Source organism: Coptis chinensis, chromosome 6, assembly GCF_015680905.1.
Source record: "Coptis chinensis isolate HL-2020 chromosome 6, ASM1568090v1, whole genome shotgun sequence".
Lineage (NCBI taxonomy): Eukaryota > Viridiplantae > Streptophyta > Magnoliopsida > Ranunculales > Ranunculaceae > Coptis > Coptis chinensis.
Genome location: NC_141461.1, coordinates 26,845,217 through 26,917,305, shown reverse-complemented (window position 1 = coordinate 26,917,305; position 72,089 = coordinate 26,845,217). Strand labels below are relative to the sequence as shown.

Sequence of the window (72,089 nt, the reverse complement as noted above, 5' to 3'; positions counted from 1 at the left end):
CAAACTTGTTCCCTAATTCAAATCTAAGCATCAAATCTATTCTTGCTCTAAATTGTTTTACCTATTTTGTGTGGTTTTGTTTCTATTGAAACAATGTCTTTGCAATAGATCAATTCATCGGCTTTGTGTGAGTGTGGAGTTGAATCTCCTTTTCGAACATCTTAGACTGAAGAGAACTATGGAAGGAAGTTTCAAGGGTGTATAAATTGGAACAACAATAAGAAATGCAGGATTGGGTTGATCCACCCAAACCTCCTCTTGCATATATATTGGAAAATTAGGCGCTTAAGAAGACAGTGGAAGAGTTGAAGAAGAAAAATTCCCAATTGAAGAAGAAGAATGAAATGAATAAATGGTTGATTGTTATTCTTTTTTTTGTGATTGTATTTAGTTGGTTTCATTGATTAGCGAAAAAAAAATTTAGTTGGTTTCATTGAAGTGAAGTATGTTTCTATGTAGCAGTTCTTTCTATGTGTGGTTGTTTTCCTTTTTCTCAGTCATTGTAATCAAATAGTTTAATTTGAATCAAAGAATGGTTGTTTAATTTTCTCCAATAATTCTACACACTGACACAGGAAATTGACACATTCATCTGACAGTGACATAGTGGATGATACATGTCATGTATCATCATGATATATGACATGTATTGCCCTCTTACATAATGATACATGACATGTATCACACTCTTACACAATGATACATGACATGGATATGTATTATGATGATACATGACGTGTAGCATGATGATATATTATATGTATCATCCTGACATACACGATATTACATTGTATGTATCATCCTGACTAGAAATTCCAGTAACAATGGTGCGAACCAAGACATAGAGTGCTCAACAAGATGATACTTTGTGTGTATCATCTTGACATATTTCCACTATGCCATTTTAACCTATTTCTCCACATTCTGTTTTCTCTGCCTCTCTGTTACTTAAACTTGATTTCCATTCAATTCATCAAAGTAGGTACCATCACCTTCTGTAACTTTGATTCTACAAGAAGAAAGAATATTCTGACTCCAAATTGTCTATGAACATACCTTGTAAATTAAACATTCAGCATGCCTAAACATTCATATACATAGACTCTAAACATTCACAATACATATAGTATGTAAACATTGCACCATTCAAATACATAGTGTACTACTACCACTACTAAAAAAAAAAAAAACGTCTGTAAACATGTCAGACCATATTTGTTCCAAACAAGTGATTTAGCCATTCACATACATAGAGTACTACTACAACAAAAACCAAAACACAAGTACTACTACTGCTTAGACCCTCGATCTCATTCAAGTACTACTATTGCTTAGACCTCATTTGTGATTTCCCTTTACCAGTAGCAGTTGTTTCATTAGCATTACCAACAACATTTGACCTTGTAACTCTAGATGGACTTTGAGCATTGCTGCAGTTGAACCACCTATACATCCCTGCAACTCTTGATGGACTGGAACTACCTTCTGCATTTCTTGGTGGGGTTGACCTTCTTAGCCTTGGACTTGACCTTGGTGGAGTTGCAGCAACAGTTGACCTCCTAGGTCTTGGTGGAGTTGCACTTGAAGGTGGAGGTGCATTTGAAGTCTGACTTGAAGTTTGTGTTAACTGTGGAGGTGCACTTGAATTCTAAGTTGAAGCTTGTGTTGACTGTGGACTTGCATTTGATTTTGCCTTCGTTTTTCTACTTCTTGGTGCTGGTGGTGGAGGAACATCTTTCTTTATCCATCTTCCCCTTTTTTGACTTGGTAACTGTGGCATACAAAAAAATAGTATTACTACTTGTATGTATTTTATATATAAAAAAAAAAAAGTTTAACAAAACCACTCTAAACTTACAAAAAATTCACTAACCTTTATGTATGTATCCCCAGTGTTTGGACATTCAATCACTCCAAACCCAGGTGGTGGTTTCACCCTTTTTTTTGAAGTGGTATCACTCACATTTGGGGTAGCATCACTAGTTAGTGTTGTCTCTGCATATGAATTGGTTCTCTTCTTTCCCTATAATAATTAAACATATTTACATTATTCAAAAATAATGTAATACTTACATAATTAAGCACATTTAAATTATAAAACACTAATGTAATACTTACATGACTCTTTCTTTGTTGTGGAGGTTCTGGAACAAATTCCTTTTTGCAACCTTTCATATTGTGGCCAACCTCCTTGCAATTAGAACAATGCATTTGTGCCCCCCTCCTTGACAGATGTGAAGGTTTCTTTGGTGATTCATATGGATCCTTTCTTCTATTCTTTCTAGGTTTTCCTGGCATTCTTCTATCAGGTGGTGGTAAGAATTTCACCATCCCCTCAATATTGATCTTCCTCCATAATTTTTGGCCATTTAAAGGTTTCATACTTACTCCATAAGCCTTCTTGATTATCTCTACCTTATAACAAGATTGGACATAGTCATCAGGATTGGCACTGCTGTGGTTAATGGTTGTAATTGCATCGCAACATGGAATGCCACTCAAATCCCACTCTCGGCATGCACAAGTTCTAGCTTTGGTGTTAACTATATAAGCATCTACACCATTTACATGCCTGATTTCAAACTCATTGTCACCATTGCAATGACAAGTCCAATACCTACTATCTACTTTGGCAGTCTCGATCTATCCTCTCTCTAATCTTTGGTGCAAACATGTCAGTCCACCCATTTACAATATCTTTTCTCTGTTGCATTCTCCTCATCACATACAACCTTATATCCTCCAGCATGTAGATAATTGGTTTCCCCCTTGCACCAATTATACAATTGTTGAATGTCTCACAGATATTGTTCTCCACTGCTTCACATGTTGAATTGTTCATAAAAGGGATATTTAGACTTTGGTCCTAACAATAGTGGATTTATTAGGGTTTGGTCCAGAAAAGCTTGAATATTAGGGTTTAGTCCTAATTCTGGTTGGTGACTGTGGTCAATCTGCTTGTATTTTTGAAATGACAATAATACCCCTCACGTGCAACATCACCTGAATATATAAGTTAGACTTTGATACAAGAAATCAGGTCATCTTCTAGGACTTGGTCCCCACTATTATTTGACAAATTAGAGTTTAGTCCTACTTATCAACCATTAAAAAAACCAGTCTCCCAAACTCACAACCTTTCCACCTAAAACACTTTGCAATTCTTTCTTATAAGCTGAATCCATCACGATACATCCACTGAAAAGATACAAACTTCAACAACAAGAACAAGAAACTGAAGGAACACCAAACTCAACTTCTCTTCTTCCAGCTAAGAAGAGAAAAGAATCAAGAGATTACTCACCACCATTCCATTTCCCATTCAACACCACCCCAGAAAACACAAAAAGTACCACCTGTTATTTACCTACAAAGAAAAGAGTTTGGGATCTTCAACCTCTTTTCAATAGCCTAGAGAAAAAACCCAGTTTGCATTTAGATCTCAATCTTTAATTAATACCAACAGTCTCCTGAAAAAGAAACACCAATACCCAGTTCCATTTCACAAAAAGAATTTGAACTTTTCAGTATAGTTAAGGAAGACGAAGACGCGAAGAAGATGATGATGGGATTCTTTGTGGTGTTTGCCAAAGTACAGATGTAGATCCATTAGACCCTATTGTGTTTTGCGATGGATGTGATTTAATGGTTTACACAATTTGTTATGGAGATCCCCTTGTTCAAGGTATACCAGAAGGTGATTGGTTCTGTGCTACTTGTGAAGATAAAAAGATTCGGGTCGACGATGGCGAGAAGGAAAAGGTTTATGCCCGATATAAGCTGAAGTGGTCAAGGTGGTGGTGAATTATTGATTGGTGGTGGTGGATTCTTGATTGGAATTAGAAGAGAAGGAAAATGATTGGTTGAATAATCGATTGAAGATTGATTTGGATAGTGAATTATTGAAGTTATTTGAATTTTCCATGATGATGAAATGAAAATGAATGATGAATTGGAAGTCAATTTCGGTTTTTTTTTTTTTTTTTTTTTTTTTGGTGAAGCGATAGTGAAAAAGAGATAGTGAAAAAGATTAATGGTATGGTTGACAAGTAGGACTAAACTATAATTTGTCAAATAACAGTAGGGACCAAGTCCTAGAAGATGACCTTATTTCTTGTATCAAAGTTTAACTTATATATTCACGTGATGTTGCACGCAAGGGGTATTATTGCCATTTCAAAAATACAAGCAGATTGACCACAGTCAACAACCAAAACTAGGACTAAACCCTAATATTCAAGCTTTTTTGGACCAAACCCTAATAAACCAACTATTGTTAGGACCAAAGTCTAAAAAACCCTTCATAAAATAAGCTCTACACCATTGCTTTGGGTTTTGTTGTTTCATTAGGTAATCATATGCATCATCAGAGATAGCTTTGATCTGATCCATGACATTATCAAATTCTTCAGGAGTCCTACTTTTACAAGCTTGCCAAAACAAAGACTTGAACATTTGACCTGTATGCCTCTTTCTGAAGTTGGCATAAACATGTATAGCATAACACCTATGCTCAGCCAAGGGAAATGTTTGTGATATAGCCTGCACAAGAACTTTTTGCTGATCTGATATGATTGTCATACCAAGCCCATCTGATGTTCCAATGTCCGCAACAAACAACTCTAGAAACCACAACCAAGATTAAGTATTCTCTCCTTCCACCATAGCCCATGTAATGGGATACATCTGATTATTCCCATCTCTACTAATAGCTATAAGTAACTGACCACCCCCTAACATGCCCCTTTAAAAAGCAACCATCAAGACCAAACACAGGCCTACAACCTTGTTTCCACCCCCTAATCAAACTCTCAAAGCCTATGTACATCCTTTGGAAATAAGCTGGAGGCTGGCCTTCAACTGGCCAGTGAAGTTCAATCCTCACTATACTTCCTATATTTCTTCTCAGTATCTCCCCAGCATAGTCTCTTTCTTTGTCATAGTGTTCAATCAAAGCTTTATCTATCTCCCAAGTTGCAAACCTCTTAGCAGTAAGGCATTATGATTGAGACACATCAACACCATAAGTCTTTCTTACATCTAACATAAAATCAGCTAACTTCCATTTTGGAGTTTCGATTAGTTTATCTTTGTACCTCCTAGATAGCCATTTAGCATTCCCAAGCTTGATCTTGAACTCTCTCACACATTCATGTTGTTTTATGTATGTCTTAACTTGAACAGTTTCCACACCTTGCATGTAGCTTGCATACAATTTCCAAACACAATTCTCAACACACCTAGCCTCTATGAACCTAGCTTCATTCTTTTTAAACCATATTGGACGACCATTACAAACTACATATTTTCTAATAGATTCTTTCAACTCTTCAATACTTGCAAACTTCATCCCAAGCTTAGGTTTTTGTAGTTTCACATCAGTTTTAGGATTAAAGAGAGGGAATCTATCTTTCTTTCTTCTAATATCTGCTTCCACATCAAATTCATCTTCTTCAGGACTATCATAGTCATCATCAACAATCTCATTATCTACCAGTGCTTCACCATTAACATTATTATCTTCTGCTTCATCATTGACATCATTGTCCACTACTTCAGCATCAACATTAATAACCTCAACTGGTGTATCACTAATAACCTCAGTGTTAACCTTACCCTTACCCTTATTCTTATACTTCCTCAACTCTATTATCCTCTTCCTTACCTCAATAAGTTCTTCATTATCAGATACATTATCCAAACTTGCAACACTCTCATCATCACTTGTATCATCTTCTCCAAAGAAATTAACATCTTCTTCACTTGTTTGGATCATCACTCTCCCTATCAGGTTCAATATGGTCCAAATACACCTCCATGGAAGCAAATACTTTAGCTTGATTACACATTTTTCTAATTTCATCATCACACTGAATCAACCTCAAACCACTGGCTAAAATCTCACCTGGAACCCTTATAGTAAATCCTTCTGACCTTGTTATATCCCTCACTTCTCACCATATCATTCAAAATGGTCATAGACATCTTGTTATAATTAACATGATAATGAAAATTTACTTTCCCACCAACATACTGTAAACTACCAAGAAATTGTCCCCCATGATGCAATTGCAAAACAAATTCATCCATTGTTAAACAAATGTATACATCAACACTTCAATAAAATGAATTAATCTAAACTAGAAAATGAATTATAATAGCAAAAACATATTAAACAGATGTAAAACATAATAGAATGAATTTATTATAAATCAAATTCAGTATCGCAATAACAAGTTGTAAAACATAATAGAACATGAACATGAGTATAATAATAGACAACCTAATAATTAAATGAATAATAGAAAGTAAAGCCCTAATTTGCAAACCCCTAATTAGCAAAAAAGAAAAAAAATAAAAAATAAAAACCCTAATTTGTAAAACCTCAAACTCGCAAAAAAACAAAAACCTAATTTGTAAACCCCAAACTTGAAAAGGATGATTACTTACTCTTCAATGGAGATTCACCCTTCAATATTTTCTTGGTTTTGTGAAAATCACAGCTCCAAACCCTTTAATGAAGATTCTCTCTCTCGATATTTTGTTAAATTTATATTTTCTGTCGAACCAGAGAATTGTTGATGCATTTGATTTGGAGCGCGCACGTGAGGAGAATGTGAGGGAGGATATATGATGTGTATAATTTGCTTATGTAATTTCCTATTTCTTATTTTTGGAATAATATACTAAAAACACATAGGCGTAAAATAGGACACATCGGCAATCCGGTGCCTGAAATGGGCCGGATAGGTAAAATGGAATTTTATTTCAAGTTTAAGGTGGTTTGTGCTCTAAAAAAAGTATATGGGGTAAAGAGGAATATTTTAGCAAGTTCATAGGCTTAAGTGGTAGTATTGCCTAAAAACCACCCATCAATGAACAGTAGATAGTTAAAGATGCAAATGCAAAAGCCACTAATTGTATCGTTAAATCAACAAATGGAGAGATTAACTTAATTAAAAGTCGAAGTTTCGATGGTGGAAAAGAAAATGGTTATGGTGGGTGTGGTTGAAAAAGATAAAGCAAATATTTTAAGTTTTTAAGTTTTAGTGTTATAAAAGCGCTTGGATTTAAAACTAGCTCGTGAAAATTTTTCTGCATGAAAAAAAGTACTCGCCCCATGAAAGCCCATTAGCCACGTTGCAGCACAGTCATGCCAAATAAAATTTTTGTAGTCATAAAAGAGTCCTGATACTAAAAGATCGCTATGTTATCATTATAGTACCATGTGCATCTTAATTGTTAGATGTTCTAGCGATGTTGCACCCATCACGTGTTTTTAGTTGGCCAAAACAGGTCACGTGGACTGCTTTCGTCACTATTTTTTCTTTTCCAAATTAAAAACAAAATAAAACAAAACCAAAAGTAAAAGTAAAAGAAAAATAATCAAGAAACTAAAAAGGAAAGTAAAAACTCAACCAAAAAGGGTGGGGAAAGACCAGCAATAACTAAGAAGGGAGTCTCATAAGACAATGAACAATGAAATCTTTCCCTTTCTATCTATTTTTTTTTGTTGATTAGCAAACCTGTTTTAAATGAGATCAATAACTCTTTGATGTTGGCAGGGTTCGAGCCCTAGACCTCTGGTATCATCACCCAAAAGTTTTACCGACTTTGCTAGTCGGCACCTGCTCTCTCTCTCTCTCTCTCTCTCTCTCTTCAAATTTTATTACTGTTACCACATTCGAATCTCCTTTTGTGCTATGATGTTGTTGATGCTCCATTGTGTTTGACTTATTGATTCATCGTTTGAGGTGGGTGTTTGATTTTAACATTTGTTGAACTGATTCATTATTATGTGACTTGGGTTTGTAGAATGAAGCTTAGGCATTCTCAATTTTGTGATTATTCTTAAAGTTAGGCTTTTGTATTCTCAGTTTGGTGTTTATTTATATATCTAATTAGGTGGTTAAGTTCAAGTTGTGTTTGAAGAATGGAGCTTGTTCTTTAGTTGGTTTTTGAGAAACCTCTTTTGAGAAAATAGTTAGCTTAAATTAACAGGGGTTATGTTTTTTTTATCAATGAATTTGATGGAAGACATATGGTGATTCTACATTACGTCTCTTGGATGATGAGGCATGTTGATGTCTCTAGCAGTTGTTCTTTATATCCTAAGATACTAAGAGAGAATTGGATGGATTAACAAGACTCGTTCTTTCAATCCCAAATATGGTGATCCTTTTGAAAGACACTTGCAAATTTTATGTGGTGGTCTTGCTTTTTATTGTCCCCATACCGTTATATGAAGAGTTAATTGTGAACTTGTCTTCAAAATTTAGAACTATTTGCTCTCACCATATTGGTTATATATTCAGTATTGACATAATACGTAGATTGAAGTATATTGAGTGGTTTTGAGTTTATTATGCCCACGTCATTTCTACACCTAATTCAACTAGACGTAGTTACTTATAATGGAAGATAAAGTCAATCTTAATCAATTGTTTAGGAACAAGGCGAGTAGTGTGCTATCAGAAACTGGTTAAGATTAAATGAACTTGATGTAGTTACTAGTAATCAAAGATCAAATTATTGTATTGGAAGTAGTTTTTAGGTGCATTTACAAGTGTTGTTCTTTTTAATTACTTGTCTTCCTTTGTCTTGCGTATGTTTGAAAAGCTCTTGGAGTTTATGAGAGTAGTAACTACTAATGCTGAAATTTGTGATCGCTATTGTCTATTGAAGTTTCTTACAGTGGATAAGTAGTGTACTTAGATTGTTTGGTTATGAAGTTGATATGTATTAGTTTTGTATGCATGTGGAATTAGTTGTAGACATGTCTTAAGTGTTATGTAGGCATGGGCGTGCATAGGTGATGGAACCTTCGAGTGGCCTTTGACCATTCACTTCATGCACCTACCACGTCTTTAGGTACATCTCTTGTTCTTGGCCATTCTCATATTCCTTTAATTCGTTATCCATATGTTATAATGTATGCAGTTGGTGTCTCTATATCTAAAGTTAACTTTGTTCAAATGTGCAATTTTGATGCAAAATTGTACCTGAATGTCTACCGGATTTCGTAAACTTAACAAGGATATCTTACAAGGTAGTTATGGTGGTTTACGACTTTTGATTGCATAAGAAGAATTAGCACTCCCAATTAGTGATTATAATTTCGACCTCTGATTGTTGTTATGGGTTTTATTTGGACAACAATGGCAGCGACAAGCTCAAGATTAGGTGGACTTGCGAGAAATCTCTTCGCAGGCGACCTATAAATTTGTTTGATGTATTTGCCTTTGAAGAAAATTTCTTAGGCACATAGCTTTTTGTAGCAACACCAGTGATCAATGTAATTATGTGAGGAATGTATACATTTACATTGTCATAATTGAATAGTTCAGTGTCGCTTATCAGTGATCAATGTAATTTTTTTATCTGGTGAACTGTACATTTACATTGTCATAATTGAAATTTTAGTGTCAAAATAACGACATTTGGTATGATAGACACTGTTATTTAACGCACTTCGATTACACTACTAACATTTTTGTGTGTTCTAAGTTCTAACACCATTTCCTTGTGTCGCATTACCTTATATAACAAGCATTTTTGTTACTTCTTTTTATCATTTCGTTGATTTTCACCAGCATTTAGCGATACATCATCTATCTCTTGATATTATACCATTCTCTTGACTTTCTCCACTCTATTATAATAGGAATTTTACAAAGTCATTGCGCATTAGACATTTTATTGACAATGTCGAAATGACATAATTTGATGTAATAGATTGAGAGCAGATAAAATTCCACCGCTACCACTAGTAGTATTTTCTTCTATGTTCCTCCAGAATTACTATCATTTTTTGTCTTCTACTACCATAACAAGTAGTTCATTGACTCCATCTCCCATTCCATTGACTTCTTCCACCATAACAAGCATATTTGAGGTATTTCTTCATCTACTACGACTTGATCCCATAACCAACTTGTTAATAGCCAGTCTGCTACTATTACAATGTTGTAGTATGCAGGACATAGAACATTACATCATTGTAATTTTTTTATATAAACAAATGCACTTAAATTGTTGTTATATGAAAGAGTTATGAAATTACAGGGTCGCTACAACAACATTATGTGTTCCACTATTATTACCATCATTTTCTTGTGTTCCATTACCATAAGAAAACCTGCACTTCATCTACTATTCTGCTGACTTACACTACCATTCAACAACACTAGTAAAATGTTGTAATGACATAATATAATGTCCTAATGTGAATTAAATGTAATTGTAACAATCAAACTCCTTTGCTTCACAATGAATTTGAGGTCTAACACGACAATCAATTTCACACTTTACCATTTCATTCCGCAAGAATGAAAAGGTAATCTCGCCTAATTTACTTTCACAATGGAATTAACATTATATTCCAATGTTTTATTATCACAATGGAATATATTTTTCTTGTGCATTTTAGTTAACTATGTATCTAATTATTAGTAGGAGCCTTATTCTCGAGTTATTTGATTTGTATCCAAAGGCAATAATAAATACCAACATACATAACAAAGGAAATTATCGAAGAAAAAAAAACACATAACAAGGGAGAGAACGTGTTTGACAGATTTTTTCTTAAATGAACATGAAAATGTCAGTGGGTAACTTATATAGTGTCTTGAACAACTTATATAGTGTCTTAAACAACTTTTTAATTTACATTTATTAACTTGTTTAACGGACAACACTATACTAAATTCATACACAATCAATAACAATTAGAGTCTTTTTGTCCATCTAAAAATACTAACATTAAGAGGGTGCCGTATGTAATAGAGTGGGTGCCAACATCACCACCCTCAGTAAAAGCTCATTCCAAACTCTTATTTGTCTTCATGCTTTTCAATATTGAATGTAATTTTGGTGAGGTTTGAGTACAAGGAAGAACATATTGATGTCAGTGAAAAGTGAAAGCTCCTTCCAAAATATGTCATTTTCATTTTAATTGTAATTTTGAAATACAAGTATGAGTCTCTATGTACTTCAGTTTGTTAGATTGTGGACGTGCATTTTAAATTGTTGGACTTATTAGGGATTATTACTTGATTGGTTGGTATTCCAATTTCAAAGTGGTAGGACTTTGAGTTTGCAGATCTTTGTAAATATAAACGAGTTTTAAAACTAATGCAGTAAAAAGAAAAAAAACATGCATGCCCAACCCTAAAGCCCTTAAAGAGGGCTTAGGGTAGAGATGGGCTTGAGATTTAGACTTATGACCCTGGCTTGGACCTATGCTGGGTAGAGATGGGCTTGAGATTTAGACTTATGACCCTGGCTTGGACCTATGCTGACTTTAGAGCCAAGCTGACCCGGCCCTAATATCTAAAAACCAGATTTTGGGTTTAATCCCCCTCACCAAAAAATAGTTACATAAAACCTCCCTGTATGCGAACAAACTAACAAAACACCCTCTTTTCTAAAACAAAATAAACTGACAAAAATACCCCCAAAAACTATCCCAACACCACCGTAAACAACCCTAGCCTCTCTTTCATCTTTTTCACATTTGAATTTTTTTTCCTCACACCATAAACCCTTGCCTCTCTTTATTCTCTCTCTATTTCTCGACACCACCATAAACTCTCTTTACTCTCTCTTTATTTCTCGACAAAAGATTAGTCAAATATTTTGAAATGAAAAAACTTGCAATTTGCTTATTTTTCTTACTGTTTATGGTAGATTATTGATTGGTACGTGTTCTTCCACCTCCCCAAGGAAGTGGTGAAGCTAATTGGATGTTCTCCACCAAAGTGTCTATATTTCTCATTATTTGCATGGGTAAGCATCTTCCATGTAATTTAATTACTGAAGTTGAATGTATAGTCTGTGATTAGTCTCCATTCTTATATTTGCAGACTAAATTCACAAAATCTCTGAAGATGTAGTATGTGGTTACTCTGCATTCTTATATTTGCGTAGTAGTTTTAGTCTTGAAGTTGAATGTGTAGTCTGTAGTTACTCTGCATTCTTATATTTGCATAGTAGTTTTAGTCTTGAAGTTGAATGTGTAGTCTGTGGTTAGTCTACATTTTTATATTTGCAGACTAAATTCACAAAATCTCTAAAGTTGTAGTCTGTGGTTACTTTGTATTCTTATATTTGCGTAGTAGTTTTAGTCTGCATTCTTAAAATCAAACCTTCAAGTTCTAGAAGAGATGGAGATAAAATTGAGAAGATGACTGCTCCAAAAACTACGAATAAACCAAATCTTGTTAAAATCAGTTCAAGTTTTCATAGTTTTGCAATTTCAACTTTAGATTTTTATGTTTATGTATGTAGTAATTTTACTATGCATTTTTATATTTTCGTAGTTGTTTTTACTCTGCATTCTTAAATTTGCATAGTATTTTTTATTTGCTTTTTCATGTTTGTGTAATGTGTGGTGGTAATTTTACTCTGCATTCTTAACTTTGCATAATATTTGTACTTTACATTCTTAACTTTGCATAGTATTTTTACTCTGCATTCTTAAATTTTACTCTGCATTCTTAGATTTGCATAGTATTTGTACTCTGCATTCTTAAATTTGCACATTATTTTTTATTTGCTTTTTCATGTTTGTGTAATGTGTGGTGGTAATTTTACTCTGCATTCTTAACTTTGCATAGTATTTTTACTCTGCATTTTTAACTTTGCATAGTATTTATACTCCGCATTCTTAACTTTGCATAGTAATACAATTATGCATTTTAAATTTTGCATAGATGATCTTTGTTATTAATTGGTTTTCTGTCATTATAATAGAATGTAAACAAGAAGAAGTTGTACAAGGCATTTAGATCTTCGATATGAGGAAGAGCTTGTGGAAGCAATTGAGACAACAACAAGAGCAAAGAAGGATTGTTTGTGCTTCATTGAGATTATCTGCCACAAGGTTGCTTGAATGGGGTTCCAGGGTCTCCGCTGCTAATAGCCGCCCACCTAATCCTAAGTGAATTCCATGCCTTGGGAAATAATCGTCATCTCTGAGCTTGGTTTAGTTTTGATTAGATTAGGAACTTTGTTTGGGTAGACATATATGATGGTAAATTTGCTTGTTTATTATTGATCTACAAGTAGAACCAAGTTGTATCTATACAAGTGGTTAATATGAAGTTTTAGTTCCCTTGAATGCGTTTTTTTTGCAATGAGTAGTTTAAAATTGGAGCTCGACATAGCTGACGCATTTAATGAATCAAATCCCGGTGACCCATGTAGAAAGGTTAAAGGTTGTGCTAAATCTGGTGAAAGAATCAAGAAGCCAGATAACCTTGCCGCTTATGCCTAATTGTATAAACTTCTGCAATTTGTGTTCCTGGGTTATTTGCACCATAATTCCTAAATATAATAGTGAACTTGTGTTACTCTGCTTCATTCTAGATGCCAATTGTATAAACTTCTGTAATTTGTGTTCCTGGGTTATTTGCACCACAATTCCTAAATATAATAGTGAACTTGTGTTACTCTGCTTCATTCTAGATGCCACCGATACAAGATAAACTTTAGTGATTGTGTCTACATCTTGCATCTTCATAGAGAACAACTTTTATATTTTACATTTACATATATTCTGTCAGGTGTCGGGCAATTTTTATTACCAAAAAGTTATTATGTAAATTTAAGTTTTCATAGGTCAAGTTACTATGTAAATATAGATTTACATATATAACTAGCTAATTTGCCTGTCCTATGGGCAGGCTTACTACTATAGAGATTAGACCACATTAGTAAATACATATTTTGGGTATGTTTGTTATTAGTCTTAAAAGTTAGCGTTTACAGTGTTCAGTGTTTTTGTACATGACAGACTTGCAATTTTCCTGTTTATATATAAACTTGAAAAAAAAAATAGCAATAAAACTATTGACAAAGTCATATATACATTATAGCAGCTATTGATGCATTAGTACCAAATAATTTTTATACTATAATGAAATATATATAAAAGCATGTATCAACATGAGTACATGATGTACACTCGTTAACTTAATCAAGTAATGACACTTTTGATTATCACCTGGCGATAATCTTCTCAAATTATATAGGAGCAAAGTGTTGATGTAATGTAGCCTCTGTAAAATGCATGACATCAAAAAGAAGTAAATCGATAGCCAATATGTCCATGTATTTCCTAAAGAAGTAAAGAATTGATCATACCATCCACTCGCTATACACTTTCCATTATACAAAAAAGTTGTTTAATGGCCCAACTATTTGTTTAGTAAATCCTTTCAAGATGCTTAATATAATAGGTCACTTTAGTGCACTAATAAATGAGAATGTACTTGTCACTTCTCCTTATGCTTTAGGCAAGGGGATACGAACTGTTGAAAATAACACCTGCTCTATGGCATTAATTCATGCATGAAAGGCGACACATTATTACATAACCATGGTCTTTGTTGAAATGAGAAAAGATCGACTCTATCAAGAACATTATACATGTCTTTGAATAAAGTAACGTTCAAATTCAAATCTTCCCTAAAAAAATGTTTACTTAGTCAAGGCATAAACTTTAAAAAAAAATTAGCATCTTCAAACCATTGCAAGAATCAATAAAAGAACAACAGTGACAATCTCAGATAGATTCAATTTGGACATTGACTTAAGACAGTTCTCTACTTATTTGGCCACTAAGTAAGTGATTTGGAAACCCATACAATGTTTATGAGAAAACATCAAATTATTCATTGCATGACTTATTTTCTTACGTACATGCTTTCTAATTTTATCTAGAATTTGATGATTCAATTAGAAGTGATAGTGTACATATATACTTACTATTTTGGAAGCCTTAAGCGATGTTCCTTAGTATTACTTTCCTCTGCTATTTCTTTGTGGAATGGTTTAAGGAGAAAAAAGAATCCTTCACTACCACTAAATAATTTTCCTGTCAGCTAACCAAAAGGCAATTGGGTCATTCAGGAAATACTAACTTCCTTAGTTCCATAAAGTGTTAAGCATTTGAATGTGTTTCAAAACCACAGTATACAATATGTTTTTTTTAGTGTACATAGTAAGAAAAGATATTATCAGCAAAAGCAAAGAGTTCAGTAGCATCAATGTATGAGATCAGTTATAGTTAAAATCAAGAAAAGTCAAAAAAGAGGTATTTAACGCAATGCAATCTATTAACTCAAATCAAAATTGTTTATTCTTCTTTCAACTCTCACAAATTGTCTTTACTGCTAAACTTCTACGGTGATTAACACATGAGAATGCTCCATATCTAGTGAATGGATTCTATTGTTAAAATTTGCAATATACAGGTGAATGTCACTAAAACAGAGTATAATAATAATCATAATAAAAAACAGAAAGAATAGTGGAACAGAGGACTCGCAAAGATTTTGAACACATGCAACCGAATCTCGTAAGACCAATCTTTCCCCGACTAAAATAAAGGATGTGCCTGCTAGAGTCCGAATATCTCCGGATTTTATCTACAAACAAACAAATGTATTGATCAGTCTATTATTAAACAGCACTATTGAAGGATTAGAAGCAAAAAAAAAAAAAAAAAAAAAAAAAAAAAAAAAAAAAGTTGCAGATTCTAAATAAGAAAGAGCAATGTTTCTAGTTTCTGAAGAAGAACTCCAATCCATCATTGCAACTATCGCACGTGCAACATTACTTGCAGTACTCTTCTCCTCCTCTATAACCTTTTTTTGATGAGGTTTGCTTTTTGCAAGGCTTCTAAACAAAAATTTGTTGGTACATTTCGATTAATAGAAGTAGTGAGGCCGTGAGGGTGGGGTCCTTATCTCTTGAGATCTCTATCTCTTTTCTTATTGGTTTCTGACACTTTGAGCTTCAATTGTTTGTCACCTGATAGTCTCTAAGTCTCTATACACCATGAAAAACGCCCAAGATATTTCTTGTGTGGCTCTTCCACCTTTCATCACTTCCCACCCTTCATGTCCACACATATTATCCATAAGAGTCCACATCTGTAATAATTCAGAGAGAACATCCAAGAAATATGCAATTACATTTGATATAGCTGCTATAAAAGCAAACATCAATGGAGTGGAACCAGCTAACAGATGCTTCTAAGTGAGACGACTTCTATAGCTACAAACGAAAAAATTCTAAAAGCTACACAATATCGTAATCTTTACTATAGACTTACCTTTCTACACTTGTTTTGTCAAGAAAACGAAGATTGCTGGGATCGATTTTGAAATAGGCGACAAAGTACGTAGGAGCCCTGCTAAAAGAAAACACCTAAGTATCGAATAAGGAATTATATAGCTAGAAGCTAAAAGACTTAAAGTAGAATGCATGCCGCTGCTTGTGGTCATCTTTCGTAAAAAATGTTGGAAAGGTTATGTTGGCACAACAATTAATGATGTCCCTGGGTGTTTAGTGTTGTGATGTCCTGATCCCTCATGTCACGCTGCTGTTGGTCATGACATGATCAATTCTTTGGTTTCTAATGAAAGTAAGGAGAAGTATTCCCGTTACCTTCTTAGAACCTTTGTTGAAAGCAATCATAAAATCAAGTGGTGCCCTGCACTTGGCTATGAGAATGCAATAGATTTTGAAGTTGGAAGTGAGAGCTACAATGTTTGTGCGGAGGACGCTCATAGTGACCAAGTGGATCTTGAAGAATAGTGATGAGTCTGAAAACGTCAACTGGATATTAGCTAATCCGAAGGCTTGTCTTGAATGCAAGAGACCTATTCAGAAAAATGACGGATGCATGCTTATGACCTGCAGACCTCCTTGTCGCCACGCGTTTTGCTAGTGGTGTCTTGCTCCATGGACTAAGCATGGCTACGATGGTCCGTGTAATCGTTATAATGAGAAAGAAAAGCAAGACGGGACAGAGAAGAGAAGAAAGATGGTTAAACAATTGATAGATAGATATACTCGTTATTATGAAAGATGGGTTGTCAAGGCAAAAGGCGGTTGGAGATTTGAAGCAAATGCAAGATGTCAGATGTGAATATGGAGAAGCCGGAAAAAATCAATGTCGGACTCTATTATAGCTCAAGTTCATAACAGAGGCCTGGCTACAGATAATTGCAGGCGTGTTCTCGAGTGAACCTACTACGCCTATGGATATTACGTACCTGAGCATGAACATAAGAAGAGGGAGTTATTTGAGTTCGAGTTAGAACGTCTTCATCTATGTGCAGAGAAAGAGTTTCAATAACTTCCGTGCAAAGCTAAAATTTCACCAACACTACCGTGAAAAATCCTAACTTTAATCGATAACAAAACACTCTTCCCCTTTGAGGTTTTTCGATCTTCTTCTTCGTCGAAAATTGTATTGAGAGATTAGAGATATGTTGATATTTTGAGAGAGTTTGGAGTAGGGTGAGGTTTTGTTTCTGTTTTCGGTGGTTAATTACCCAATTACCCCGGCGTATAACTCAAATATGAGCGTATATTTGGTTTTTGTTTTCCTACACATGAGAAAGGACCAAAACGTTTTTTTTATAATTTGCTAAACACACCAATAATAAGGCTAGCTTGGTAATCAACATTGTAATTATTTTTTAAGTGGGGACTTTTTTAAAAATATTGCTGATGTGGCTCTCTGTGAGCATATTGGAAGAAACGGATATTAATATAGGTAGGATGACTATGTAAAAATGCATTTATATATATTATGTCAGATGTCAGGCTAATTTCATTTGGCACGTAAAAAGCCCACTTTCATGCCAAGCATCTCAACCACTTGAAGCCTCTTATCCCAAGCTGCAAAGTCATCTGAAGAGTTATTAAGATTGCTGGCCTTTATAGCATCAACATCGTCCAAAGTCTCAGTAATTCTCCTGCAGCCATCTTCTCACCAACCACTTCTAGAAGATTAGCGTGAAGGATGCCATGCATTTTGACATTAGCAGAGTTTATAGTACTTTTCATGAATTAAGAAGCCGCAACGTAAAATTCTTATGCAAAAACAACTTTTCATATAAAACTACTATGCAAAAATATATTTGCATAGAAAAATTAGTTTGAAAAATTAAATTTGCATACTATGCAAAAATAAATTTATATAGAAAAATTGGTATGCAAAAATATATTTGCATAGAAAAACGAGTATGCAAAATTAAATTTGCATATAAAGTACTACCTATGCAAAAATAAATTTACATAGAAAAACTGGTATGCAAAAATAAATTTGCATAGAAAAACGAGTATACAAAAATAAATTTACATAGTAGAACTCATATGTAAAAATATATCTACATAATAGAATTTATAGTGAGAATACATTTGCACATTGAAAAATTGAAGGAAGAAAGGAAAAAAAGATAGAAGAAGAGAAAAAATGGAACTATTTGTTCAAACCCACAAGTTGAGATGATATCATCAAGTCTATTCAATTAATTTGAAGAAGATTGAGACCCAATAATAATATGAAATTGAAGAAGATCTAAAACAGTTGAAGAAACTTAGTTAATAGATTAAAAATAAAATCTTTCAAACAAACCAAGCTCCTGTCTAGAAAAAAAATTGAAGGTGATTGAGAGAGAGATCGAACCAAACCTATCGAAATTGATTGCTGATAAAAATCAAAGATGATTGAGAGATAGATTGAAAGTGGAAGCTTGTTTCTTCAATGGCGAAACAAAAACATCACTGTTTTGATGTTATTCAATCGGTGTTCTTCATTTTTATTTTTTTTTCTCGTAATCTTCGGTGTTCTTCAATCTTAAATCTCTATTTTCGTATTCCCCCATATATGAAAGGGTAGAAAAGAAAACAATTTTGGTGAGGAGATTAAAATTAGACCGGGAGGTTATATATAAGAGCTCGTTCTTCTGCACGCAGATCGCTCGCGCGCAAAAGCCTCATAATACCATATAGATTCAAGATTTCTGCCGTCCTATACACCCCACCCCCTGGTATGAGTGGCTGTGATTTCACAGCGCACCATACGCCTTGCGCACAGAAGATTTAGCCTATATATAAACGGTTTGAAAAGAGTGGGGTTTAATGGGTTGGGGTGAGTTGAAGGTGGTTTAGAGTAACGGGGTCTGAATGAGGGAGGTCAGTTTCATTTCTTGATCTAAAAACAATATATTTTTTATTTTGAGAAATATTTAACTGCGAACATTTGCCCAATGCCGTCTCAACAAATAGTTCCAAGTGAGTTGGGTTAGATAACACCGAAAACATTTTGCAGCACTTAATGGCATTGCAAAAAACCCTTTTTAGCAACAATTTTTAAGGGGTGCATTGCGAAAGACCCTTTTGTTGTAGTATTCATCAATTCCTTCTTCGATAATCTCTAGTGGGACTATAGCATCGCCATATCACCAAATTGCGGAGTATAATTCTTCAAAATCATAAAAGAAGCACCAGAATTGCTTGGATTCCTAAAGAGAGAGCTCCAAGACATGGTTTGTGTAGTGCTGTTGGAAGGAGCAACAGGTTCCATGAAGGAGTCCTATCTTCAATTCAAAGACTGGGGGGGGTATCTTTAAAGGTAATCATGAACTTTTTGTGATCGAGAGAGAACATAAGTAATTTAATTTTCAATCCGAGGAAGATTTTCCATGAAGATTTATTTAAAGATCGAGTACTTTTAGACTATAGATCATAAATGCGAAGGTCCAAATGTGCTACTCCTGTCAAATTGTCATGCGACAGAAATATAAACAGGGTGGTCCTGTTTTACATTTTGCAGACTTTGCAATTAGCTAACAACTTTCATTTCATCACAATATATTTTTGTGTTTTTTTCTATTGGTATACCAAACTGTGCCAAAAATCTACTTACTGGATTGCCACTCCTGATCATGATAGCATAATCTTTGCAATAACTATATATAAGTTCTTGTCTTCTTGCCTGATTTTCCTATAGATTTGGGTATGAACAACAGTTTTTCACTACATTAATTTGTTCCAAGCAACTAGCTAGATGTTACGTCTCTATTGCCATCTAAGTATTCTCAGTGTCTCCACATCAAAATTCTATGGAGGCCGGCTCGGTATTGCTTGTGTCACCGTCTTCCTGTCTTCCTGACCCGAACGTTACCGTCACTAGGTGTTGACTATTGAAACCGTAACCTCCCACAGAAAGACAGGGGTGCACAACTGTTTGAGCAGGAGGCTCATGCGTGGTTCTTCTGTAATTGGTTGTTCAATGAAAGTCTATTGATGGATTTGGCCAACAAGTCATTATCAATTCAAGTCAACCAAAGTAGACTTGATCATTACGGAGGCTAGGACTGAGTTCAGCATCTAACATACACTTTGGAAGAGTTTGCATATTGTTCTGCTGGTTAACCCAGGCAACCAATTGATGCGCCTCCCCATTAAAATCCCTGCTAATCCATCTGAAACTAAAATAATCTAAAGAGTTAAGTAGTTGTTTAACAGACTTATGCAAAACTATCAATGGGCAGGCACATTCTGTACCATTCAATGCCTGTACAACATCTGCATTATCTCCTTCAAACACAAAACTCTTTTCTGGCAAGGCACAAGTAAGCAAGACCGCCACTTCTGTAGCAACCATCTCTGCCTCCACCGTGTCCTTTGCTGTAAAGCTCCTAACTGCAGCTCCTACGACCTTTCCTTCATCATTTACTGCCAAACATCCTGTTCCAGCACAGCCAGTTTCCCTTAAAAATGAAGCATCAAATCTTACAATGATACTTTTGTTTGGTATAATAGGCAAGAAAGCATCAGTTAAAGAGTCTGAGTTAGAGGGATTATTTGGTTTTGCTGGTCTTCTCTGAATGCTATAAAGCACTTGTGAGCCTCCATGGAGCATCTCCTAAGCAAACTCCCTCTGTTAAAGTTCTTATGTTAAAACTTTGCTTCATTTCTCATAGCCCATAAGCCATGTAGAATGAAACAACACAACATATCAGTTTGCGTAATGTGACATCACTGCTATTACTTAGTCCAAAATTTACGGGTGGTAGCTAGATTATCCGTCGAAAGTTCATAAATGTTTTCTAATGTTCATGGTCACACTAACCTAAAAAATCAAACTGTTTCAAATTGCAAGATTTTGTTTTGTAGCCAACTAACATCACCATAGTACTAAGTTTTTTCAAGGATTCCAGAGTGCATTGGAAAATGACCCACACTTGAATGATCCTGTTCTTGTCTAACCGGAACAGTTCGAAGCACTGGGAACTTGAGAAGGAGCAATGACTCCCATGCGATTGGGTGCCCATTCGTTAATGGAAACCAATATCTACTTTTAGGTGGTTGTGACCTGTGAATTGTGTGTTTGACTTATGGCTGACGATTTAACGAAAGTGCCAAAGAAATGGGGTAGGTGGGGTCGTGTATATGTACTGATGTACATGATCTATCATGTCTAATATGTCTGTGCTACGAAATATAGAAAATATGCGTTAAATTAAAGTATGGCTCATGTATGGTCGTATCGATTCTTTTTTTCGATAATACCTTATATATTCATAAAAACCACTAAACCAGTACAGGGGTAATCTTGTTTGTCAGGATACATTGAGGTAGCTGATCCATTTGTTGCAGTTGGGAGGCCCATTTTGCTAACTGATGAGCCTCACCATTAGACCTCCTGTTTATCCACTTAAACTTACAAAACTCAAAATCAGAGCTTAGCTTAACAACATAATCTCTCAAGCTCTCATACAACCATGAACAAGACTGACTATTTAAAGCCTTTATAACCTCTGAACAGTCCCCTTCTATGTACACTGCAGTCCACCCAAAAACAAGAGCAAGTCCTATAGCCACCTCAGCTGCAACCATCTCTGCTTCCTCTGCTGACCTGGCTTGGAACTTTCTTGTGCCTGCCCCTATCACTCTACCTTCCGAGTCCCAAGCTATTGTTCCAGCTGCTGCCTCTCCTGAGGTAACCTGAAAAGCAGCGTCAAACCTTATGTTAACACAATCATTAGGAATCTCAGGGAATATAGAGTCTAAATCATATTTAAACTGATCAAAAGTAAACTCAGGGGGGTTAGAGGTCTCATTCTGATTATTGATTTCTGCAAAGCCATTGTTACATTTGCAGGCCTCCAGCTCACTTCTTCTAAGAGTCCTTTCTCTGTTTGGAACCCTTTGTTCAAACTTAGCTTCATTTCTTGTTTTCCAGATGTTGTATAGCAGATAGCAAGCCTACACTCCTGCCTGAGATATCTGTTGGCTCTTGCTATTGCACCAACTAAGAAATTTTGTAATCCATTCTTTGGCATTATTACTACCTTTGTTTTCCATTCTCAGACCTAAGCCTGATGAGAACCACGTAAGTCCGGACCATTCATACCAAAAAAAGATGACTATCTGTTTCCATACTCTTGTAAAGACAAGGGACGGGGAGAAGTCCCCACCATTTTCCTAGAATCCAAATTTTTCCCCATTGGCAAAGCATACATGTACACTTTCCAAAGGAACATCCGAGATTGGGCCGGTATTCTAGCTTTCCAAATGTGCTTCACAGTATGTTTATTAAAGCTAGAACTCTGCCCTATATCATTATCCATCGATATATGTTTGTAAGTAGATTTCACTGTGAATCTCCCTAACTTCTCCCCACTCCAAACCATCTTATCCTTCCCTAGACCCAAAGGTTTGATTATAACTTCCTTAATTCTTGCAACAAGGAAAGGAGGGAAGAAAGCTGTGAGCTTGGCCTCATCCCATCCAGTCCTATCCTCATGGAATAGGTCAGCCACATGGAGATCTTCAAGTCTGGGATCCTCCATCCCTAGTTCTCTCAGAGTCTTGGGTTTTCCATTACAGATCACCCAAGGGTCATCCAGAACAGATGTGGAAGTACCACTATGGATCCCCCATACCAAACCTCCATTAATAAGGTTGAAAGTTTTATGTATGCCTTTCCAAAAGAAGGAGGCATACCCAGGTGGTTTCCACACTTCCCCAATCCAATTCTTTCCATATATACTAGCAAGGGTCTTTGTCCATATAGAATCAATATCAGTAGCAGCTTTCCAAGGAAGCTTGGCTAGCATAGCTACATTTATATCTCTCATCTTTCTAAACCCCAATCCTCCTGCAGACTTGGGTTTACATAAATTGTCCCACCTAATGGTATGGACACTTTTTAAATTTTCAACACCATGCCAAAAAAACTCTCTACAAGCTTTGTCTATTTTGTCACATGTAGACTTGGGAAGCATATAAGTAGACATAGTATGGGAAGCATATAAGTAGACATAGCATAGAGAGGAGTGACTTGTACCACAGATTGGATTAGGGTAGCCCCCTATGAGAGTACCTTAGCCTTCCAGCCTTTAATCTTATTGTGGATCTTGTCCACTAAGAAGTCAAAATCCTCTGCCTTCCTTTGAGAAAGCATAATAGGGATCCCTAAATACTTATCCTTTGGGTCAAAAAGTCTCATTTTCCAGAACTTTTTTAACTTTATTTTGTTTCTAAACTTAATGTTTCTACTAAAAAAAATGCTTGACTTATCAAAATTAATCAGTTGCCCAGAAGCAGCACAGTAGTTTTGCAGGATGTCCTTAAGGTGACCCCCATCCTCAAGATTACCTCTAGTGAACAGGATTAAGTCATCAGCATAGAGGAGGTGGGATATGGGAGGAGAAGCTCTCCTGATCTTAATCCCGGCCATGAACTTTCTCCTCATCCTCAGCTTTGGCAATCATCCTTGATAGAGCCTCAGACATAATGATAAATAAATAGGGTGATAGAGGATCCCCCTGCCTGAGGCCTCTTTCAGGGATGATCTCATTAAGAGGACTCCCATTCAAAAGGACTTGGAAGGAAACAGTAGATATACATTGCTTAATCAAATTCCTCCATCTTTGGCTAAACCCCAACCTCTCAAAGATGTTATCCACTAGAGACCATTCCACTCTATCATAGGCTTTTGCCATATCCATCTTTAAAACAACCCACCCATGATTCTTGTCTTTCATGTTTTTCATGTGATGAAAAAGCTCACAAGCCAAACCAGTATTATCCCCTATATTTCTCCCTTTTATGAAAGCCCCTTGAAAGGGAGAAACAATTTTATTTAGGTGCCTCTTTAACCTATTGGCTAAAATCTTAGAAATGACTTTGTAACAGAAATTGCAAAGATTGATAGGCCTAAAATTTGCCACAGTCTCCGGATTGTTTATCTTAGGAATAAGGGCAATATAAGTTTCATTAAAAGTGGGGTTAAGCTCTCCCTTAGTAAAAAAATCCTTCACAAAAGCAACAATACTGCTGCCCACAATGTCCCATGTGTTTTGATAGAAACACCATTGGAACCCATCAGGTCCAGGAGCCTTAAGGCTGCCCATCTTTTTAACAGTTCTCCAAATATCCTCATAAGTAGGAATGGCAGTAAGGCTCTCATTCTCCTTATTTGTGATACAGGGCTTGAACAGATTGATGATGTTATCATTTCTTTTGGGATGATCAGAGTTGAAGAGATCTCTAAAGTAGGAGTTTATATTCTCCCCTACTTCAGTTCTCCCTACACTCCATCCTCCCCCTTGCTTTTGTAGCTTCTCAATGCTATTTTTCCTTCTTCTGAAGATGGTTGAAAGGTGGAAAAACTTAGTATTCTTTCCACCCTCCTTCAACCAATGAATAGTGGATTTCTGTTTCCAAAAACTTTCCTTCTTAACCAACCACTCAAACAGCTCAGTTTTTAATCCTTTTGCTGTTTCATAATTGGATAGGGAGAAATTTTTTTTCAACACATCTTCCAACTTTTTATTTACTTTTTTAATATTAGTAAAGATGTTGCCAAACACCTTCTTATTCCAAATAGAGAGATGTTGTTTTGTTATCTTATGTTTAAGGATAACATTAATATCAGGCAAGTCATGAGAAATAGATTTCCAAGCAGTATCTATCACAGGCATGCAAGTATTATCAGTGAACCATATATTGTGGAATCTAAAAGGTTTTTCATGTTCCACTCTAATATCATCCTTAGCATTAAGATTTATCATGATAGACAGGTGATCAGAGCTAGCATTAACCACATTGTACACATGCATGTTAGGAAAGAGGATAACCCAGGCATCAGTAGCCATAGCTCTATCTAGTCTCTCTATGATGTGACTTTGAGGGGCTCTGTTATTGCTCCAAGTATACTTTAGGCCCTTAAACCCTAGGTCAATCAACCCAAGATCATTTATCAGCCCATTAAACTCCACCATACTCTTATAAAAAATACTCCTTCCCCCAATTTTTTCATTGAGAGATGTAATGGCATTGAAATCCCCAAACATACACCAAGGTCCAGGAATCAAGGCAGCTACATCCCTGAGCTCTGACCAAACTTTATGTCTATTACATGCTAAGGGTTCCCCATAAACAAAGGAAAAAAAAAACCAAGGTTCAGTGCAATAATAATTATTTAGTTTACCTGTCACCTGGTTCCTAGTTGCCCCCAAGATTTCCAGATCCACCCCTTCTTTCCAGAGAACAAAGAAGACCCCCATTCACCCACCCATACCGAACACATGCGAATGCCCACATGACTTAACCATCCTACTTATCCCTTGCATCCTTTCAAAACTAACCTTTGTTTCAGACAGACATATAATATCAGGATCAAACCTACCTATTAAGTCCTTTAGATTATGAACTGCCGTGGAGGAACTTATTCCCCGGCAATTACAGGCTTGTATCATATTTGACGAGGCAGCTGTTGTGGGACAGCTGCCGCGAACCCTGGAGGAGACACCAGACCCCCACTGCTTCCAGGCTCTTCACTACCACAAATAATACTCTTACCAACGCCACTTTCCTCATTATCTGTACTGAACTTACCTTAACATTCCCCCTTATGCTGTTTCTTATCTATATAGGATCCCTTTTTTATCACCCAGGAATCATCCACAGCTATTGGCTTTGGTTGGGGGAAACTTATCTGAGTAATAATATCCTCTGAATCGTACCCACCCCCTTCCAAGCTTCCTTGCGCAAGATCCACAGGCATATTCCCAACAGACACTTCCTCTTGCACCCCACCATTCTGAAACCACAAATTAGTACCAGCCTCTTGAGAGTTATATTCTTCCCCCCATTCTGTAAACGCATATGAGGGAATTTGATCTTCAGGGATGGAGTGACCTGAATCAGATGGGATGGTAGAATCCAAGGATCTATTTGAGATAGATGGTTCAGTTGATACCTTTGAATCACTTGAAATGCTAATCACTGGTGCTTCTTCAGGAATGAGCAAGTGTCCCAAACCTCTGACTCTCAGATCATGAGCCTCTCTTTTTGCTCTTTTTGATTGTTTTACTACCCTTCTAATACAATATCTTTCCCATTCACCATCATCCATATTTCCAAGCTTTCTTCCAGAACTTACACTGAGCTTTCTTTTTTCTCCCACACCAACCCCTTGTATTGATTCCACTATTCGTTTAACAAACCCTTTACCTTTTCCTCGAGACACCAACGTCTTAAAACCCCTTCCATGTGAAGGTATTCCAGAGAACCTGAAAGAGGGTTGTGCTGTTCTAGCTGATGGGTTGATTTGAAGCATCCCATCTCGTTTGATATTCTCAAGAAAAGGCATGAGTGTCTCAGAACTAGGTGAGAGATCTTTCGGCGAGGCGTGATCATCTCCAGATCTGTTTTCTATTCCCAAAGATCCACTCCTCAGAGCTAGAGCCCCTAGGCCTCCATCTGTACCTTCCAAAGAAATCGACTTTTCCTCTTGGGTTTTCTGTGCCCCATCCACCATAGCCACCTTTTGTATATCCAGATCCATTTCTGAAAGACCCAAGCCCCAGATAACTAAAGCTTGTTCCTTATATTCTGGTCCAAGGCCCAAACCCAGGCAATCCCCATGGGCTTCTTCATTTCTAATCTCCAGGGCTTGGGCCCAACTTACCATTTGTTGATTTCCACCACCAGCATTCTGGCCCTCCATGTCAGCATCCCCAACGGCTACTGATTCAGGATTTTTCAAACTTGATCCATCCGTTCTGACTTCTGTCAGACCAGACCTGTCCTCCTCTGCCTCCCTTGTCCTGCTCTCCTTCCCAACAGCCACATTGGCAACCCTTGGCGGAGTTGAGAAAAGCCCCGCCCCTTGCCAGTATCTTCTGCCCGGAGAACCTCTATTTCTGGCTGGGATCTGATCCAGTCTTGGTTTTTGGGGAGTTCCTGAGATAGTGACTGTTGTCGGGGAGGAGGAGGCCGCTCCATTGTAAAACACATTTGCCCTCATCAAGAAAGAGAAGTTATTTTTTATATCCTTAGGGGAACCTCCCAGTTTCCTTAACTCTACACTGTGCTTCTCTCTTATGCTACAGAAATGCAGATCATGCCCAATACACCCGCAGAAGTAACAAAAAATGTCCAGTTTTTCATACTTGAAAGTCACTGGAATAACTTCCCCCATCTCCGTGCAGAGCTCTATACCTTTAAGTAGCCTTTCTTTGATGTCCATGCGAACTCTCACCCTCGCAACAGGTTTTTTGAACTCAGATGAGCAACAGATGTCAACCCCTTTTACTTTTCCAAGATTCATCCCAATGATCTTAGTATTTTTCTCATTTTTTCGATCTCTTGGGAGCCCATAGATTTGGACCCAGAAATCCACTCTGTCAAACTTCCGATCTGCTTCCAAGAATTCTGAGTATTTACCTTTTTTGATGGACAGAATAAAGCCTTGTATCACCCACGGTCCATTATGTTTGACATGATTATACTCATCCACATTGTCGAACACCATCTTGTAAAAACCTTTTGTAATTATTTCTATGTTTGTTTCGCCTTTAGTTTGCCAACACCTATGTACCTCCTCCGCAAAATCTTGCAAGGCAATATGTTTGCCCCCATACAACTTCCCAACTAAGGTTGTGTGTTCTTTTGGGTCTACTACCAAGTTCTTGCATCCGATGTTCACTAGCTTTTTTTTTTTGAGCAGAATAGGTTCTTCATATCAGCTTGGAGTTTTTCTATATTTTCTTTCTTTGTATTTTCCTGTTGTTCCTCATCCCTCACACCTCTCCCTTGTACCACTTCCATCTATCTCCAGGTGAGCCCAGATAGCAGCAGCAGCCCAGGGATGGTAGGGTAAAAGAAGAAGAAAACCAAGGGGGTAGAGACCAGATTCAGAAAGGAAATTATTTTTTCAGACGTGAGATGGAGAGATAGAACCAGTAGACAAAATCTAATACCCAGACCAGATAGATCCCTTTTTTGTTCTGAAAGAGATGAAAAACAAAAAGGAACCCCCCAGCCAGATAAATCTAGGATACTCAAACAACTAGGATTTCACAATTTGAAATTTGAAAAGGAAAGAGGGGGAAATAAATTAAGGGAATAAATCAAGGGGAGAAAGTCTGCTTTAAGCCGCAGGAGAGCTAGAGTTAGGATGTATCAACTTCTGAATCATTGTCGTTATACTCTCAGTAGTCGTATCGATTCTTGGTCCAGTTTGATGTAGTTTTTATGCTGTAATTACGTAGGGCTGTTCTGGGTCCGGTTTTTACGGGTTCCTATAGAAACTGTAGACCGAACCGATATATTTGGTTTTATAAAAATCTAAATCGAAACTAAACCAAACTTGAACAAAAACCGATATGAAACTGAACCAAATGTGATTGTCGGTTTGGTAACAAAATGTGATTGTCGGTTTGGTTCAGTTCTGGTTCGGTTGTCGGTTTGGTTCGGTTCTAGTTCGGTTGTCGGTTTGGGCCTTCTATCAAGCTTTAAATTGAAGCCTATATAAGCTTATTAATCATTAGCCAAGTGAATTTTAATAAATATATTGAATAATATTGATGCCAATTTAGACATATTGATAATTTATAACACCAATAACAAAAAATAAGTATTCTAGTGCTCAATAACATGAACCATTTAGCCAAAAAAAAAAAAAAAAAATAGTAATAACAAAACTCTAAAATTTATATATATAATTATATATATTTAGCACCCGGTTCGGTTTGGTTTATATATATAGATTAACCGAAGCCCCAAATTGAAAATTGGACTTAACCAATTGGTTTTGTCTTTTGAGAACCGGAAATCGAATCGAATAAGTTAAAAACCGTTAATTTCATCCAATTTGGTTCGGTTTTTTGGTTTCCGGTTTTTTTTAACCGTCTTAGCCGTAAGCGTAAATATCTATAACCTTATTTGTGTGCAAAAAAAATTGTAAATATCTATATATTGTACGAGTCCTACCTTCCAATTTTCCAAATATACAAAAAAACTGTATAAAATGTAAAGTTTATCTCCAATCTCAAAAATACTCTCCCAATGGGGTTGCAAACCGTAGATAATATAGCTCTAAACTTCTAAATAAACCAAGTTTAAAAGAATTCTTCATCCGGCTTGGATACAAGTTGGTAAAAGACTCACGCGGGGTCACTTAAAGTCATAGTGACTGAGTTCGCGAGTGTAAAATAAGTCCGACGTACCGTCACTCCAAATGATGCCCTCATTTATTTTAAATGCGGCAATATGTTAAATGTGCAGTGGCAATATGTGATTTTTTTTACATAAAACTAGGTTTAAAACCTTAATTCCAGTCTTTATTAGCTTAAAACCCATTGACTTTATTAATTACACCTAAAGCCCATCTGATTTTTTGAAATGTGAAATAAAGGTTCCAACTTCGGTAAATTTCGAGTTTAAGTCTTTTCTTTGTGTTTCATTTATTCAAAATGCCCATTTTACCCTTTTCAAGTTTTTCCTCACAAACACCTCTCTTCTCAAAATATATCTTCATCACCACACTCCAACATACATTAGTTGTCGACCTTCGCATCTCCCACAATCAAAGTAATCACTTTCCCTCTCCATCTTCTTTTCTTCCCACTCTCTTTTTTTCCTCTAATCGTTCTAAAAAAATGAGTGTTTTTATTATTTATGATTTTGGGTTTCAAAATAACCTTTGAAATTTGGTATTGATTGACTTTTTGGATTTCATTACAAATGAAGCATTTCCCCTTTATGTAGATTAGTTTTATTGCATACTCTTGTGATTTCAAGCGGTTGCTATATATATTGATTGTTTAATTTAATATCTGATTTTCTTTACTTTGAATTATTGATATTGTTACTACATACTTTGTAAAGTTATACGTTGAATACATTGTGTAATATTCTAATTGTGTTTTCAAGGTCATTTAACTCATATTGTTTTTGGCACTTGAAGAACAATGTTGGTTATGTTATACAGAAAGATAACAAATTGATAAAATATGTTGTGAAGCTATTTTATGATTGTGCTTATATAGCTTCTCATCATGAAATTTTGCCTTGTGCTGAAAAGTTGAAGAAACATGGCGGTTTTCCTATGCAAAGGTTTTTGACAGATATTAGATTGGAAAATTGGGCAAATGCATACTTTCACAGTGCTAGATATGGTAAGATACATGTGCTCGACACTAACTGATTGAATGTTTCAATGAATGATATGGATCACTAAAGAGCGCTTCCTGCCTATTATTCCTATGCTTTTTGGAATCATGGAAAAGATGATAGAAATGACTTGGAACAGATTGGAGGAGTCTATGAAATGGAATTCCGTTTTATGTCAAAAAATGGAGATAGTACTGGTTAGTAAGGTTGAAGCTATAAGGACTTTGAGGGTGGTTAGATCAAATGAAAATCAGTTTCTAGTTCATAGCGACGTCATTCATTCAGTTGATTTAATGAATAGATCATGTACTTGTAACTATTAGCGTGTCGATAATTTCCCTTGCATACATGTTATCACTTGTATTGGTAGTAAGGGTGATTCCTTTTATAGCTACATTGATGAAGGATATACAGTGATCGCATTCAGGCAATGTTACTCACATTCTATCAAGCCAGTTTCGAATGGTTCTATGCCAAGACATATGCTTGATTTTCCTACGGTTTATCCGTGTAGTCCGAAGATTGGTCCTGGTAGACTCAAGAAGAAAAAAATTGAAAGCACCGGTGTGATTCGTTAGTCTGTGATCAGTTTTGATGTTCTCGGCAAACCATATTTTTTTTGTTATCTTAATTGAGATTTTTAAGTATGGTCTTCTGACATTTATTAATAAGAAATTGATACTCATTGTATTCTTTTTATTGAATGTTAGATACTCATTTGAGATTATTCGTTAGTCGTTTTTTTTTTCATTTGTTATAATGGAATTTATATCCTGTGAAATTATTTGTGTTGCAATTGTAATTAAGAGTGCAACATTCATGTTGTAGTCGTAATTGATAGTGCAACATTTTAATTGAGAATGCAACATTCATGTTGCAGTCGTAATTGAGAGTGAAACATTCTAATTGACAGTGCAACATTCATGTTGCAGTCGTAATTGAGAGTGTAACATTCTAATTGAGAGTGTAACATTCATGTTGCAGTTGTAATTGAAGGTGCAACATCCATATTGAAGTGGGATGTTGTACAAGAACTATGCGTGAGACTTACTTTTGATGTAATGCATGAGACTTAATGCTAGAACTATGCGTGAGACTTAATGCTATATACACATATAAACGAATCTTGGTGGATTTGAACCACCATCCTCTTGGGATTCTTCTCCCAAGCGCTCTACCTTTTTGAGCTAAAGATCCATTCTTTTTATGTTAACTTCATCACGATAATACTTATAGTACATTTGAATCAAAAGTAATAAGTGCACTTTCTATTGTGTATAACCATTAAGTTCTTTAACATTCATATATTCATGTTGCAGTGCAACATCCAATTTGATGTATTCATATATTCATATATTCTTTAACCATTCTTTAACATGTAATCTCAATTATTTGATGTCAATGTAACAGTGCAACATCCATGTTGCAGTGGTAATTGACAGTGCAATATTCATGTTGCAGTATTAGTTGACAATGGTTGTTGCAGTAGTAATTGACTATGCAACATCCATGTTGGAATGATAATTGAGAGTGCAACATCTATGTTGTAATATGAGTTGACTGTGGTTGTTGGAATGGTAATTGATTGTGCTACATCCATGTTGCAATGGTAATTGACGTATAGTGTAACACCCATGTTGCAGTAGGAGTTGACAATTGAAAACAATATGTAAAATCAAACAACAAGCATCAACATTTAAGCTTCATGTTCATTTAAGCAAAAAGCAAGTTCATTAAACCAAAACACAAAATACAACTAAAATTAAATATATATATATATATATATATATATATGGAAATTTTAAATTTAGTTTATCACTTTTGTAATAGTTGGTTGTTTTTTGTTTCGAGTAGATCTCGGTTTTTAATGTACAAAATCGGTGGAATCGCCATTAATTTCAAATTTCAAATTTCCATGTTACACTTTTCATACTTTCATTTTAATTTGGAGGATCTAGGGTTTGTTTTTTTGTTTTCAAACTATTTAGATTTCTGTTTGGGGAAGATGGGGTGAGGGACAAATTTGTAATATTACAAAAAAATTGACTGGGTGGGCTTTTAACATAATTACAAAAGTCTATGTCTTTTATCCGAAATTAAATTAGAATGGTGGGCTTCAGGCCCAATCTCTATTTTTTTTAAAACTTTGGAAACTATCAAATGGGAATATGTCAATGACACCTATGTGGAACTTAACTTATGCTGAGGTATGATTTTGCAGCCCCCATTGGAGATGCGCGCTCTCAAATACTGTTTTAACACTTCCAGTTGCTTGCGTTGCATGGACACAACCTATGTGGCATGCTAAAGCTGGAGCATGTTACACTGGACTTGCTCCAATACAAGACTGCCTTGATATGGATAGCTCTACTCAAAATTCTTAATCTAATTAGTTATTAGCTAGTAGCCCTCGACCTTCCTGATTATGACATATATGTTGCTTTGAGCAAATAAATAATTAAGTTCTCACTTCTCAAGAAAATGAGAAAAGAAAATCTCTGATCATAACCAAACAAACCCTAACATATACTCTACATGTCTATAAATAGATGTAAGACCAAGCGAAGTGGCATACACAACATTTTAGCAATGACAACCAACCAAGCAGAAGTAGTAAAGTTTGGAGAAGAAATACTTCAACCCATGAGTCCTTCCTCAGAATGCCTTAATAATTCCCATCTCTCCCTTTGCATCCTAGGAATTGCTGAGTCTGAGATCCCTATTGATGTAGATAAAGTAATGGTACCTCTTAGGGCCGATCTTTTGCGCGTTAACTCAGGCTTTTCCTCCATTGTAGTTAGAGACAACGGAAAACAATGGTGGAAACGCGTCAATGTCAAGTTTGAGGACCATGTTTTGATCCCTACTTTCCCTCAAGGCCTATCCCCAGAGTCCTATACTCAATATTTTGATGAATACTTGTCGAAAATAGCTTTAGACAAGTTTCCTGAAACCAGGCCATTGTGGGAACTCCATATTATTAAGTACCCTACCCGAACTGCAGCTGGTACATTAGTGTTCAAGATGCACCATGCACTTGGAGATGGTTTTTCCATAATGGGTGCACTATTTTCTGTGCTTAAAAGGGCAGATAATCCTGCTCTGCCTCTTACCTTCCCTTCTGTTTCTTCAAGATCAGAAGAAAAGAAGAACATATGCAAGAGAGGCTTGAGTTTGGTTTCTGGGTGTTTCAATACAGTTTTTGATATTGTCAGTAGTATGATGCATACTGCTTGGTTTGGAGACAGTCCAAGCGCTATCCGATCCGGAACTGAGTCAGTAGAATGTTTGCCACTGCACACTACAAGGATCACATTCTCTCTTGAAGATATTCGCCGAGTTAAATCTACTATCGGCGTAGTAAGTTTTTCTACAACTAATATAATCCCCCTCCCCCTTTGTTTTTTGTTTAATTTATTTAATATTTAGTGGCCGGTTACATAAGAACATGGAATCCAAATTAGCCCCATTTGTTCTTCCCTTTTTATTGCTCTTCGAATTTTTATTGCTTTCACTCAAATTCCATCTCAAGTTAAGTTCTTCTATTTATTTTTCATATTTTAGGTTAGGCTCCTAGGCTTGCCTATAATAAATATAATTTTGAGTAATTAATCTGCATGAACCCCCACTGTTGTATTTTTTTTTCTGCTTATATTTCTCATTAATGGAAAAACACACACACACTTTCGATATATAAAAAACGTCTGATTTATTTTTTTAAAAAAATTAAAACAAAAAGGAAAGCACATTTATTTTGAGATAGAGGAACATCAAATGGCTTTTGTAAAGGTGAGATGTTCCAGAATAATAATCAACTACACAAATCCACAGTATAAAAGATGCAGGGAATACCTTTTAAACATAGTCCATTTTTTTAGCTAAGGTGAGCATATATTGTATTATGTTTGTGAAAAGATACAAAGTGACTCTGAATACAGATAAAAAGTTGGTCCGATATGGATCTATGTTGGAAACATGCTATATTAAAATATGACTCTGAAGCTAATGTTTGCATGTGCCTCAAACATTATGATGGTCTGAAACTCTGAATAGGTCAATCTCCAAAGGAAAATGTCATCCAAATTATTCTAAGACTGATCATTCCGTAACTTGAAAAGAAAGTCGTTTTTTTAATTTTTGCCCCAAGAAGTCATTACCTCACTTTCACTTTTAATTCAATGGTCAGTAGTAGGTTGAAGTGTCAAGTGTATGCCACGTACTGTGCCACCATTGATGTCCAAATTTCAAGGGCCTTTACCTAAATAGAAATGCAAGTTTTGGACTGAACTGTTCATTAATGAGTTCGACTTTGCTGCCCATTAAGTACATTGGTCCCCAAAAGCTTTCCCCAGTGGTCTCCTTTATAGGCCTCTAAGGACTTTCCCCAGAATTCAAGGAGAAAGACTTGCATGTGTATGGCAAAAGACCTGTTTTCATGTGTTGCTATTAGGCAAGAAGCAAGCTCCATTTTCATCTTAAAGTAAAACTACATCTGGTCAGCCAGGTCATCAGGTGTATAAATGTTTTTCCTGATTATATATGGATCAAGCCAAGTAGCTCGTCCTACCCATTCAATAACATAAATAAACTGAATATCCCTGCAATTTTCTTAACACAAGTTTTTTTTTACTCGCGCTACAAATAAATTGAAGATCTATAGGATTGACTATGGCATTGAGTCTTCGTACATGAAGTGATGGTTATAGTGGCCAAACCCATACCACTTCTCTTACTTACATTGCACAATGGGTTGATTTTTCTTATTGTTAATTTGTAATTACATGTTCTAATGTGAAGTTAATCCCCCCCCGGTGTGTTTTTGCTTTTGGCTGTGTGCAGTCTGTAAATGATGTTGCTGTTGGGGTGATATTTTACGGCATCCATTTGTACACACAAACGATGGATAACAATCCTACTACATCTCGCAAAACTGCATTGGTGCTATTAAACACGAGAATGCTGATTGGATACCGGAACATCGATGAAATGCTGAAGAAGAAAATGTGGGGGAATCAATTTGCTTTCATGAACATACCAATTCCTTCTTATTCTGCTAGAGATAAAGTTGATCTCAAGAAGTTCATTTTCCTAGCCAGAAAAATAATAAAGAGGAGCAGAAGTTCAATGGCTGTTTATCTCAATGCCATGCTACTATCTTTACTAGGACGTCTAAGAGGTTCAGAGGTTAGTAACTTGGAACAAATTGATCGAATTTAATTGAACCGATACTAGCTAAATTATTCAAATTCAACTAAACAAAATTTTATATTTATTTATTATTAATTTATTTCCCTTTTAAATGGACCAGGCAGTATCTAAGTATGTGCACTCGCTGATGTGGAATGCAAGCTTCACTATCTCGAATCTGGTTGGGCCAGTGGAGAAAATGGCTGTAGGTGATCACCCTATTAGTAGCATTTACTTCACTGTTGCAGGTGCACCGCAGGTAAATTAACAGATCATCCTTAACAAATTAATCACATAGCAAGTTTGTATACATTTCATTTTGCACGGAGATGAATTTTGATGTTGTTATACTGGATTTTCAGAGTCTTCTTTTTCTTGTTATGAGTTATATGGGAAAGCTGACGATCGTGATCTCAGCGGAGAAGGGCTTTATTGATTCACAACTGCTTGGTTCTTGCATGAATGAAGCTTTTAAAAAGCTTCTTGAAGACACATTGATGTAATACATAAAAAAAAATATATCCTATTATAATTCATCTTATTCAATAAGTTGTAAGCTATTCATATGCTTGTAGGGACTAGCGATGCTAAAAGTTGTAATATTAGTTCACTTTGATATAGTATTTTTTTTAAAGTACAAAATTCAGACTCACGGTCTACTGCATAGATAAATTGGACACGAAATAGTGAGGAGATCGTATGCAAATAAGTTGAAGGGTCCCTAAGTTAAATCTAAAATTTCCAAGTACTCGTACGACGATGATCGAGGTTTATTTGTGTGTCAAACTTTCATATGTCCCCAGAAGCCCCTGTGCAGTATGCTTGCCTTTGTGGGACCAGTTAACCTAAGAGTTGAGACATAAAGTCATAAACACGGACGCCTAGTGGTAGCATTAATCTATGTACTATCAGAAAACATAAAACATGTCCGCCAACCACCAAATCCAGTGATACAAAGTACAAACTCTCTTATTGCTGCATTCTATAATGCCTTTAAGGAACATTGCGCAAAATTATAATCGTGATTCGTGAGTGACCGAATTATAGATGATGGAGGCCAGAAATTAGTGCGTACGCTTGGTGAATGAGATGGTCTATGTACTATCTCGGCCGAAGGACATAACACTTATTGCTAGTTGCTACCCAAGTGGCCTATTTTCTGAGCCAACAACCTCGCACATGGGTAATTTGTATGCAGAAGAAAATAATAGTGTTGCAAGGAATTGTTTCCTATATTGACCACCAAAACACCACAAAATGTTCCCAATCTAATGTAAAAGTCCTCTCCTCTCTTTTTCCTGTCCACTTCTACTTTACGTTCTGTCTTCTCTCCCTTCTTGTACGTTTTTTAGTCCCAATGTCCCATGGTTCCACAGTCCATATATACCATACAATATCATCGTGCAATGGTCTTGAATAAACTAACCCTCCACTACATTGGTGATTCTAGCAATAACTCACATACCTATATATTGAGGAAAAGTTAGTCGTTTGGGAGCTTGGACAAAATGTCGGTGGGTGATTTCTTAGGTACGTGATCTGATGATCGCAGTACCACAAAGTCACAAACCTACAATTCATAAGTGACTGGCTTTGTCTATGTGTGGAATAGCCGAGGACACTTGTCCAAATATTTGCCATGGCAAGATTTTCATGGATTTGTCATTTAGGATTGTTAAGCCTAATGCCTAATGCCTTTTGAAATCACATGCTGAGCATAAGTCCTAAACTTACTAATGTAATACTAAGTGCGTTAGCTCACAAACAATCAAATAATCGCTCTTTAACTAAGAAACGATGAAATAACTTTTATAAATCAATGAATAAATCGTCACAATTCTCCTAAACTTTTAACTAAGCATTCTAACCCTAAAACAAACAAGTGGTGAGTTCACCGAACCAATCCTACAAAAAAACAAATGAAACAAAAGACTGTTCTCATAAAGCCCAAAGAAAATCCCTGAGTGCGTGCGCGCTTGTCAGAAGGGTAAACTAAGCGAGTGCGCGCTTTCACCTCTGCTAACAACAATCTTCAGACTTTCACGACACCATCATATGCATCAAGGTACTTCTCAGCAAGAACCTGCACTGCATCATTCCCTCCTGGATGGAAGGAATTCGTCCTCGAATTTAAATCATCCTCATCGTCAAACGAATCACCACAGAATGGTATGAGATGTCGGACATTGAAGACTCCGAATATGGCTAGGTAAACGGAGACGATAGGCATTGGCATTGATTTTCTCAACTACTTTAAGAGGACCAATCTTGCGATGTTTCAGTTTATTGTAGTCACCAGCAGAAAAACGATCCTTAGTGAGGACCGCCCAAACAAAGTCACCAACCTCAAACTCAACATGTCTACGATGCCGATTAGCAGCAGTTTTGTACTTAGCAATAGATTCTAAGAGATTAGAATGAACAGCAGTATGAATATTCGTAACGTGCTGAATCAACTCAAGAGCAAAGAGCATGAACGTGGTGTAAGCCGGGACAAAAGGATCGCCGCCACCCGAGGATTGAACCCGTAGAAAACCTGGAAAGGACTAAACCCATAACTCCGATTAACCGATCGGTTGAAAGCAAACTTGGCCTGTGCGAGGGAAGAATCCCACTGTTTCACCTTAGTACCAATCAAGCTACGTAATAAATTACCCAAAGAACGGTTAACGACCTCTGTCTGACCACCAGTCTGTAGATGATAGACACTACTAAATTTCAACTCAGTGTGCAATAGTTTCTAGAAAGAACGCCAAAAATGACTAAGGAAACGCGTGTCACGATCAGAAACAATGGAATCTGGTAGCCATGCAAACGGTAAACATCACAAAAAAATAATTGTGCAACATTGACAACATCAATCAGTAATCTTTTTACAGGCAATGAAGTGAGCCATCTTGGAGAATCTATCCACGACCACAAAAATAGAATCGAATCCTCGTTGAGTACGAGGGAGACCAAGAACGAAATCCATACTAATATCACACCAAGGGCGAGTGGGACATGGGAGAGGCATTTACAATCTGACATTAGTAGCATGTCCCTTAGAGACCTGACAACGAGCAACAAAATTTTGGACCTCCTTGCCCAAAGATGGCTAGAAATATGAATTAGATAAAAGTTTGAGAGTCTTGTCATGGCCAAAATGACCCTCATTATGTAATTCAGTAAGGAGACAAAGACGGAGGCTACAGTCAAGAGCACAAAGGCGCTTACCCTTAAACAGAAAACCGTCATATAAAGAAAATGTAGATAACTGACCTTCCTGGATGGCACTCAAGATAGGAGCAAAATAAGCATCAGTCGGATTGAGATCAGGGACGGAATCAAAACCCAATACAGTAGTGCGCAATGACACTAATAAGAATGAACGTCGACTCAGTGCATCAGCCACACGGTTATGAACATCGGATTTGTGACGTAAAACAATAGTAAAATCCTGCAAATAACTGGACCAACGTAATTGTCGGGCACTAACATTATCCTGATTACCAATGTGTTTAAGGGCTTCATGGTAAAGAGTATAACAGAAATTCAGAGTGGATCAAATAGTGCCGCCAATGCTTGAGAGTCTGAACAACGACATAAAATTCCAAGTGATAAGCACTATAATTCTGTTTCGCCCCAGTGAGTTTTTCACTAAAATAAGCCATGGGATGATTACCTTGGCTAAGAACAGCGCCAATACCAACTTTCGATGCATCCGTACAGACTTCAAAAGGAGAAGAGAAGTTCGACAATTTAAGGATTGGGACCAAAATTAATTTGGTCTTGAGCACTTGAAAACTCTCCTCCGTAGCTTGAGACCACAAAAATTTACCACTACGCAAACAATCAGTAATAGAAGCAGTAACAGTACTAAAGTGAGGAACAAAGCGGCGATAAAATGATGCAAACCCATGAAAACTGCATGCTGCTGTCAGGGTCGTCGGGCTAGGCCAAGACTGAACGGCTTCCACCTTAGACTGATCAACAGAAATACCTTCCTTAGAAACCACATAACCTAGAAATAACACTGAGTCAATACAGAACACACACTTAGCCACAACAGCAAAATGCTGAGCCTGATGGAGTACATACAAGACATTTCAGAGGTCCTGGAGATGAGACTGGGTGTCCTTGCTGTATACCAAAATGTCATTGAAATACACCACCACACATTTACCCAAAAATGGTTTCAAGACTTAATTCATAACACGCATGAAGGTGCTAGGAGCATTAGAGAGGCTGAAAGGCATAATGAGCCACTCAAAAAGACCTTCCTTTGTCTTAAAAGCTGTCTTCCACTCATCACCAAGACGAATGTGAATATGATAATAGCCAGACTTCAAGTCAAGCTTTGTAAACATGCCAACACCATGTAACTGATCAAGGAGGTCGTCCAACCGCGGAATGGGAAATTAGTACTTCGTAGTAATCTTGTTAATAGCCCTGCTGTCGACACACATGCGCCAGGTGCCATCTTTCTTTGGAACCAATAGTGCGTGCACCGCACAAGGACTGAGGCTCTCACGAAGAAACCCCTTATCAAGTAAATCGGTCACCTGTCTCTATAATTCAGCATGCTCGGTTAGGCTCATGCGGTAGTGAGGATGATTCAGGATTTTTGAACCAGGAATCAAATCAATTTGATGTTGAATGTCCCGCATGGGGGGAAAACTCGTAGGCAATTTAGTTGGGAAAAGATCAGAAAATTCCTGTACCAAACCCTTACACAATCGGGAATTGTGGCTGTTAGGGAACTTGGTTCACACATTAAAATAAACACCTGACCCGCCTCTAGCAGCTCAGTCTCAAAATTACGCATAACCAAACAAGAGGGTTTGGGGTCGGAGGAGGAACTGGAGCCGTCTCTCTATTGGGGACTATGACGATCTTTACATCGCCGAACAAGAAGCTATAGGTGTTGCGTCAACCATCATGAGCTACTCTACGATCAAATTGCCATGGTCAGCCCAATAATAAATGACCCACATCCATAGTGACTACGTCACACCACACCTTATCTGTGTACGTAGAACCAATGGAAAATGGAACCAAACAACGGTTAGAGATAATAACTACAGTACCTTTCTTAAGCCAAGACAATGAATAAGGATTTTGGTGTTTCTAAGTCGGTAACCCAAGCTTGCGAACTGCTTAAGAAGAGATCACATTCTCGTAGCTCCCTGAGTCTATAATAAGTTTACAGACCTTACCCTGTATAGTACAAATAGACTGAAAAAAATATGGTTACGTAGCCAACCGTCACCCTCAGTCTCCTTAGGAGCCAAACATAACCTGCGAACAACAAGAAGTTCGCCCTTGTCCCCCTGGACAAGCTCTTCAGGCACAGCCGTAGAGTCAGCATCAAAGATGGGGGTGCCCAAAATACCACCAATAGGGTCCTCATCCACATCCTCATTCTCAGCAAATAAAATCTTCCCAGGAGCAGGTGGTTTAGAGCATCGATTATCATAATGACCGACATCCCCGCATCGGAAACACTTAACTGAGCTAGGACCACGAGCCACAGCGTCTGGAGGACCCCTCGACCTAGGTATAGGAGCAACTGGGGTTTGGGAAGGAGTAACCCCACCTCGACGATTTAATTGTTTCTCCAGAAGTAATGCCCATTGATGAGCCTCAGACATAGAAAACATATCAAACAAATTCAAGGCATCCTGTATATTAGAACGAAAACCCCCAATGAATCGAGCCACCAACTGGTCATCCGATTCTGTGATCTCGACGCGAGCCAATAATTGGTAAAACTCCTTAGTATAGTCATCGACAGACTTAGCACCTTGGCGCAAGTTTTGAAGTTGTTGATACAATTCACGAGTATAATTAAAAGGTAAAAAATCAGCACGGAGATGCTTCTTAAGTTTCTCCCATGCAACAATCTTAGATTTACCTCTTCGTGCACGAGTCGCTTTCAACTGTTGCCACCAAGCCATAACACGACCTCAAAACCGAGTTGCCACGACCACCACCTGTTTGTTGTCGGGCACATCTTTGAACTCCATAACTTCTTCCACAGTCTCGAGCCAATCAATCAGTTCGTCTGGTTGTAAGCTACCATGAAACTCGGGCATATCAATTTTCAAACCAGATTCCCAACGTCTGTTCTCTCTATGTTGCGGAACACACGGGAAATTGTCAATCTCCTCCAAATTGGAAAAGGGGTTATTATCCTCTGCCTCTAGATCGTCCTCCACCAGTTGTGGTTAACGGTCTTGTGGTTGGTCGGGTTGCCGATTAAGGGCCTCGACCTGGCGGGTTAGCGCTGCTACCTGCCTTGAAAGTTCAGCCATTCAATCACGAGCATACACATCGTCCATATTAGCTTCTCTCTGAGGTCTACCACGTCCTCTTCCTGTTTGATGAGGCACATTTAGATCGTAGCTGAATCTGATACCAACTAATGTAATACTAAGTGCGTTAGCTCACAAACAATCAAATAATCGTTCTTTAACCAAGAAACGATGAAATAACTTTTATAAAATCAATGAATGAATCGTCACAATTCTCCTAAGCCTTTAAATAGGCGTTCTAACCCTAAAACAAACAAGCGGTGAGTTCACTGAACCAATCTTACAGAAAAACAAATGAAACAAAAGACTGTTCTCATAAAGCCCAAAGAAAAGCCCTGAGCGCGTGCACACCTGTCAGAAGGGTAAACTAAGTACGTGCGTGCTTTCACCTCTGCTAACAACACTTTTCAGACTTTCACGACACCATCATATACATCAAGGTACTTCTCAGCAAGAACCTGCACTGCATCATTTACACACACCTTTGGCGATCTCTAATTAGAAATATCAAATCCTAATTAGGCTGTGATTGCAAAGTTATTACCTCTTTTATTTTTTTAAGTGAACAATGATCATTTTAATGCTCAAATTTTGTCATTTTTTGCACATCTCAGATACTGACTTGTCTTTATATATATTATATAACAAATTAGGGAAATGTAGGATCCGTAAGGCCTCCCATCCTATGGCTCAAACAACTTTTCAAGTTCTCATGTTGCTTGTGACATGGTGGAAACTAGGACTCTTTGGTGGTATGTTGTTTTAGTAAACTTAAATCGGCTCATATTATCATCTTTTTTTTTCTTTATGTCACACCAATAAAGTAGTGGTCAACAAAGACTTTATGGACTGAACATTCTAACCATTTGGACTGGACTTTTTATGTTTGGCATATTTACACCATTTGGGCTGTTGCAACGTCATGCCCCTAAACACTTTGACACTAGACACTCTAACCATTTGGTCTGAGCTTTTTACGTCCAACCTATTTGGGCTATCGGGCTTTTTAAGTCGGCGGACTTGGGTTGGGCTTTCTACAGCTGTGTCGTATATTCTACCCTATAATTTGGCGTAGGCAAGTGAGCCACATTGGCATGGCAAATCCATTCACACCACTTCGGACGGTTCTGTCATTCCCACTTTCTATCTTAAATTACAATAGAGTCTCGTAGATACCATTGTAATAGTTGTTATATTTTAGGGGCTAAAAGGTAAATATACTATAAAGGCAAAAAACTTACTTTATTAATATTAATGGTGTGGGCCAATTTCTTGATTGTTGTCTCCATCAATAAAAGTTGTTTGGACGGTTTTGTCCCTATTTTGTATCTTAAATTACAAGGGAATTGTGTATATATCATTAATTCTAACAATTGCTATATTTTAGGGGGTGTTATAATCTATAGGTTGTAACAATGTGGCTGCCCACCATGAAGTCTATCATTTATTTATTGAAGACATTACCTAATGTAACATACATTTCCTATTATGCTTTATATCTTGGAGGAGGTTACCTCATCTATATAAAGATAAACCTCTTCCCATTATCGGACACTCATTATAAGAATTCCTCTCTTACTCTCATATATTGAACTTCACTCAATTGCATCATTATTGAGTCGCAACACGTTATCAGCACGCTCTACGTACGAGTTTCTTTTACATCTCTAATTTGAGACCAAAAGGTATGTAACATTAAATTAATTTTCATGAATTTATAAGACAAAAGTATGTGCTCCAATTTTATTTTGGAGTTAAAACAATTATTAATGTTTTTTGTGATACTTAATGATTTGTTAAAACAATCATTATTTTAATGTTACGTTTATGTGATACTTTATGCAATTACGTTTTACGTGATACTTTACGTAACTATATGGTATGCTATCCAAGGTTACTATTATATATTATTATGAATATCATTATCATATATATATATATTTTTTTTGTGAAGTTATCATAAATATATTCAACTGTAAGAGTATGTGTAAACATATAAATCATTACCAAAAGTTTCGAATTGCATGGGTAAACATATAAATCATTACCAAATCATGATGATATGTAGGAAAAGGTCACAAGCACTATTCCCAAAGCAAAACTTTGATGAACACACATCTTAATAAACTCAAATATGCACAAACTAAACAAGTTTTGAATTACATGATCAGTTGCATTGCACGATTTGGATTATAATGTACCATTACAAGTCAATTGATAATTAATGGTGGTTGAATATATATTTGTCCATGTTTTCGTACATATCATGTATATTTAAATTGCCCTATCTTTGATAAAAATTATGGATAATATCCAAAAACCTTCATTTGCTAAACTTGAATACTTAATTGTTCAAGACCCCCTTTGTACTATGGAACAATTTGAATGACAGATTTGACTATGAAAGGACCATTCTGCTACCTCAAACAAAACAAGACGCTAGCTGGATGAATCTCCGATTCTAGGATTATAAAAGTGTATCAGAATATAATTCTGCATTACACAAAATCACTTCTCTCTTGGAACTATGTGAAGAACTAGTTATGGAAGCTACTAAGATTGATAAAACTCTGTCAACTTTTCACACTAACAATATCATCCTCTCATAGTCTTATTGCAGGGCTAATGATGTTCGATTTTCATATCTCATACAAAAGCTCCTTTATTGCTGAGAAGCAGAATAACCTATTGCTTCAAAACCATCAGCAATGACCCACTGGAACTAATACATTGCTACAAGCTAATAATGTTAAAGCAAATAGCAACAAGTGGAAGGGAAAAGGGCGAAAATGCCCTATGTGGGATCACTCCAGTCAGGATAATGATTATACAAGGCAACAAAATAAACGAAAGTTTAATCATGCCAAAACTGACAAGCCTAAGAAAGGCAAAGAGCACAAGTCAAAGCAAACCCACACTGACGAGGTTTGTAATCGGTGTGGCCAAAAAGATCACCACCAGCAAGTATGCCGCACTGATGTTGTAAAAGTCAAAGCCTATCAACATCATCAATAGTACAGATGGACACAAATTCAAAGATGTAAAAGTCTTACCAACTCATGAATTTGACTACAAGGCTTGTGCACAAGGTAAGTTAATTACTAGACCATCTCCTTCCATTATCTCACTCAAATATCCTCAATTTCTTGAGAGGATACAAGGAGATATATGCGGACCAATACATCCATCTTCTAGGCCTTTTAGATATTTTATGGTCTTAATGGATGCTTCAACTAGATGGTCACATGTTAGTCTTCTATCAACACGAAACTGGCATTTGCTAAACTCTTATCTCAAATTATTAGACTAAGAACTCATTTCTCAGACCACTCCATAAAGTCCATAAGACTTGACGGAGTCGGAGAGTTCACGTCAAAAATATTTGATGACTATTGTACAACATAGGGATTAATGTTGAACATCTAGTCCTACATGTACACACACAAAATGGTTTAGCAGAATCCTTGATAAAATGGATTCAACTCATTGCACGCCCTATGCTAATGAGAACCAAATTACCAGTTTCTGCATGGGGACATGTTGTCTTACATGCTTCTACATTGATTAAACTTAGCCCAACATCTTATTTGAAGCAATCACCATTTGAAATGGTCTCAGGTATTAGACCTGACACATCTCATCTAAGGATATTTGGTTGTGCAGTGTATGTTCCCATAATACCAAATAAGCGTACAAAAATGGGACCCCAACGCCGATTGGGAATTTATGTTGGTTTTAGTCACCTGCTATTTTAAAATATCTAGAACCTCAAACAGGTGATCTTTTTACTGCTATATTCGCAGATTGTAGGTTTGATGAGACAGTTTTCCTAACATTAGGGGGAGATACACCCAATAAACAACTAGAACTGACTTGGATTACACCAAGTTTGTCTCATCTAGATCCACGTACATCTCTATGAGACGATGAAGTACGTAGGATATGTTACTTACAAAATATTGCACAAATGTTACCAAATACCTTTAATGATGCAGCAAAAATGACAAGATCACATGTACCAGCTACCAATGCTCCATCACGTATTTACCTTCCTTCAAGGAAAGGCATACATCAAGTTGTGATTGAAAGAGCACAAATGTCTCAAAATTGCAATTTGCAAAGAAGACAAGCTGATATACATTCAATGAGTGGTAGACCAGCTAATGATACATCTCAAACCCACCAAAAATGAGGTAGACTTGCTTTAGGGTCAAAAGATGTAATTTTTCAGCTCGAAAGAGAAGGTTTTTTTATAAGGATACATGATAGTAGTCACAATGACAATACTATCATGAGCATATCTCAAGCTCAATCATCTCATAACATGGAGTCTTCATGGGAGACGTCCCCAGTAAAGACCATGAGTAGTATTCCAAATGGATCTACCGAAGAAGAAACACCTTTCAGACCCAATATCTCCAAAAGCATATCACTAGAAGTAACTGAACATCAAATTCAGGAAACTGGAAATAAAAAGATCTCTATAAATTGTGCTCTAAGTGGAATATTATGGGACCACACTAATGTCATCGTAGATGATGTGTTTTCTTATGCCATCTCCATTGAGATCATGGAAGATGATCCTCAGCCATTTTTAGTGGATGAATGTCAAAAAAGAGATAATTGGCATCAATGGAAGGAAGCAATTCAAGCTAAAGTAAAATCCCTTCTAAAAAGGCAAGTCTTTGGACCTATAGTCAAGACACCCAAAGAAATTAAACCAGTTGGTTACAAATGGGTATTCATACGAAAACGAAATGAGCAAAATGAGATTATGAGATACAAGGCTCGTTTAGCGGCTAAAGGTTTTCTACAAAAACCTGGAATTGATTACGATGAAACATATTCTATTGTAATGGATGCAACTAACTTTTGGTACCTTATAAGTCTAGTTGTTCATGACAACTTAGACATGCATCTAATGGACGTGGTCATTGCATATCTTTATGGTCACTTAGATGTAGATATCCATATGAAAATTCCCGAAGGAATTGTTGTCCCTAATGGCAAATAGCGAGATATGTATTCGATCAAATTATAATGATCACTATATGGATTGAAACAATCTGGACGTATGTGGTACAATCGTCTCAGTGATTATTTGATCAAATTAGGATATACAAATAATCCTATATGCCCTTGCGTATTCATTAAGAAGTCGTTTATGTTGATGATCTTAACCTTGTTAGAACTCATAATGAAGTAATCAATGCCGCAAATTCTTTAAAGAATGTATTCGAAATGAAAGATCTTAGAAGAACAAAATTTTGTCTAGGACTGCAACTAGAACATAGGGAAAGTGGAATACTAGTCCATCAAACTACATATATTGAGAAGATATTAAAAAAAAATTCAATATGGATAAAAGCTCATCCACTTAGTTCTCCAATGGTTGTAAGGACTCTAACTTCAAAAGAAGATCTTTTTCACCCCAGAGAAGGGGGTGAAACAATACTTGGTCAAAAAATATCATACTTACGTGTCATTGGTGTTTTGTTATACTTGGCACAACAAACAAGACCTGGCATTTCTTTTGCAGTAAATTTACTATCCAAATTCAGCAAGGAACCAACAAAAAGACATTGAAATGGTGTCAAACACATCTTCCAGTATCTCTAGGGCACTAAAAACTTGGGATTATTATATTCCAAGAGCTTATCGAATGGGAAACACATTCAAGGTTACACTGATGCAGGATAACTATCTGACCCCCACAAAGCTCTATCTCAAAATGATTATGTTTTCACAAATGACAGCACAACTTTCTTATGGAGATCCAACAAGCAAAGCATGGTGGCTATTTCATCAAATCATGCCAAAATCATAGCATTGCATGAAGCAACTCGAGTATGTTTAATGTTAAGATCAATTATCACACATATATAAGAAGCTCAAGTGGATTGCCAACTGTCACAGACAGACCAATAATCATATATAAAGACAATGCCGCTTGCATCACATAGTTGATTTTAGGGGTAATGTCGTTAAGATCATGGAGGGTAGTGACAAGCAAGGCTTCCAAATGAAGCAGGGAGTCCTCACTCCTGGCCATATCTGTCTATTGCTGCATAGAGGTGGGTAGTTTACTCCCTGTTCATCTCTCATTGAATTAGGAATGTTACTTTTTGTCTTTTTTGTCTATTGTTGTATAGAAGGCACAAACAAGGAGGCTTGGGATCATTTCAGATCTGTAGGTTGTGCTTGGTTGCAAGCTCAAAGAGAAAAGGTTTTTGTTTTTGCTATATTATTATTATGTGTATATGTTTTATTGGACTTTGTTTATGATAAAAGTAGAAATTATCCTTTACTCCTACTTAACTAATTAAACTTAAACAGAAATAAAGAATAATAATTAACTATAAACTATCAAAGTTCTACTCTCGTGAATCATGTAATATATGGAGTAGAGAATTCATTCCACTCCTAGTCCTTTAAACATAAGTTTCCGCTAGTTTAATCGATCTTAACAAAACGAATAAGAGTAATGATTTGAAATTATAATACTATGGCAATTGAACTTAAATAAGATGTTTAACTTATACTATGATAAATGAATATTGAAATGTGAATATGGAGAAGGGATTAGGAGGATTTGAATCCACTTGATGTACCCCTAATATGCTAGTGTAGATTATTGCAGTCCTAATCAAATAAGATTAAGTGTTGATCCATAATTACTCATGACAATCTCTGCCAACTAATAATTAGCATGTGAGGAAGTCCAAACCATTCTCATGGCGAATCAACTATCCTTCTAGAATGAAACTCTTAACAAGCAATAATTCTAACTAATATATCAAATCTTCATCAAACTTTATCAAACCCCTCTAATGGACGTTTAACTAGATGTCATTAGACTATCATAAACATAATAATAAATAGAAGACATAATGAAGAACAATAACTTTCTTTTATTAATCTAATGAATACTGAAGAACAATAATTAACTTAAGTTTAAACTAATAACTAAGTCTAAGTTCTAACTATCTATCTCTAATTAATTATATCTATCTAAGTCTAAGTATATTAAGAGTGATGCCTTATTCCTATTTATATAAGAGAGGCTAGGTCTACATTTTCGTGCATGGGCATTGGAGCCCTGTTTTGGATCTTTAAATCAAGCCCAAAACCTACTTACATAAGTCCAAAAAAGGTTTCTCTGTTGGAAATTACTGCAATAGCCTTTTCATCCACTTCTACTCCTATGATTGGTCAATGCCTACACCGTTAGAAAGCTCTTTCCGAGCTGGTCGTTTTGACATATAATAGGCCCAATTTCAAGGTCTGAGTCTAAAGATACGGCCTACGGAAGTTCTGTTGACTTTTCTATTCTATTTCTGCCCGCATTGATTTTGACTTTTCAGCTTTGACCGGACTTTAAAAAAACTTTTTCTCCTTGAATCTTGGCCTTTAATCATAGAACTTCTTAGCAACCAACCTTTGCTCCTTTATCTCGCAAAAGTGACATGTTTCTTCACATATTTGACTCCAATGCTTGAAATACATAAACGCACGTAAACAATACTAACTCATATTTATTATACACATAATTGGTCTAAATGTAATGATATTAAGGGGTTAAAACTATAGTTTTGGGCTCTTATCAGTTTACTTCGTCTAATTTGCTTATGGTTCCATCCAAGATGTAGAATCCATTGTATGTGCTGCCTAAGGGACCAAGTTTTTTTTTTTTTGCAAAGTGTTTCATTGAACATGTCCTTACTATTGAGTGAGAGTTATTATTAACAAATGGTGCTACAGCGAAATCGTCTTACGCCTTTGTAGATTGTGATGGAGACTGTTCACTAAAGTATTTTATTCGTAATATGAAGTTGTTTCTATAACTTCATCCTTGCTTTTATCTCTCATTTTTTTTATTCATATGGGAGTGTCTTCTTGCACGTCATACATAGTCGATTGAGTGTGCGATATTAATATTCCAAAGGCCTTGGGTCGTGCTATTAGGGATATGATACCAATCAATCCCCTTAAAAATAGCTTGTATACAAATTCTCTCCTACTCCAATTCACAAATCCAACCTAACTCTACAACCAACCAAAACCACAAATTAAACATAGTCTATGGATAACAACAACCACAACCTAAGTCTATGGAGACAACAACCACTACTATCAAGCAATGACAAAGCAAACTAACAAAACAAACCACAATACAAGATATACGTGGTTAAGCTTAATTTGTGCCTACATCCACAAAGAATCAATCCTTTAATAAGTATGAGGAAGGAAGATTACAATCACTCCTCAAGTCTCTCACTCTTACTAGATCTCTCTTTCTCTTTACAAGATATGTCTCTTTATAAATATTTACTCTCAATTTTGGCTTGCCTCTCAAAATTGGGTTTCTCTCTTGTGTGTGTAAATTTTGTGTGTTGGGAAAAACCCTAAATTCTAATATATACACTTCTAAAATTTTGTAAAAATGCCAAAATTCCGATGTCACTGTGTCAAGGCTAGAGCGCGACCCGCTTGTTCCAGGCCAAATAAAGCACGACCCGCCCCTTGCTTCTAGTAACTTTTGTGCGCATAGACTGAAGACCGTGCTCAAGTTTTGATTTTTTCTAAGGCATGAGAATGAGGGCGACCCGCGCCTTCCCCAAAGCATATTGAGCGCGACTTGTGCCTTCACCTATACTGATCAGATGCCTTCTTCCTCATGCTCTCATGGTGAGGGATAAAACCAACAATCTCCCCCTCCCGATCCATAAGGGGGGCTTCCTCCACACACTCCTGAATCAATGAGAGGAGTGTGCCACCAATCCGGAAGTGACACAATAAACATGGAACTTGCCCTTCGGCAAAACCTTGGTCATCATATCCGACCCATTCTTGTCGGTATGGATCTTCTCGATGCACAATTGCTTCTCTTTAAGCACTTCTCTAATCTAATGATAATGCACATGGATGTTCTTAGATCTAGAATGAAAGCTCGGATCCTTGCTCAAGTGGATGACACTCTGACTGTGACACAAAACCACAAACTGTTTCTACTTTAGCCCAAGTTCACTAAAGAACCTCTTCATCCATAACACCTCTTTACAACACTTAGTATCTACAATATACTCAGCTTCTGTAGTGGAGAGGGCAACACATTTTTGCAACTTAGATTGCCATGAAACTGCTCCCCCTGCAAAAGTAAACAGATAACCGGAGGTGGACTTCATAGAGTCAACATCACCTGCCATGTCTGCATCTGTGTAGCCTTCAAATGAGGTCGTACTCCCACCATAACACAAGCACACTTTGGAAGTGCCATTGAGATATCTCAATATCCACTTAACACCTTTCCAATGCTCTTTTCCTAGATTTGATAAAAATCGGCTTATAATACTAACGACGAAAGTAATATCCAGTCTTGTACACACCATTGCATACATCAAACTACCCACTACGGATGTATAAGGAATCTTTTCTATTTGACTCTACTCATGCTCACTCTTTGTACACATATCTTTGGTCATGTGGAATTGGCCACCAAGTGGAAAATTGACTGGCTTCGCTTGATCCATGTTGAATCTTTTCAACACCTTCTCAATGTAGCTTTCTTGAGAAAGCCATAACTTTCCACTCTTTCTATCGTGAGTGATCCGCATCCCAAATATCTATTTTTTTTATCCAAATCCTTCATCTCAAAGGACTTACTTAAGTCTTTCTTCAACTTGGATATCTTTTTGATGTTTTGGCCCACTATCAACATATCATCCACATACATCAAGAGCATTATGAAATCCCCACCAGAAATTTTTTGAACAAACACATAATGGTCGGAAGCATACTTCTTGTATCCATGCTTCACCATAAAGGACTCAAACTTCATGTACCCCTGTCTCGGTGCTTGCTTCAACCCATACAAACTTTTTCTCAGGTTGTATACCAAGTGCTCCTTGCCTTTGACTTCAAACCCCTCTGGTTGGTCCATGTAGATATCTTCTTCAAGATCTCTATGAAGAAAAGTTGTCTTGACATCTAGTTGTTCAACCTCTAGGTTCATCTTTGCGGCTAAACCCAACACCACCCTGATAGAAGTTATCTTAACTATAGGAGAGAAAATTTTATCAAAGTCAATACCTTTCCTTTGACCAAATCCCTTCACAACAAGGTGAGCTTTGTGCCTTGGATGTGGATTATTCTCCTTATGCTTAACTTTAAAGATCCACTTATTCTCGAGAACTTTTCTTCCTTTCGATTTCTCAACTAAGTTATAAGTGCGATTCTTATGCAAAGATCCCATCTCATCTTGCATGGCCTATAACCATTTTTCTTTGTCTGTACCTTGAAGAGCCTCTTGATAGTACATAAGTTCTCCACCATCAGATAGTAAAATAAACGTATGTGGTGGATACCTTGTTGAAGCTTGTCTCTCATTCTCAGATCTCCTTACCATATCTTCTTGTGGCTCAGGAGGATGCACTTCTTCTTGCTCAGGTGGTGGTTCATGCATTTCATTTGCATTTTCTATATCAATAGGTTCAATCCCATCATGTACAATAGGATCATCATCATGATCCTCAGACCCATGGTTCTCTACATTCTTAATGCCATCTACCGCTTGTTCCACTGCCAGAACTTCCGATTTTAAGTCAACAAGGTCATCGACAAAAGCTTCTAGCTTCTCACCATTCTCAAAGTCCTCTATTGTCTGATCTTTCAAGAACATGACATCTCGACTTTGGATTACCTTCTTGTTAATCGGATAATAAAACTTGTAGCCAAACTTCTCATCCCCATAACTCAGAAAAATGCACTGCGCGGCTTTGTCATCGAGCTTGGACCTCTCATCCTTGGGAATATGAACAAAGACTCTGCACCTAAATACCATCAAGTATCCATAATCAACATCTATGCCTGACCATACTCTCTCTGGATAATCACTATTTAGAAGCTTCGAAGGCGATAAGTTGATTACATGTATGGTTGTGCACATTGCTTATGCCCAATAACTTCTCAGTAACTTAGAGTGAGACAACATGCATCTCATCCTCTCTACAATGGTACGGTTCATCCTCTCAACTATACCATTGTGTTGCGGCGACTTGGGTACTGTCTGCTCATGACAAATCCCATGACTCTTGCAATGCTCCTCAAACGGCCCAATGTACTCTCCCCCATTATCTGAGTGGATACACTTCAAAAGATTCCCAGTCTCTATTTCCACCATGCTATAGAAAATCTTGAACACACCAAGAACCTCATCCTTGATTTTCAAACCATATGCCCATACCTTTCTTGACGCATCATCAATGAAAGTCAAGAAGTACAAAGCTCCCCCCGTGGGACTTCATTTTCATGGGACCACATAAATCCGTGTGCACTAGCTCAAGAACATTCTCCTTGCAGTGAGAAAGGGATCTTTGGAAAGATACTCTATTTTGCGTTCCAACCAGACAATGAGTACATCTATTCAAATGCGTACCTTTGACGTTTGGCAACACCTTTTGCTTGGCATGAACTTCCATGCCTTTCTCTCCCATATGACACAATCTCTTATGCCATAGTTGGGTGGAAGCTTCTTCTTGTACTACATTTAACTCTGCTTTACACACACTAATTTATGTCTTGTAAAGCGAACAACTCTTCTTCCCTTTGGCTACCACAAAGGAACCTTTGCTCAATTTTCATACCCCGTTACCAAACGAGCTTTGGAAACCATCATTATCTAACTTCCTTGCAGAAATTAGGCTAAGTCGAAGATCAGGGACATGTCTTACATCCTTAAGTGTCAAGGTCCCTGCAATCCTTGAGACTCTTTTGTTACCCATCTTTACCTCACCAAAATCACCACAGCTGTAGGTAGTGAAGAATATCCTATGTGGTGTGATGTGATAGGACGCTCCAGTATCTACCACCCATTTTGTATCCTGATATGAGGTACTGACACAGCACTCGCCACAATTTGACATAATTCCCAATAGATCATCATCTAAAACTACTGTGGTAGTATCTCGGCTTGTGCTTCCATTCCTATTTACCAAGTCTTCATGTACACAATTATTCTTCTCATCCCTCTTGAGGGCTCTACACTCATATCTGAAGTGGCCCTTGGTGGCACAATAGTAACACTGTCTCTCTGCCTTAAGAGTTCTAGATTCACCCCTAGATTTGCCTATGCCATCACCTCTAGAATGAGGTGGTTTTCTATTCTTAGCTCTCCTCCGCTTCTCGGTGACAAAGATATCTGAGTGAGAGGAGCTACCCTATGAACCCCTTATTATCTTCTCATTCAACAATGCCCCGGTAGCCATCTCTATAGTAATGATTCCATCCTTAGTGGCTCCGCCAAGAGAAACTATTAAAGTCTCCCAACTGTCGGTTAGAGAATTCAATAGTAACAAAGCCTCGATTTCATCACCCATATCAATCTTCATCAAATGCAGCTAATTGATGGTATTCTGTACTTCATTAAGATGCTCATTAAGAAGTTTGCTAACACGAAGTACAAAGAATACCTTGTTTCCAGCCGACTTTCTCTCATAGAGGTCCTCGAGTTTCTTCCATAACCTAAAGCGATAGTCTCTTGAGATACATGGTGGAATACACTATCATCAATCCACTGTCCAATGTACCCAATTGCTTTTCTATCAAGCTTGTTCCACTCGGCTACGACTATAGCTTCCAGTTTTGCTCCTCCATTCTCGATGGGTAGTGCCAAATCCTTGCAATAGAGTAAGTCCTCCATTTTGGCTTTCTAAATTGTGTAGTTTACTCGGTTTAAACTCGTCATATGAGTGTTAATAGAATGATCCATCTACAATAGCTATTTAACCTAAAATCTCCTCTTAGGAATTTCGTCAAACACCTTTCGAGCGAGACTTGGAATCACAATCTTGCTATGATACCACTTGTTGGGGATATGATACCAATCAATCCCCTCAAGAATAGCTTATAGACGTGTAACGCCCGTATTTAAAATACATATTTATTTATTTATTTATTTATTAATTTAATTATTTATTTAATATTTGATTGGATTGGATTTGGGATATGTGGGCCTGGTTTCTGGGTCCGAGTCTGTGTTGGGCTTGGGTTTCAAACCCAACTATATAATCACATTGTTTTAGAGAATAGGGTTTTTAGAGAATAAAATAAAATAAAAATGGAGGCAGAGAAAAAAAGCTGGATTGCTGGAGGGTAGAACGCGACGATTCGGACTAGGAGGATTCGTGGAGCTTGGGATTAATGTGAGTAGATTAGTTTTTCTATTTCTTGTATAATTTTACTGTTCAAAGTTTTCGTTCATTTTCTGTTATTATCATTCGTCATGTCATTGTTAAAAGTGGTTAAGCTGTCTCTTGAAACTCGGTTGAAACTCTAGAAATTTGATGTTGAACTGTCGAAGTTTGATTTGGGCCCGTTAATGGCGGCGCGAGCGCAACAAACATTTGGTTGTGTACATGGTTTAAAAATGTCATACTGTGTTGTTGAGTTAGTAGATTTCGGATTGATAGTTGAACTATCGAATGGGTTGTTGGGATGGGATGTTGGTGATTGGGTTGTGTAGTGAGGAGGTGCTGCTGAAGCTTCGAACCGGCGTTAATGGAGGCGCCATCCCATAGAAATCGGTACTGTTAACGATTTTAAATCTTTATAATGTTATGATGTGGTGGTTGTGGGTTAGGTTAGGTTAGGTTTGGTGGCTAGTGTAGTGTGGGTGAGGGCTGCAAATGGTGGTAGTAGAAGCTTGAAACAAGCGGTGAATGGAGGTCGATGGAATCCAGATCTAGATTTGAGGATGAGTATTGATTTAAGAGTTGGGGTTTTAGCTTTTATTAAAGTGGTAGGGGTTTCCGCGAGGATCAAAACCGTGGGGTTGAAAGGGGAGCACGAGTGGTGGCCGGAATTCAAGCCGGTGGTGGCTGGAGGGGTGAGGAAGACAACCTGATGGTTTCTCTTGGGCCTGCAGTTTTGGGCCGAATTCATTTCTTTTGGTTTTTGTTTGGGGCCCAATAATCTATTTTAGTTTTGGGCCGGTTTTGGTTTAAGTTGTTGGGCCATTTCTAGATTAAGCTCTATGGGCTATTTTCATTTGTTTTGATTGGGCCCGGTTTTGTTTTAAGTTGTGGACCAGTTCAGTTTAAAGTTTTTGGGCCAGTTTCTAAAATTGTTCGGGGCTAGTCCATAGGACTTAATAGAGATCCAAATGGGTCTTTCAACATGTAGACTTTTGGGTTCTAAGGTTTGGGCTTGGCTAGTTGGGTCCGAACCATTACCTTAGTCATGAGCCCATGAGCCATGCACCTTGACCTTAGCCATGAACCATGGCTATGACCCTAAACCTGTTGAACATGGAAATGACAGTTTGACTTTGACCATGATGTGTTGACTTTGACTTTGACTTTGACCGTTGACTGTGGAATGTTGACTTTTCCAGTTTTTCACATATTTAAGAATATGGACAAATGTAGTAATAAAATATTGTTGAACATTGTATAACCTTGGTTGTCATTATCTAATTAAGATTTGACGTAAGTAGTGTGTAAAACATATAAATAGTGGCACGTAACTAGAGGGGAATTCTGATAATAAGAATTTGATATATATGTTTTTATGAGTATTAAATTATATACGGACTTAGATTTATGGACTTTAGTATTGGGATTTGATTGTGGACTATGGACTGTTTAATTGTGTTACGTTTTATGTTGTAAATTGTATGGACAAATCAAATGCTAAAATGCTGTGGAAGCTTGTATAAATTTGGTTGTCATTATCTAATTAAGATTTGACGTTGATATTGTGACATTATATAATATGTTGGGATATATATATTAAATGCAATAGTTTTGGAGAAATAAATGTATAAACACTCCATTATTTTATCTGTGTGATGCTACTAGGAGGTAGTAGAGTATTTGTGGATATTTCCCATGGGAGTGTGGCGTAGTGTAATAATATATTGGCACGTGACAGAATGAAAGTGGTTACGAGATATAATTGAGATATTTCTAAATATTGTGGCTTAGTGCAATAATGTATTTGACCTGCACGTGATATAGTGGAATTATTATGAGTAATAAATGTATGACATTTGAATAAATTACGTAACGAAAATCCTAGAACCTAGCTACCACAACTCATGTGATTTGCCCCTGTGTGTGCAATTTGATTGGCCCCATACGGCGTTTGATTGAATCTGAATGGCCCTTTTCTTAAAGCCAAATAGTGGCTTGATTATTCCGTTCGCAAAATAGAACGAGACACGCGATATTTTATGCCGAATAGTGGCAGTACTTACATAATGGCTTTCGTGTAAGGGTTACCTAGTGTCGACATCCCGCTTCGTAAGGCGATTCACGCCGAGTGGTTCATTATATAAGGGGAGGCATGTGGATGTACATGTTCGGCGTTGGGAAGCGATTGTGGTAGCCAGGGAAACTAGGTAAGACATAGATACGACGTGATTTTAGGGACACGCAAAGAAAGCCTTAATTAATATAATTATGGTAATGTGTTGGTTAATGATATATCTTTAGATGGATGATTGTATATGGTTTTACAGAAGGGTGGGTCAAACTACTTACTTGGGCAGAGATGACCCACTCTGTAATTGAGCATGAAATGCGGTACGGATATAATATGCATGGTTGGTTATTTGTTTAGTTAGAACCTAAGGCGCCTCGATGGAGGAACTACATGCCTTATTTATTATGCGTATAGTTTGTTGTGTGGTTAGTGGAAAGTTAAGGCGCCTCAGTGGAGGAACTACCTGCCTTAGTTATTGAAATTAAGGATGTTGTATTAGTCGTGGAAAGTTAAGGCGCCTCGGTGGAGGAACTAACTGCCGTATGGATTGTGTATATATTTGGTATAAGTATATGTTGTATTTTAGAGCTACTCACACCAGCATTTTTATAATGCTGACCCGATTTGCATGTTTGCTTATCGGGTATGTTCATTAAATGAACATAGTTGATAAGTCTTGACAGGTTTAGTGTTGAAGAAGATTAGTTGCTGCTTGTGGTTTGCGTTAGCGTTGCATCTCAGGATATGTTTTGTTTTCCCATGAGGTGATATAGATTTTCAGTCTAGACAATGTTTTTTGTATTTTCATTTGTAAAATTTTGTAATGAAGAGGACTTTTGTTTAAGTTAAAATTTTTATTGGTTTTTAATTATCCGCATATTTAAACTGTTTATGGGTTTTTGGAAGTGGAGAGTGCGCACACCTCGAAAATCGAAGAGTCGGGAACAAATAATGTTTTTCCGAATTCTGTCGAAATTCGGGGTGTGACAAGACGAATCCTCTTCTACTCCAATTCACAAATCCAACCCAACTCTACAACCAACTAAAACCACAAACCTAGTCTATGGATAACAACAACCACAACCTAAGTCTATGGAGACAACAATTACTACTATCAAACAATGAATAAAGCAAACTGATAAGAGCCCAAAACTGTAGTTTTAACCCATTAATAATAATACTTTTAGACCAATTATGCGAGTAATAAATAAGAGTTAATGCTGATTACGTGCTTTTATGTATTTAAGGCATTGAAGTCTATTTTGTGCAGAAATGTGCCACTTTGGCGATATAAAGGAGCAAGGGTTGGTTGCTAAGAAGTTCTGTGAATAAAGGCCAAGATTCAAGAAGAAAAATCCTTTGTAAAGCCCGGTTAGAAGCTGAGAAGTCAGAGTCAATGCGGGTAGAAACAACACACAAGAGTCAGCAGAACTTCTGAAGACCGTATCTTTGGACTCAGGCCTCGGAATTGGGCCTACCTTATGTCAAAACGACCAGCTCAGATAGAGCTTTCCAATGGTCTAAGCTTTGACCCAATCAAAGGAGCAGAAGTAGACAAAAAGTCTACTGAATCTAACTAGAAAAGGCCCTATGGACTGAAGAGATTGGGTTTTGGGCTCGATTTTCTGGCCCAAAACATGGCTCTTCAGCTCATCCACGAAAAAGTGGATCTGGTCTCCTCCATTTGTATGGAGAAGACTTAGCTCTTAAGGATACCTAGATCTAGATTAGAAAATTAGGTTAGACTCCATTAATTAGTTCCAATAACTTGTTTTAGATCTAGTTTTTACCTTCAATTAATTAGTGTTAGAACAAAGTAGATTATTATTTAGAATCACTATTAATTTTATAATAAAGTATTAGTTTTCATTTCAATTTAGTTATTGATTAACTTCTTATTTAGTTTTAGTTGTTTTAAATTCATAAATTAGGTTGTCTTCATTTTGATTTTTAGACTATTGTTAAAATTAGATTTATAAAGTTTAAATTAGTTATTAAATTATGACTTGTTATTATTGTTCTTGTGTTGGGAATGATAATATAGAAATTTCATATCACACATTACTTTCACCATTGTTCTTTGTGTTTGTTCAATTGAATTTCTTTAAGTCTTGAGAGTTAAGAGTGGAATGAATCCGTACTCTATATATATTGCATGAATATATATGTGAGAGTAGAAAATAAAAAATTGATACCGTAAGAATGAGGTTAGAGTAATCTAGTTGAGTTTTTACGGGTTATCACAAACTAGCAAAACAAACCACAACACAAGATATACGTGGTTGGACTTTATTTGTGCCTACATCCACAAAGAATCAATCCTTTAATAAGTATGAGGAAAGAAGATTACAATCACTCCTCAAGTCTCTCACTCTTACTAGATCTCTATTTTTCTTTATAAGATATGTCTCTTTGTAAAGGGTTACTCTCAATTTTGGCTTGCCTCTTAAAATTAGGTTTCTCTCTTGTGTGTGTAAATTTCGTGTGTTGGGAAAAACCCTAAATTCTAATATATACACTTCTAAAATTTTGCAGAAATGCCGAAATTCCGATATCACTGTGTCAAGGCTAGAGCGCGACCCACCCCTTGCTTCGAGTAACTTTCGTGCGCACAGACTGAAGACTGTGCTCATGTTTTGAATTTTTCTAAGGCATAAAAATGAGCGCGACCCGCGCCTTCACCTATACTGATCAGATGCCTTCTTCCTTATGCTCTCATGGTGAGGGATAAAACCAACACCTGCCACTAGTCATATAGAAGGATGTCTTCCATTGAATTAGAGGAGGAACTGCAAAGGAGGAGGGCTAAGGATGCTAAAAAACATATCACAACTGAAAATGTGTCTTAACGAGAAAAAATGAAGGAGACAGGGGCCGTCAAGTGAGGTTCGAGCTAACTTGGATGCTACAGTTTGATGTTGGTTCTTCATGGTATGTATGAATTGTGTTTATTAAAATTGATTAGTTGCATGCCTGATTATTTACTAGCTTAGTCATTGGGATGAGTTATAGTATTGGATTTGTTGAATTTATGCCAAGTAGTTTTGTTTGCCTTTATTACTTTTGGGAAGATGCTTCATTTGTCCTCCTCTTACGTGATTGTTTAAAGAACAATTTCTAAAAGAGCTTGTTTGATTATCCTTTTTATTGTTATGTGTTGGTAAATAGTACTAGTTTTCCTTTCCTTTTGTAAGTGTTAGTTTTTGGAAGTGTTGGAATCTATTGTATTTCAAAGTACTAAGTGTGTGTGTGCAAAGTAGAGGGGAAGAACATAGAGTGTTCTCTCCACTTTTGTGCATAGAAGATAGTCCCATATTGGTTATCCACCACTAGCTATGTATGTATATGAGGACTTCCTCTACCATAAGGGCGTGTGTATAAACTAGTATTACAACCTATAATCTCACAAGTCTCTCTCTCGTCCTCTCTTACTTTTTCATTTTTTTTTCTCTCTCTTCTCACCCTTTTCTCCTTTTTATCCCCTCTTTCCTCCATGGTCCCCTCTCCCTCCACGTATCGTGGCAGTTATCTTGCAGTTATGGTTCCGCTCTCCTTCTCTCCACGTCTCGCAGCAGTTCCAGAACGGTTGGGATACCGCGGAATCTGATCCTGTGCAACCTGTCTTCCCCAGCTATACCGCATCCGGTCCCATTGTTACCACTAACCTCCTAGGTCATGTATACGTCCTATACAGATGCCCTCTCTCGGTCTTATTGATGGTCCGCTAACGACAATGGGGCCGAGAACTACCCTTTCTCGTTTCATACACATTCCGCGGAATACTTCTCTTTCCTGACCCTCCCACTCTGTCCCCTTATATTCTTTAAGCCCGGCGTGTTCCACGCGTGCTTTTCTCTCTTGCCACCTGGAAATACGGGCGCCGCGCGCCTGCCTTTGCCCGCCCGAAAATCGAGACTATCGTGTCCCCATTTCCACGGTTCTTTGTTGGTTAGTACCCTTTTTGTCCCTGCCCTTCAAATCCCGCTCAAACCTCTCTCTTTTCTCAAAACCCTCAAAACAGTAAACCCTCACCATCTTTTCAACTTCCTTTTCTTCAAATTCTTCCCTCACCTTCCCCTCGTCATTTTGCTTGGTAGCTCTCCGGCCGACGGTTTGGTTCTCACGACCTCCATTGCCTTGGCCTCTATCGTTCTGGGTTTTGTCTTCCCCTTTAATTTGTTTTCCTTTCCTCTCATTATTTGTGTTATTCACTATTTTTGGGAGGGTAGTTCCTCACTTTCTTCCTTTCTAAGATTGCGTATCTATCTTTTTGTAAACTTCCCTCTTAGCACTGTTTCCATCATGTTTTCATCGGAATGTGAGGCTATCTCCTCCACCTAATCCTCCGCCACCAAATCTGATAAATCTGGATCCTCTACCCCTAGATCTAGTCATCACTCCGCGGACCAATCTGAATCCCCGGCTTCTGACTCTACCGGTCCCACCGCTATTCCATCTACTTCTGGTAGGAAACCTTCTCTGCCTCCACCGCCGTCCTACTACCGCAGACCCAATCTAGATGCCGTTAAAGCCGCTTATGGCATACCTAGTGACATTATTCTCGAACACTTGTCTGGCGTCACCCACTTTCCTCACTTGGTACCACCATGCCCCGGTTATCTCGTCGCTATTGTAGGACAGATAGCGGCTGGTCTACAGTTCCCCTTGACTCTTCTTGACGTTGAGGTCTGTAACCATTTCAACATTCCTCCGTGCCAAGGCATAGGTAACTTCTGGCATGTTATGTATGCCGCCAACCACTACAATGAGACTCACTCCCCCAAAATCCAACTCCGCGATATCCTTGCCCACTTCTATATAAAAAAAAGCACTAAACTGGGGAGTGTGGGATATCAATCATTCTGCACTCGTCCACAAAAGAAATCTTTCCTTCTTCACATCACCACCTCTGACAAGGTGTGGCACCGCATCCGTTGTATGTAATGCGGTAGTTTTTATCCGCGGACCTCCCTTCGGAAGTTTCTCTGAGGCATTTCCATTTCCTAACAAGTGGTAAGTAAGCCGTTTTGAGTCGCGGTATTTATGTCTCACTTGTCTTTAATTTGTCTTTATTCTTGGTGATGTAGGTTGGAGACCCGATTCGCGATCCCATATATACAACGGTGTTTACTCTGAAATTTTCCAATCCCATCGCGAACTAGGGAGTGCATAGTGCGAAGTCCTCGGCATTGATCCGGAAAAAGCCACTCCTCTCTTACTTGACCCTTCTCTAAAAGACATTGGCAAATACCAAGGCCCCCTCTATCGTCTGCCGCCCCCCAAAGAAAGAAAGCCCAAACCATCCCCTCCTTAAAAAAGAAAGCGCCCGGCTTACAAGTCTTTCAACTATACCACCAAAATCTCTCATTCACAAGCAGTTGCCCAACGTGCCGCTGCTGCTAAGACTAAGACTACTACCGCGAACACTCTTCATCCTTCGTACTCTCGTGTTGCTGAGTGGGAAGACGATTTTGTCCAAACTTCCCCCCCCCCTTCTGCTACGGAAATGGATGTGAACAAGTACAAGCTTTGGGACAGCGACTCTGATGGAGATGCACCTGTCGAAGTGTCAAACAAGAGCCCTCCCACCAAAAGGGCTAAAATCTCTTCCACTGCTCCTCCACATACCACTGGCCATAATGAACCTTCGCGGTCTGCTATATCTTCGCGTCACCCCAGACAGGATTCCTCTTCAGCTGGTCCTTTAACATCTGGCCCTATCGAAGTGTGGCATCCCAAGTTCAAGGCTAGGGACCGCGATGTCACTATCGCGAGACTCAGCTTTGTAAAATCCAGCTATTGCCGCCTCCTTATTTTTCAGTTCTCATCTCCCTCGGGATCAAGCTTATGGAGATTCTGGTACCGTTGCTTTCCATAGGGCCTCCATTTACACTGGATGGGAAAAGGTATGTGTTATTGACTCTACTTGCTCATTATCCTTTGTGCTACCCTTTATACACAATATGTCTCTGCAGCTGAGTCTAGATATTGGCTATGTGCTGCGCGGCCTTACCAGCACCATGGAGAATTTGGAGGCAGCGAAGCAGGAAATACATGGCCCTGATGGCTGGAAAGAAAAGTATGCTAAGCTAGAGAAGGATAGGGATGAGTTCATGGATCAAAGGCGATCAAGGCCCAAAGGAGCTCGGTGTGGTGAGGACAAGCACCGCGACTTCGTGGCGGGGTCAATTCTAAAATGGAAAGCCTCAAAGAGACGGGAGAGACTTGGCAAGCTCAGTAGATAAAGATTAGTCAAAGAGGCCGAAGGTTCAGTCAAAGAGGTGATGACTCCCATTACCAGCGTTGACCCTTCTCCAGTGGAGACGAATGAAGACACTAGCATCGCTGTCGGTGAAGATGAAAATACTTGTCATGAAGAAACGATGACTGATCCTCAGCAGTAACACATGTCGGATTTCTTTCTTTGCAGATGTCTTTGTGATAAGAGCCCAAAACTGTAGTTTTAACCCTGTAACAGTCATACTTTTAGACCAATTATGTGAGTAATAATTAAGAGTTAACACTGATTACGTGTTTTTATGCATTTCAGGTTTCAAAGTCCATTATGTGCAGAAATGTGCCACTTTAGCGAGATAAAGGAGCAAAGGTCGGTTACTAAGGAGTTCCGTGATTAAAGGCCAAGATTCAAGAAGACAAAGCCTTCCTAAAGCCCGGTCAAAAGCTGAAAAGTCGACACGGGCGTAAAAAAGACACAAAGTCGACAAAACTTCCGAAGGCGTATCTTTGGACTCAGACCTCGGAATGGGGCCTACCTTATGTCAAAACGACCGGCTCGGAAAGAGCTTTCCAATGGTCTAAGCCTTGATCCAATCAAAGGAGAAAAAGTGGACGAAAAGTCTGTTGAAGCCAACTGCAGTTGAAGAGGCCTTTTTGGACTGAAAGAATTGGGTTTTGGGCCTGATTCTCTGGCCCATAACATGGCTCCAAGCCCATGCACGATTTTTGGATCTGAAAGTATAAAAACCAAAGCTTAGCTCTTTGTTAATGGTAGCTAGTTAGACCTAAAACAATATAGATAATTCTAGATCTAGTTTCCAGTATTTTAATTAAGTTTTAGTTCCATTTTCAATTCTTGTTTTAGATTAAGTCTTTGAATCATTGTTCTTGATTGATTAGATAAATAAAATAGTTATTTTGTTAATTTCGATTTTGTCATCTCAATTTATAGATCTAGTTTTAATTCTTGTTGATTATCATTTCGTAGTTTAAGTAGATTGAAACATTGTTAGTCAATTTAGTTAAGTTAGAATTTTAATATGATGTGTAGTTATAATTCAATGGGAAATGATGGTTTGATGACTCAAGGCTAAAACCTCCATTAGAGGGGTTGATGAAGCCTTGATGAAAACTTAGTGGTATAGTGTAGAAGCATTGTAGAATCTATTCCAATCTAGAAGGTCGTGATTAAGCCATGAGAATGGGTGGATGACCTCACATGCTAGTTAGTATTATTCGGTAGAAATGCCATGAACACTAGGGATTAGAACTTCGAATTTCTTGCCGTAAGAACGTAAGAATCGGGATACAAGAATCTATGCTAGGTTATTAAGTTGGATTCGAGGTGGATTCAATTCCCCTCTAATCCTTTATCTAGATTAAAAAGCAATCATATTTCCATAGCATTCGTAGTTAACTTCAACATAATCAATTTCATATAGGTATCGTAGTATAACACCCTTCGTAAAGCTCTCATTAGACTTAAGACCGACTAATTAGATTAGAAAACATTCCATGCTATAGCACTAGGAGTGGAACGAATTTGTTACTCCACTCTATCTCGATAGAATTGAGAGTAGAAACTTTGATAAATATAGACACGTAAGTTAGTTGTAGTTTACTTACGTTTTGAGTTCATCGTTCATTTTGTAGGTAGACTATTCATTTTTATGTTTATCAAATGGCGCCGCTGCCATCTTAGTTGCACTTTAGCATTGTTTTCATAGTTGAATTAGTCATTTTTAAGTCCCATTAAACCCACCCACCCTTGTTTGATTCATACTGTGGTTATCCGTTTCAGCTTTGAAAAATTCCGTGAAAAAATTACACCGAAGCGACCGACCGCTATAAAAGGAGCGCCTGCACCTATAGCACTGGTACCGGAGCGACGACGCCCCCATCTTGGCGTGACTTGCCCTAAGTTACTGGAACACGAGCGCGACCCGCCCCATGTGGGCGCGACCATGCTTAAACACCGGAATTTCAAGTTACACTAAGCAAAATTTTCGAATTTCTACGAGTTTGTTTGAACCCGATTTTTAAGTTTTTCGGTGTTCTAACTTGTTATTTACACGAACACAGCGTAAACAAGACGCTATTCATAAAGCGAAGCAAGGGCGCTATCGGTATTCCTTTCTTCCATACCTCGCATCTCGGTTAGAGGTTCATACTACTAATATATCAAGATTGTTTGGATTGTTGTCGTGTTTAGACTTAGACTTGCATGAGATTAAGGTCTGGTCGGAAAAAAACACCGAACATAATTAACCGTCAACGTCAACGTCAACAAACAAATCTATCGAGTATACCAATCACTACACCTCTAACTACTATCCCACCAACCACACCTTACCTGATGGCTGAAGAAAGAGACTCCTCTCTCCGACTTTTTTACAAAGCCTTGGCGATAGCCCTAAATCTTGCATCGTTCTAGCGGACCGATTGGGGATTTTGAATTCCCCAAACATATTTAATTTGTTACCCGTTTTCATGGTTTAGACCATGAAAAACCTTATCAACACATCGCGTAGGATTGAACAAGTCCTTACAACATTCCATCATCCTACGGTTGATGCGGAACAAATTAAACCGAGGATATTTCCCTTCACCTTAGCCGATAAGGCAAATGTCTTGGTTAACTGCCCAAAGCCTAACTCGTGGGACTCGTGGGCTAAACTTGTTCAGCTGTTTATGGAACATTTTTACTCACCCCTAAAGACGGATGAGATGCTTTCCAAGATTCATTTTTTCTGACAAAATCCTCAGGAATCGTTTCACCGATCTGCTTATTGAGTGTCCACACCATAACCTAGCAAAAGACACGTTAGTTCGTGCCTTTTTCAAAGGACTTCAACATCACCATAAAGAAGTCCTTGACATAATGAATGGGGGTAGTTTCCTAAGTAAAGGAGCCTCGGAGGCTTACAAATTTTTAGAAGATCAAACTAAACGTAATAACAATTGGGGGTAGTGATGATATCCCCCGCGCAGTTAGTTCTTCTTCAACAGTTAAGGCCGCCGGTATGTTTGAGATGAAACCCGATCTAGAACTAAAAAATTTAATCGAATCTCTAACTAAAAAGGTTGAGGCTATTTCTATGCAACAAAAGCCTATCCCCGTCATGAATGTTAACTCCAACCCATGTAATGTCTGTTTGAGTCCTGAGCACCCTGACTCCTATTGTCCTCTCGCCTATGAACAACAACAATTAGAGCAAGATAATGTTTACTCCATTAATAACTATCCTATTCCTAATGCCCCATGGAGACAACATCCCAACTTTAGTTGGCAAAACAATCAACAAGTTTCACCTCCAGGGTCTAATAACCAAAATGTTAGGCAAGCGAACAACTATAATCAAGCTCCACCTAGGCAAGGCCAGGGACTAAGTCAGGGAAATTATAATAATTATAACAACCAAGCGCAACCACGACAAAGTTTAGCACAAGGTCAGGGTAATTATAATAGTTATAATACCAATAGAGGTATCGTTCCGGTTAACAATAGTAACTATCACAACCCACCCATAAATAATCAACGTGAGATAGTTCCAGTTGCACCACCTGTGACTACTACACAATCACATCCGGATCGTTATAGGCGCCTTTATACGAGTTACCCAACAACTTTTCCAATCAATGACTCAATCAAACCAACAGATCTTTACAATCCATAAATCGGGGCATACAACAGTTAGCCCAAGAGAAAGCCCAACCAAAGTGTTTCGGCCACAAGCTATACCAAACCCTAAAACGCAAACCACGACCTTTGAGGTAAACGGTAATACTAGTACGGAAACGGCAATAGTAGGTGACCTGAATGCCATCACCACTCTCCGTTCTGGAAGAGTGGTTGATAACAAAGTAACTATGCCTATAGTTACCCCATCAGTAGTCCCTACACCGGATATTGAACTAGATACCGAAGTCGAAACTGAAGAGACTACCACTGTAGAGGTACCAGTTAAACAACAAACTAAGAAACAGAAAGCCAAGGTAACACATCAAGTCGAACCATACGCTAAATATAGAGCGAAACCACCGTTCCCTCAAAAATTAGCCATGCTAACCAGGGATACAAACTTTGAGAAAATTAGGAACGTTTTCAAAAATCTAACGATAAACCTTCCTTTTCTAGACGCTATTAAAAAGCTACCTAATCACGCTAAGTTTCTTAAAGAGTTGTGCACTACTAGGCATAAGACCAACATACCTAAAGACGCCTTTCTAACTGAACAATTTCCAACTTTATCCGAAAATAATGGAATTGTTAAGTACAAGGACCCTGGTCGATCCTCGTAAAAATGCACCTTAGAGATTCCCACCGCGGCGACCGCTTTATTAGACACGGGCGAAGTGTTAACTTACTCCCGTATTACTTATATAAACAAATAGGTCTACAAGAAATGCAACCTACAAAAATAACGTTGCAATTAGCGGACAAGTCAATTAAGTATCCTAAGAATGTAGTGGAAAACGTGCTTGTTAAGGTTCAGGATTTTTACTATCCTGCTGATTTTGTTATCCTCGATACAGAAGTCGCCAACGACTCTGTACCGATCATCTTAGGGCGCCCCTTCTTGGCAACTGCCAACGCTCTTATAAATTGCCGCGATGGTAAGATGTCCTTATCTTTTGGCCATCTTACAGTTGAGGTAAATGTTTTTAAAATGATGAAACAATTACCAGATTCGTCTATAGATGGGGAGGTTAGCATGATCGAGAGCTTAGCTCAAGATTATTTCAACAACACATTTCCTGAAAACAATATGTACAAATTCCTTTCTTTTGGAACTTCAGATTTTGTAAATGACTCCTACTTAGAGGAAGTCAACACCATCCTTGAGTCCACACCAATTGTAGACCCTTCGGTTGCTCCACATATTGAGTATGAAGACTTGCTACCTAAGCAAGTATTCATTATACAAAATGAAGACCCGGATTTAAACATCTATTGATTTTCCTTCCACCCCGGTCTTAAACCTCTTCCCCGAGTTAAAATATATTCAACTGGATCCGGATGGTAGTCATCCGGTAATTATATCTTCTCTGTTATCTAAGAATGAAGAGACACGTTTAATCTGGGTGATTAGGGAACATCGGTCTATGATTGGTTGGTCCCTAGCCGACATTAAGGGAATTGACCCTAATATTTGCACTCATCGTATCCATTTGGAGGATAACGCGAAGACTTCTCGCGAACCTCGGTCGCTTGAACCCAGCCATGAAAGAGGTGGTTAGGGAAGAAGTCTTACGATTACTTTCGATCTTGGTATCATATACCCAATCTCGATAGCGAATGGGTAAGCCCCATTCATGTAGTTCCTAAGAAATCGGGGAGTTACCATGGTGCGTAATGAAAAGGGTGACTATGTTGTCACACAAGGTCCTATGAAATGGAGGATCTGTATTGATTCTGAGACGTTTAAATGCTATGACACGAAAATGATCACTTTCCTTTTACCTTTTATAGATCAAATGCTCGAGCGCCTAGCTGGTCATGCTTTTTATTGTTTTCTAGATGGCTACTTAGGCTATTTTCAGATTATTATTGATATTGATGACCAAGAAAAGACTACCTTCACATGTCCCTTTGGACGTATGCCTATAAACGAATGCCTTTTGGCCTTTGTAATGCTCCCGAACCTTCCAAATGTATGCTTCATATATTTAGTGACATGGTAGAGCACTTTATGGAAGTTTTCATGGATGATTTTTTCTATCTATGGAGACTCCTTCACGCATCAAGTTTGTCTAACCTGTCTAAGGTTTTGACACGGTGTGAAGAAAAGAGCCTCGTTTTAAACTGGGAAAAGTGTCATTTCATGGTGAAAAAGGGCATAGTACTAGGTCACATTGTATCTAGTGATGGCATCGAAGTAGATAAGGCCAAACTAGATAAGATAGCGACTCTACCTAAAGCACGGACTGTCCGGGATATTAGAGCCTTTCTAGGCCATGCAGGTTTTTATAGGCGGTTTATTAAAGACTTCTCGAAAATAGCTAGGCCGTTAACTAATCTGCTTTTGAAAGATGCAATCTTTGATTTTAATTTTAACTGTACGCAGGCTTTTGAAACTTTAAAAGCCGTCCTAACCTCTGCACCAATTATACAGCCTCCCGATTGGTCTAAACCTTTCGAACTCATGTGTGATGCTAGTGACTATGCAGTTGGTGCAGTCTTGGGACAAAAACTAGATAATAACTCCACTGTTATTTATTATACTAAGTAAAACCTTAAACGATGCTCAATGGAATTATTCAACTACCGAAAAAGAATTCTTAGCTGTCATTTATGCTTTAGATAAGTTTCGTCCTTATTTGGTTGGTTTTAAAACTTTAGTTTACACGGACCATGCAGCCCTTAAGTACCTTCTTGCAAAGAAGGATGCTAAGCAGAGATTAATCCGATCGATCCTTCTCCTGCAAGAGTTCACATTAGAAATAAAGGACAAAGAGGGGTTGAAAACGTAGTTGCCGACCACTTATCTAGACTCACAAACGACGATCGAGGCGATTCTCGAGTCCATACCGCGGACTTTTTTCTGATGAGCATCATCAGTATGCGATTTTTCAAACCATGGTATCTTGACATTGTAAATTATTTAGCGGCTGATGTTATGCCTTATAATTGGTCAAGAAATGAACGTAAGAAGTTCTTGGCCGAGTTAAGATTATACTACCGGGATGAGCCATACCTTTTTAAGTATTGTGCGGATCAGATTATTAAATGCGTTGTATTCCCCAGTGGGAATACAATGAAGTTCTATCGTTCTGCCATGACAAAGAGTGTGGTGGCCATTTTAGTGGGATGAAAACAGTCGCTAAAGTGCTACAATGTGGATTTTATTGGCCTATGATAACCGTAAAAACAATAGTTTTACCTACGAAATGAACGATGAACTCAAAACGTAAGAAAACTAAACTGTTTACGTGTCTATATTTATCAAAGTTTCTACTCTCAATTCTATCGAAATAGCGTGGAGTAACAAATTCGTTCCACTCCTAGTTCTCTAGCATGGAATGTTTTCTAGTCTAATTAGTCGCTCTTAAGTCTAATGAGAGCTTTACGAAGGGGAATTATACTACGATGCAATATGAAAAGCAATATGTTGAATGTCACTACGAAATATATGGAAATACTAATGTTCTTGAATCTAGATAAAGAATTAGAGGGGAATTGAATCCATCTCGAATCCAACTTAATCACCTAGAATAGACTGTTGTAATCCAATTCTTACGTTCTTACAGTAAAAATTGCGAAACACGACCTTCTAGAATGGAATAGACTCTACAACGCTTCTACACTATACAACTAAGTCTTCATCAAGGCTTCATCAACCCCTCTAATGAAGGTTTTAGCCTTGATTCATCAAACCATCATTTCCCATTGAAATTGAATACAACATATTACAAAGATTCTAACTTTATAAAATTTAACTAAACAATAATCGAAATCTAATTAATAACTAAGAATTGAATGATAACAAGAATTGAAATTAGATCTAATAAATTATAAATGACAAAAATCGAAATTGACAAGAATAACTATTTTATTTATCTAATTAAATGACAAACAATCATTTAAGGAATTAAATAAAAATAAGATATGAAACTAATTAAATCAAACTAATTAAATCTAAGGAAAACTAGATCTAGAATTAATTAATGGAGGCTACTAATCTAATTTCTAATCTAGGTCTAACTATCTACCATTAACAAAGAGTGAAGCTTTGGTTTTTATACATTCAGATCCAAAAATCGTGCATGGGCTTGGAACCATGTTTTGGGCCAGAGAATCAGGCCCAAAACCCAATTCTTTCAGTCCAAAAAGGCCTCTTCAGTTGTAGTTGGCTTCAACTGACTTTTCGTCAACTTCTGCTCCTCCGATTGGGCCAAGGCTTGGACCATTGGAAATATCTTTCCGAGACGGTCGTTTTGACATAAGGTAGGCCCCATTCTGAGGTCTGAGTCCAAAGATACGGCCTTCGGAAGTTCTGCTGACTTGTATGCTATTTCTGCCCGCGTCGACTTTTCAGCTTTTTACCGGGCTTTAGAAAGGCTTTATCTTCTTGAATCTTGGCCTTTAATCACGGAACTCCTTAGCAACCAACCATTGCTCCTTTATCTAGCTAAAGTGGCACATTTCTACACATAATGGACTTTGAAGCCTGAAATGCATAAAAACACGTAATCAATATTAACTCTTACTTATTATTCACATAATTGGTCTAAAAGTATGATTATTAAGGGGTTAAAACTACAGTTTTGGGCTCTTATCAAACCACCCCCAAACAGCATTTTGCTTGTCCTCAAGCAAAGATGAGAAATTAGAATAAGTGACCAAAATGGAGTTCTATCTACTCTCGTTTATTTGAGTCGCGATTGCATTGACCATATCTAACAAGGCGCTTTAAACCACTAGGAATTCCCTAGTGGACGAGTTATAGCCTCGTGAGAGTTTTCTAGTGAAGGTACTAACAAACTTCATCTATACTACAACGACTAAGAAATAAAACTATTGTTTCCTTATTTATGTCTCAATTATCTATACATCTCACTAGCAATTGAATAAGAATAACCAAGTCACAAACCTAAACTAATATATGCATAATAATCAATCATCTATGATACAAATATATATACTATGAGTAATACTATGAAATGCCTAGCAGGTTAAGTTTATGAAAACTTCGGAATAAGCGCCCTTAAGTAGGTCCTCACATAAATGTCGGGACAAAACCACTCTGATTTTTCCACTCAAGTTTATTTACTCTAGTATCACGATGGGCACACTTTACCTTACAATCTCAATGACAACAAGGAAGCCGG

At 37.4% G+C, this 72,089-nt stretch overlaps 2 protein-coding genes and 2 pseudogenes across 2 annotated transcripts; all 4 read left to right on the top strand.

The window, feature by feature from the left end:
• LOC147492381 (uncharacterized) overlaps positions 1-1,610 on the top strand; it is an 80,142-nt pseudogene extending 78,532 nt beyond the window's left edge.
• A 1,062-nt stretch (positions 1,611-2,672) lies between these two features.
• Positions 2,673-3,955, top strand: LOC147492380 (uncharacterized). Its single transcript, XM_086567491.1, is given in 4 exon segments — positions 2,673-2,706; positions 3,176-3,446; positions 3,529-3,548; positions 3,551-3,955. Coding segments are annotated over 4 exon segments (579 nt in total). The 3' UTR covers positions 3,805-3,955.
• A 12,313-nt stretch (positions 3,956-16,268) lies between these two features.
• On the top strand, positions 16,269-17,149 carry LOC147492379 (putative E3 ubiquitin-protein ligase ARI7 pseudogene; annotated as a pseudogene).
• Positions 17,150-32,759: 15,610 nt separating this feature from the next.
• Positions 32,760-36,105, top strand: LOC147492378 (wax ester synthase/diacylglycerol acyltransferase 4-like). Its single transcript, XM_086565888.1, has 4 exons — positions 32,760-33,636; positions 35,116-35,460; positions 35,585-35,722; positions 35,826-36,105. Exons 1-4 carry the CDS (start codon positions 32,812-32,814, stop codon positions 35,964-35,966), a joined length of 1,449 nt encoding a protein of 482 aa, XP_086422014.1. The 5' UTR covers positions 32,760-32,811; the 3' UTR covers positions 35,967-36,105.
• The last annotated feature ends 35,984 nt before the right edge of the window (positions 36,106-72,089 follow it).

Coding starts and splice junctions, on each gene's coding strand:
- LOC147492378 (XM_086565888.1), top strand. CDS start 32,812: ATGTCTATAAATAGATGTAAGACCAAGCGAAGTGGCATACACAACATT. Junction 35,461..35,584: donor GACGTCTAAGAGGTTCAGAG/GTTAGTAACTTG, acceptor TAAATGGACCAG/GCAGTATCTAAGTATGTGCA. Junction 35,723..35,825: donor CTGTTGCAGGTGCACCGCAG/GTAAATTAACAG, acceptor CTGGATTTTCAG/AGTCTTCTTTTTCTTGTTAT.